The sequence below is a fragment of the Papaver somniferum genome, chromosome 10 (genome assembly GCF_003573695.1).
Source record: "Papaver somniferum cultivar HN1 chromosome 10, ASM357369v1, whole genome shotgun sequence".
Lineage (NCBI taxonomy): Eukaryota > Viridiplantae > Streptophyta > Magnoliopsida > Ranunculales > Papaveraceae > Papaver > Papaver somniferum.
Genome location: NC_039367.1, coordinates 68,740,787 through 68,812,614, shown reverse-complemented (window position 1 = coordinate 68,812,614; position 71,828 = coordinate 68,740,787). Strand labels below are relative to the sequence as shown.

Here is a 71,828-nt window from a genome sequence, read left to right as displayed (position 1 = left end):
ATGTGGAGAATCATTAATTCAGAAAAACAATGGGCATTATTCATTAAATCCAAATTCAAAAATTCAAATGGACAATGAAATGAAAATTGGCAACTATCTTCTATTTGGCCAGGTTTGAAATGGGCTTGGAGTGCGTTAAAAGATAACATCAAATGGTGTATTGACAAGGGTCAAATGTAAATGTTTGGTTTGATAATTGGATTCATGAAACTCCTCTGTGTGATCACCCAGAAATGACTCAGTATACGAGGAATCATCTGCACATGAAAGTATCTGATCTTATACAGGATGGCATTTGGAGCATTCCACAACAGCTGCAACAATTATTTCAATCTTTCAGCTTACCTAACATAGGAGGGGGACAAGATAAGCTTTTCTGGAATGGCAACTTGAATGGTATGGCTTACTTCTTTAGCCATTGCCATGATAAGACATAAAGAACCCAAAATGCATTGCTCCACAAAAATATGGAATTCTTATTTGCATCCAAGTACCTCCAGTAACATTTGGAAAATAGTACAGGGAGTCTTTATTGATGATTCAGTTATGCTTGATAGAGGTTACAGTCTAGCATCAAGATGTTGTATCTGTGAAAATGAGCAAGACAACATGAATCATCATCTATGGCACTGCAGTTTTAGTGTCAAAATTTGGATATGGATTTGTTCTATTTTTGGTTTCAGTTTGCCTTAAACTTTTGATGATATTTGGACAAGGGTCGAGAATTGTAGTCCTCTAATTAGAAAGACTTGGATAACTGCAGCTTGTTCAGTTATTAAGGAGTTGTGGTTTCAAAAAAAGAAAAGACTCTTTGAAGACATAAAACCAAATGATAAGCAGTTCAAATCCAGAATAAAGAAGATGGTTCTTGAGGGTGGATACAGAATGAAAAGCAACAAATGTAACCAGAATTATGATCTGCAAATAATCAACTTTTTTAATCTTGGTGCAAGACACAGTAAATTCTAGTGCATTAGAACTTGTTACCGGAATCCTCATGCTCTTTGATATATCATGTTCTGCTGTGATGGATCATCTGTTGGTAACCCAGGTACAACTGGTTTTGGAGTTGTTGTGAGAGATCATACAAGTCAAGTGCTTAGAGACTTATATGGGGGTATAGGCATTGGAAAAAATTACATTGCGGAAGTGTATGGAGCGGTTTATGCAGCAGAATTAGCAGTGGAATGGGGCATGGAAAACATTGTATTATGTTTAGATTCAAAAACAGAAATTGGGGACTTTGCTCAAAGGAAAGTTCCTTGGTTTATTCACATGAGATGGAGGAAAGCAACAAGTAAAATTGCTTCTATCATATACATGCACAGTTTCAGAGAAACTAATTTTTCTACAGATTCTGCTGCTAAAAAAGGATCCACATTAGCAGCTGGTGAAAGGCAGATCATCATGGGAAGACTTTCATTCTTGACCAGAATTGAACTTCCAGAGGTGGTATATTACAAATTCTGCTGATGAGGAGTTTCAGTTCCAAAATCTCATATGTAATTAAATGTCCAATTTGTCCATTTCTTTTTCTTGGTCTGCTCTAGTGGGCTGCTTTGTTGGGTTATTATTTCTATTTTCTTTTCTGGGCCTTCTGTTGTGGGATGCTTTGTGATGGATTAATTTTTACTCTTGTATTCCTTAATTTTCTTATCAATGAAATATGGTTCAGAAAAAAAAAAATTCTGCCAAAATTGCATATCATAGTTTCTCCTCAAGAGGAGATATTGTGAATTTTGACTTATGGAGAAAATTGTAAGCTCAAAATCTCTTTGAAAAGGTGAAGTTATTTGTGTGGAAGGCCTTGAAAGGATCCTTACCTGTGAAACTAATTCTACATCAGAGAATAAATGTCTCATACGTTATTTTCCCTATATGCAAATTGATGAAAGAAAAAAATATCATGAACTCATTAGTTACATGCTCACAACTTAACAAAGTATGGTACCAAATATATATAAAATCACCAGTTTCAAAATATTACCTTTGTTGAATGGATGAGATACTAATTGCAGTTGAATCCCTATAAATATGATTTCAACAGAGTTGGAACATACTGAATAATTGCTTGTATATGTTGGTCAATGTTGACCAGTGGAAACACAATTCTTCATACTGGAAAAATAGAAGAACTGTCTTCAATTTTTTCTTCGGAAAAATCATTGTTGCTGGTGCGAACAACTAGCCAAGCCTCTTAAAGATCTCTGCAATAATAACGATCTCTGAAAGCTCTGCTTGGATCTCTCCGCCTTTTGATTGGACTAAAATCATTTCTGATGGGGATTGGAATATCTCTCCTCCGAAACATGGGGGATGCGATATATCTTTCGAAATTTTGATCATCAATTTATACTTGCAGAAGCTTTACACATCCTTTTTCTTCAGCAGAAGAAGCAAAACCAAAGTAGTAAGGGATGCTATGAGAACTGCTTGGGAGTGGAAGAACAAACAGATTATGACTGAAAGTAATGTTGAAGGGGTAATTCAGAAAGTAACCCAAAACATATAAATATAACCAAGAGGAACATATCACCAAACTATCAACTTCAAAGTCATTGTCATTTGGATTATAAAAAAAAAATTAACGTTGAAAATATAAGACAGTGCGAGAATATAATTGTCAACTGATCTTCACATACAACTAAAGCACCTTTTTATTTTTTGTAAATAAGTTTTCATTCAAGGACTAAGTAAATGCCATAACGAGAGTTACATCAAGAGTAGAGCCATCTAATATCGAGGAGTTTGAGGCTCTTCCTCTGATATTTGATTTATCTACTAAAAGTTTAAGATTAATACATGGAGGGGGTGTTACATCCCAATAAAAAAGTGTCTTGCTTCTTTAACTAGTGTGTCAGCTACTGCACTACATGTTTTAGGAACAAAAATATATTCTAAAAAGTTCTCACAAAGTCCTATTTTTCTTTCCGCTTCCTCCAAAATAGCATTGTTGCTCCAAGAGTTGGTTGTTGAATAGCCATTAAGGTGTTTAATTAAGCTTTCGCAGTCATTTTCTATGCTGAAGTTAGAAAGGTTTTTCTCCCCTGCCAAGTTGTTTCCTGCAACAGTCATACTGCCTCTGTTTCTTGCGGAACTGAACACACTGAAGGTCCTGCTCTTCCTCCTTCGAGTGAGCCTGTATCATCTCTTAAGATTAGTGCAAAACTTGATGCCGAAGAATCAGATATCCAGGTTGCATCTACATTGATTTTTAGATTATTTCTGTTTGGGGGATGACTATGAAATATCCTTTGGTTTTCCATCTTGTGTGCAGTGGTTCTTAGTGGTTTTCTTTTTCCTAATCCAGTAGTTTACATGTCTTCGGATTTCTTTAGCTAGTTGTTGTGGAGTTTGCAGTATCCCTTGAAAGGTTTTATTGCATCTGTTTTCCAAATAAACCACATTTTAGTTGAAACCAATGATACTGAAATAACATCATTTAGGGATTGAAACAAATCTTTAAAAATGTCTATAATTTTAGTAATATTGGGAAAATTTATCTGAACAAGGTTTAGACCTAGTTCCCAAACAGTTTTAGCAACAAATCAATGTAAATAAAATGTTCAACTGTTTCTTCATGTTCACCACAAAAAGTACATTTAAGATTAATATCCTTAATTATACCTTGAACTTCGAATTAGTAGATAAGGCATTTTGTAATAATTTCTGCAAAAAGAGCTTGATCCTAGGTGATACTTTTAAATTCTAGAGAGATTTCCAGAAAGTGTCATCTAGTGAAATACTTCTTTTCCAAGTGAAATGCTTCAATTATTAACAAGATTCATGGATATCAGTTTATTCCATTTTCACATAGCTTTGGTTATGAAGTCCCCTGTATTAGTTAATTTCCATCTCATATTATCTTCCTTAGGAGATTAGATCTGTGAATAAATTTATTTTACATATTTTCAGTGCTTTGTTTTCATGGAAAGAAGAAAGAATTAGGATTGCATTCCTTTTTTTAGTATTCATGTTTATCAAGTCAGCTACCAGTGTTAGATAATTATTGGTATTAGTTTTAAATAATGATAGGGATCCCCCTAGGCATAGTATCAGGTTATTATCTCATATTTTAATACTTTTTCCATCTCCTACTTCCTATATACTATTATGTTCCACCAGCTTCATACCTTTACAGATGCATTTTCACATCCCTGAACATCTATCAGGTGGTTTAGTTCTAAGAGGTGATTTATTTTGAATTATTTAGGACCCAGAGTTTGGGCCAAAAGAAAGTTAGTTTCTTTTATCAACTTCCAAGCTACTTTTGCTATCAAAGATAAATTGAACTTATGTGCATCTCTAAAGCCTAAACATCATTGGTTTACAAAAACTTGGCCATGCCCTAGCGTAATACCATTTAGTATAAGGTTCGATTCCCCACAAAAAATCTGGCTGAATAGCATTTATTTTGTTAGAAATTTTATTTGGAATGATGAAGCACCCCATCTGGAATGTTGGAATACTAGCTAAAACAGATTTATTTAGAAAATGTTGATCCCAATTACTAACCCCACTGGAGGACGATGGTATAAAGAGTCGAATTATACTCTGGGTTTTTTCCGGCTACGTTATAAGAGGGAGGATCCGTGGACAATCTTATATGGACGTTATCTTACAATATTTGCACCAATTTTTTTTAAAGTCCAATTGTCAATGAATTTGAAGCTAATACTTTGATGATACGTCCTATTATTAGATTCTAGATTCCTATAATGAAAAAGCGGGGGTCTAACAACCACACCCAATATTTCGCTTAACAATCTGTATGGACTAACTCCAATATACTTTCAAGAGAATCAACTAGACAGTCAGACTCAATCTTAATAAAAGTATATCAAAGAGTTATATCTCAATTTCTCAATTCAATCCGCAATCAAACAAATAGGAATTTGCGACCCCGGTTGAATAAGATAAATAACTTGGACGGTATCACAAACCAATATCCAAGTGTCAATCAATTCAATCAACAACCCAAAGGTCGGATTCCAGAACTGATTGAATTTAATGCACAACCTGTGATATTTCTATTATATAACAAAATATAATGTGGAAAAGAAATAACACAAACACCAAAAGTTTTGTTAACGAGGAAACCGCAAATGCAGAAAAACCCTGGGACCTAGTCCAGATTTGAACACCACACTGTATTAAGCCGCTACAGACACTAGCCTACTCTAAGTTAACTTCGGACTGGAATGTAGTTTAGGCCTAATCACTTTCACATTGATCAAGGTACAATCGCGTTCCTTACGCCTCTAGAACCATGCCGGATTCTGCGCACTTGATTCCCTTAGCGTATCTCACCACAACTAAGAGTTGCTACGACCCAAAGTCGAAGACTTGATAAACCAATCTGTCTCACACAGAAAATTCTATAAAATAGATAAATTTGTCTCCCACAGATAAACCTATGAGTTTTGTTCCGTATTTTGATAAATCAAGGTGAACAGGAACCAATTGATATACCGGACTTATATTCCCGAAGAACAACCTAGAAATATCAATCGCCTAACAGTAATCTTAATCGTAGCGAAACAAGATATTGTGGAATCACAAACGATGAGACGAAAATGTTTGTGACTACTTTTTATCTTTCCTATCGGAGAATCAATCTCGAGCAAATCTTAGAGACGATAGTACTCAATACGATAGAATATGGCAAGATCAAAACACGAAACTATAGAGAAAATAGTTGGGTCTAGCTTCACAATACCAATAAAGTCTTTAAGTCGTTAACCTACAGCGTTTCGTGAAAAGCCTAAGGTTAAAAGAGAATCGACTCTAGTCGCAACTAGTATCACACAGGAGGTGTGGGGATTAGGTTTCCCAATTGCTAGAGTTCTCCTTTATATAGTCTTCAAAATCAGGGTTTGCAATCAATGCTACCTTGGTAACAAAGCATTTAATATTCATCGTTAGATGAAAACCTGATTAGACTCAAGCTAATATCTTTCAACCGTTATATCTAACTTATCTTGTTACACACAAATGAAAAGTGGATTCATTTAGATATGAGTAACCGTACCTAAACGTGTACACCTTGTTGGCTCAACAATAGTTAACCGAAGTTAGTCATATGAACACTTTCATATCAACCTTATTCATCTTAACCACAACTAGTTCAAATGACTCAAATGAAACTATTTAAAGAGTTGTTCAATTTTTTATATTCTCATAGAAGTACACAAGACACAATTGAAGCAAAATCGATTTTGATTCACTTGAATCAATTCATGAATATTATAGCCACGGTTTGCAAAAGATTGCATTCCTTATTATATAAATGTATTAGTTCATGAACAAACCGATTCTAAAACTTAACCCACTCAAGTATGCAAAAAGGTACGCATACTTAAGTAGTCGGACTTGGATTGTGTTCGATAGTATGCAAACGGGTACGCATACTATCGCACATCCAAAACAACAGTTGAATTAGTACGCGTACGGGTACGCATACAAAAGTTCGCGGACTTCAACTGAGTTCGCCAGTACGCGTACATGTACGCATACCAAGGCTCTCGTACTTTAACTGACCTTCCCAGTACGCATACGGGTATGCATACAATACCGGTCTTGGATCAACATATATGCAAGTACGCATATTATGTCTATTATCCAATTATGGTTAAGTTTTCTAAACTCTAGTTCAATCATTGAAACTTTCTTAGAGGATGACAATAGTTGTTTTCACTAACTATTAACATCAAAGCGATTTTCAAGTTGTTGAAATAATCAATACGAAACATTCCGAGTCTACATCAAATGACTGTATCACACAAATCATGGAAGATGTTACCAGGCGATTTTCATATGATCATCTTTTGACTTTCGTCAAGAATATAAGATGGACTTGGTTAAAGCGAAAGCTTACCAACACATATTTCGAGAAATATGTAAGCGAGTTAAACTCAACTCAAAATATCAAATGTGTATAATCGAATATTATATAGTAATACGACTTTTGTCTCAAAAAGGGAGTAGAAATAGACTTTCTGAGTGATAGACGAGTTTCAGTCTCCATATATATTTTGTTGATGAAGTTCCACAAGCTCTCCTTAATAGTTCTTCGTCTTCAATCGATGAACGCCGTGAAGTCTAAAGCTCAACTGCACAATCTATCCTAGTCTGAGACATTATTATAAGTAGACTAGAAATCAATACTTATAGTTTTGATCACTAAACTTGACAAACAAGCTTGAGATACCAACGCTTGTGAGTTCGACCGAGCAATGCTCTAACAGTCTCCCTCTTTGTCAATTTTAGTGACAAAACTATCAATACATATGATTACAAAATAAATAGACTTTGTAGCTTCTCATCCAAATGCTTGATCTCCTTGGTTCTTCAACATTACTCGAAATCTTCGTCACTTCCAAGTACTCCATGAATATAAAGGTGTCCAACTCAACATCATAGTTTTTGAAGATCTGTAGCTATAACAATGAGAAAAAATTTTCTCTCAATCATTGTTATACATTGTCATAGTATTATTACACAACATCAAAGTCCAATTGTATCACAACTTTGACAACAATACTATGGTGATATGTATTACTCCCCCTTAATCAATACTTCATGTCACATGAAAACCACTCCCCCTTACATAATGATCCGTAAACCATATGTATTTGTAGTGTGAGCTACACATTAATTCTCCCCCTTTTTGTCAATAAAATTGGCAAAGGTACAAAAACCAGTGGGATCCTAATGAAATTTCCATAGAGATACTTCATGACCAAAAGAGAACAACATATCAACTTTGTTTAGATGCAATCATATAGCCGAAGCTAAATGCATTCATCAAGGAGTTTATAAAGATACAAGATAACTCCTACAATATTCCACAGTCGCACTTCCCACAAAGATTTGGCAATTAAGCACAAGTTCAATTAAGAACTCTCCCCCATATAATGTCATTCCCGAAAGAACAACAAGAGCGACCTTACTTTCACAAGAAAATTAGGATTTCTTTGGACATTAATAAATTACATGAAACATGAATTTGTATCCAAAATTCTCAATTAAATTAACCACAAGAGAACCCATGATTAATTTAATCGGAAATGCTCACGTAATAAGACATACGGAGCCGCACAGTATTTACACAAAGGTGTGGATCAGGGAAGACCAATACTGCGGAATAGACAAAGATTCATTCTATCTTTCATCACTATTTGCATAGAGACATATAATAGACTTAGTCTTTGTAAACAAAAGTTCATCCTATCTTCCATCAATATTTGCATAATGACATAATAGGATTAACATTTGTTTGTCAAAAGTTCATTCAATCTTTTATCAATATTGACATAATGACATAGGAAAGACTTAACTTTTGACATGTATGGGACAATCATAGTTCACGGACGCAAACACACATATCCCATAACAAGTTGCACTATATGAAACCATAAAGATTAATACTGAAAAATCATCTTCGGAAAGCTACAAATGATCTTAGAATATAAGTATTCCAATAATCCAAGTGCTCAACTCCAAGAGAAGTGGAACAAGAGCAACGAAACGGAGCAAAACACTCAAAAACAAGAGTCGGGATAAAGACCAACCTTAACTCTTCAAAATTCAGGAATTCTCATCTCCATTTTAAGAGAATTAAAAGAGAAATAGAATGCAAAAATAATGAGGTCATTCTGAGTTCGGACGATGAAGTTACGCCCAAAACAAATTTACCGAAAAACAACATCTACAGGCCAGTATGCATACGGGTTTGCAAACAAATTTTCGTGACATGGAGCAGTATGCAAACGGGTTTGCTTACTAAAACCCTTGGATTTTGATTTTAAATGATGGTATGCAAACCTGGTATGTGTACCATGAATTCCAAACATCTCGAACTACTATTTTCAAACCTAAACATTTAAGAACCTTAAACACAGATCAAGGTAGGTAGAAATGAACGATAAACAAGTTACATGGATGATTATAAGTACTACGAACAAATAAAAACACAAATCTTGCTCAAGTTTATAGACATACCTTTTTAGAAGAATCCACTCGAATTCTACAGCCTTACCGAACATAATCTGTGTGCCCCAATTCTAGTGTTTCCCTTACCGTATACATAGCAGGGCATTCCTTGGTGAGGATGCACTTAAAACACAATCAAGTTGTGTTGAGGTGAACAATGTCTTGCTTACCACAAGCGACTTTCGGATTATCATGAAAGAGATCACTTTTAGAACCTTTCACATCCAAATCCATCTTCCAAAGAAGTTTTTAAGTTCCAACATCATGGATATTTCCTTCTCCATAGTCATGGAATTTTCTGGGAGATCATTCCTTTTCACACTCAAAATATCATTGACTTTCTTTGGTATCCACTTATGAGTGCGTTTTGGAACAACCGGAACCTTCTTCCCATTACTCTTTTCTAGAATTATCGTAAGAAAATTGGATTGACTATTATTTTGCAAGTTACTCTTTCTCCAATTGGGAGCATCGGATCTTGTCTTCGTCTTTATGAAGCTATCCTTTTGATAACCATTATGATTGTGAAAAGGATTCGTATGACGTTTATAGGCAAATCTAGGTTTATCACCACACTGATTCCTTTGCCTAAAGGTTGGACAGTTACAACCTGTAACGTTAAGGGGATTAGTCTTAACATATGATCTTGGTTTCACAACTTCTTGTGATGCCCAAACAAGAACATCATGAAGTTTTGCATTCCTTATACGGAAACGACATCTCTTTTCCAGGTGACCTTTATTTCCGCAATAAAGGCAAACATAAGGAATGTTCTTACCTCGATCTGTGTGTGCTGAATTTGGAGGTTGATATACTTTGCTCTTTTGAACATTAACTTCCGGTGAAGGTATTTCACTTTTTCCATCAGTGGAAACCTTTTTTTGAGAAGAATCACTAGCCTTGACAAATTTTACCTCTTTGCTAATACTTGGAGCATATATTCCCTTATAGCCCAATCCTCGTGTATCGCGATGATTTTTTCTTGTTCCTACCATAGTGGTTAATTTTCTTGAACTAGTATTGAAATTTTCAAGTCATCTTCCAAAATCTTGATTTTATTAAGAGAAGCAGCTAAATCAGCCTCAAGACGTTTTTCTCGAGCGAGAAAAGTGTTTTCTCTGACATCAAAACTTGCTTGTTGAGAGTTAATCCTTGCTTCAGCTTCTGCAAGTTTCTCTTCCAACAAGAAGTATTTTTGATAAACATTATCACATTCAAGTGACTTTCTACTCAGGTTTCCCTCGGAATCTTTGAGGACCGATTCACAAGAGCGATTGACCTCATTTTCAATTTCTTGTTCTCTAGACAGAGAGTAGAGCTGTGACATGAGAAGTTGTAATCTTCTTAATTTTCAATGAATCCAAAAACTTAACATACTCTCAGACGTCCTCATCAACATGTCTATCAATATCTGAATCACCTTCATCAGAAAGTTCATCTAACTGTTCTTCTAGGCGTGTTTCCCAATCAACAGTTTTTACATTCAGATAATGTTTCGATATTGACTTAGATGTGATGGTTCTCTCAGGTGAATTCAAGCTTTGAAAATCATCTGGTAATTTCTGACCTGGTACGTTATTAGAGATAGCACTTCTGTCCATAGAGTCAGATCGCAACAAACACAGACTTATAAGGTCTTAAACGTGTTTGCCTGATTTGATACCAATTGAAAAAGCAGGGGTCTAACAACCACACCCAATATTTCGCTTAGCAATCTGTATGTACTAACTCCAATATAATTTCAAGATAATCAACTAGACAGTCAGACTCAATCTTAATAAAAGTATATCAAAGAGTTATATCTCAATTTCTCAATTCAATCAGCAATCAAATAAATAAAAATTTGCGAGCCCGATTGAATAAGAGAAATAACTTGTATGGTATCATAAACCAATATCCAAGTGTCAATCAATTCAATCAACAACCCAAAGGTCGGATTCAAGAACTGATTGAACTTAACGCACAACATGTGATATTTCTATTATATAACAAAATATAATGCGGAAAAAAAATAACACAGACACCATAAGTTTTGTTAACGAGGAAACCGCAAATGCAGAAAAACCCCGGGATCTAGTCCAGATTTGAATAGAAAATCTTAGAGAAGATAGTACTCAATACGATAGAACAATCCAAGGTCAGAACACGCAACTACAGAGAAAATAGTTGGGTCTGTCTTCACAATCCCAATGAAGTCTTTAAGTCGTTAACCTACAAGGTTTCGTGAAAAACCTAAGGTTAAAGGAGAATCGACTCTAGTCGCAACTAGTATCACACAAGAGGTGTGGGGATCAGGTTTCCCAGTTGCTAAAGTTCTCCTTTATATAGTCTTCAAAATCAGGGTTTGTAATCAATGCTACCTTGGTAACAAAGCATTCAATATTCACCGTTAGATGAAAACCTGATTGGACTCAAGCTAATATCTTTCAACATTTAGATCGAACTTAGCTTGTTATACACAAATGAAAAGTGACTTCATTTAAATATGAGTAACCGTACTTAAACGTGTGCACCTTGTTGGCTCAACAATAGTTAACCGAAGTTAGCCATATGAACACTTTCATATCAACCTTATTCATCTTAACCACAACTAGTTCAAATGACTCAAATGAAACTAGTTATAGAGTTGTTCAATTTTTTGTATTCTCATAGAAGTATATAAGACACAATTGAAGCAAAATCGATTTTGATTCGCTCGAATCAAGTCATCAACATTGTAGCCACGGTTTGCAAAAGATTGCATTCCTTATTATATAAATGTATTAGTTCATGAACAAACTGATTCTAGAACTTAACCCACTCAAGTATGCAAATGGGTACGCATACTTAAGTAGTCGCACTTTGGACTGTGTCCATCAGTATGCAAACGGGCACGCATACTATCACACATCCAAAACAACATTTGAATTAGTATGCGTACGAGTACGCATACAAAAGTTCCCGGACTTCAACTGAGTTCACCAGTACGCCTACGGGTACGCATACCAAGGCTCCCGGACTTTACCTGACCTTCCCAGTACGCACACGGGTATGCATACTATACCGATCTTGGATCAACATATATGCAGGTACGCATATTATGTCTATAATCCAATTATGGTTAAGTGTTCTAAACTCTATTTCAATTATTGAAACTTTCTTAGATGATGACAATAGTTGTTTTCACTAACTATTAACATCAAAGCGATTTTCAAGTTATTGAAATAATCAATACGAAACATTCTGAGTCTACATGAAATGACTGTATCACACAAATCATGTAAGATGTTACCAGGCGATTTTCATATGATCATCTTTTGACTTTCGTCAAGAATATAAGATGAACTTGGTTAAAGTGAAAGCTTACCAACACATATTTCGAGAAATATGTAAGCGAGTTAAACTCAACTCGAAATATCAAATGTGTATAATCGAATATTATATAGTAATACGACTTTTGTCTCAAGAAGGGAGTAGAAATAGACTTTCTGAGTGATATAAGAGTTTCAGTCTCCACATATCTTTTGTTCATGAAGTTCCACAAGCTCTCCTTAATAGTTCTTCGTCTTCAATTGATGAACGCCGTGAAGTCTAAAGCTCAACTACACAATGTATCCTAGTCCGAGACATTACTATAAGTAGACTAGAAATCAATACTTATAGTTTTGATCACTAAACTTCACAAACAAGCTTGAGATACCAATGCTTGCGAGTTCGACCGAGCAATGCGCTAACAGTCTCCCCCTTTGTCAATTTAGTGACAAAACAATCAATACATATGGATTACAAAATAAATAGACTTTGTAACTTCTCATCCAAATGCTTGATCTCCTTGGTTCTTCAACATTACTCGAAATCTTCGTCACTTCCAAGTACTCCATGATTCTAAAGGTGTTCAACTCAGCATCATAGTTGTTGAAGATCTGTAGCTATAACAATGAGAAAACAGTTTCTCTCAATCATTGTTATACACTGTCATAGTATTATTACACAACATCAAAGTACAATTATATTGCAACTTTGACAACAATACTATGGTGATATTATTACTCCCCCTTAGTCAATACTTCATGTTACATGAAAACCACTCCCCCTTACATAATGATCCGTAAACCATATGTATTTGTAGTGTGAGCTACGCATTAATTCTCCCCCTTTTTGTCAATAAAATTGGCAAAGGTACAAAAACTAGTGGGATCCTAATGAAATTTCCATAGAGATACTTCATGACCAAAAGAGAACATATCAACTTCGTTTAGATGCAATAATATATCCGAAGCTAAATGCATTCATCAAGGAGTTTATAAAGATACAAGATAACTCCTACAATATTCCACAGCCGCACTCCCCACAAAGATTTTGCAATTAAGCACAAGTTCAATTAATAACTCTCCCCCATAAAATGTCATTCCCGAAAGAACAACAAGAGCGACCTTACATTCACAAGAAAAGAAGGATTTCTTTGGACATTAATAAATTACATAAAACATGAATTTGTATCCGAAATTCTCAATTAAATTAACCACAAGAGAACCCATGATTAATTTAATCGGAAATGCTCATGTAATAAGACATACGGAACCGCACAGTATTTACACAAAGGTGTGGATCAGGGAAGACCAATACTGCGGAATAGACAAAGATTCATTATATCTTTCATCACTATTTGCATAGAGACATATAATAGATTTAGTCTTTGTAAACAAAAGTTCATCCCAACTTCCACCAATATTTGCATAATGACATAATAGGATTAACTTTTGTTTGTCAAAAGTTCATTCAATCTTTTATCAATATTGACATAATGACATAGGAAAGACTTAACTTTTGACACGTATGGGACAATCATAGTTCACGGACGCAAACACACATATCTCATAACAAGTTGCACTATATGAAACCATAAATATTAATACTACAAAATCATCTTCCGAAAGCTACAAATGAGCTTAGAATATAAGTATTCCAAGAATCCAAGTGCCCAAGTCCAAGAGAAGTGGAACAAGAGCAACGAAACGGAGCAAAACACTCAAAAACAAGAGTCGGGACAAAGTCTAATCTTAACTATTCCAAATTCAGAAATTCTCATCTCCATTTGAAGAAAATTCAAAGAGAAAGAGAATGCAAAAATAATGAGGTCATTCCGAGTTCGGACGAAGAAGTTACGCCCAAAACAAATTTACCGAAAAACAACATCTACAGGCCAGTATGCATACGGGTTTGCAAACGAATTTTCGTGACCTGGAGCAGTATATAAACGGGTTTGCATACTAAAACCCCTGGATTTTGATTTTAAATGATGGTATGCAAACCTGGTATGTGTACCATGAAGTCCAAACATCTCGAACTACTATTTTCGAACCTAAACATTTAAGAACCTTAAACACAGATCAAGTTAGGTAGAAATGAACGATAAGCAAGGTACATGGATCATTATAAGTACTCTAAACAAATAAAAACACAAATCTTGCTCAAGTTTATAGACATACCTTTTTAGAATAATCCACTCGAATTCTACAGCCTTACCGAACATAATCTGTGTGCCCCAATTCTAGTGTTTCCCTCGCCATATACATAGCAGGGCATTCCTTGGTGAGGATGCACTTAAAACACAATAAAGTTGTGTTGAGGTGAACAATGTCTTGCTCACCACAAGCGACTTTTGGATTATCATGAAAGAGATCACTTTTAGAACCTTTCACATCCAAATACATCTTTCCAAAGAAGTTTTTAAGTTCCAACATCATGGATACTGCCTTCTCCATAGTCAAGGAATTTTCTGGGAGATCATTCCTTTTCACACTCAAAATATCATTGACTTTCTTTGGTATCCACTTATGAGTGCATTTAGGAACAACCAGAACCTTCTTCCCATTACTCTTTTCTAGAATTTTCGGAAGAGAATTGGATTGACTATGCTTTTGCAAGTTACTCTTTCTCCAATTGAGAGCATCGGGTCTTGTCTCTGTCTTTACGAAGTTATCCTTTTGATAACCATTACGATTTTGAAAAGGATTCGTATGACGTTTATAGGCAAATCTAGGTTTATTACAACACTGATTCATTTGCCTAAAGGTTGGACAGTTACAACCTGTAACATTAAGGGGATTAGTCTTAACATAAGATCTTGGTTTCACAACTTCTTGTGATGCCCAAACAAGAACATCATGAAGTTTCTTATTCCTTATACGGAAACGACATCTCCTTTCCAGGTGACCTTTATTTCCGCAATAGTGGCAAACATAAGGAATGTTCTTACCTCGATCTGTGTGTGCTGACTTTGGAGGTTGATATACTTTGGTCTTTTTATCATTAACTTCCGGTGAAGGTATTTCACTTTTTCCATCAGTGGAAACCTTTTTTTGAGAAGAATCACTAGCCTTGACAAATTTTACCTCTTTGCTAATACTTGGAGCATCTATTCCCTTATAGCGCAATCCTCATCTATCACGATGATTTTTGCTTGCTCCTAGCATATTGGTTAATTTGCTTGAACTAGTATTAAACTTTTTCAAGTCATCTTCCAATATCTTGATTTTATTAAGAGCAGCAGCTAAATCAGCCTCCAGACGTTTTTCTCGAGCGAGAAAAGCGTTTTCTTTGACATCAAAACTTGCTTGTTGAGAGTTAATCCTTTCTTCAATTTCTGCAAGTTTCTCTTCCAACAAGAAGTATTTTTGATAAACATTATCACATTCAAGTGACATTCTACTCGGGTTTTCCTCGAAATCTTTGAGGACCGATTCACAAGAGCTATTCCAACCATAAAGACCTCCGTAAATCCGTTTCAATTTATTGTTCCCTAGACAGAGAGGAGAGCTGTGACATGAGAAGTTGTAATCTTCTTAATTTTCAACGAATCCAAAAACTTAACATACTCTGAGACTTCCTCATCAACATCTCTATCAATATCTGAATCACCTTCATCAGAAAGTTCATCCAACTGTTCTTCTTGGCGTGTTTCCCAATCAACAGTTTTTACATTCAGAGAATGTTTCGATATTGACTTAGATGTGATGCTTCTCTCAGGTGAGTTCAAGCTTTGAAAATCATCTGGTAATTTCTGACCTGGTACGTTATTAGAGATAACAATTCTGTCCATAGAATCAGGTCGCAACAAACACAGACTTATAAGGTCTTAAACATGTTTGCCTGCTCTGATACCAAATGAAAAAGCGGGGGTCTAACAACCTCACCCAATATTTCGCTTAGCAATATGTATGGACTAACTCCAATATACTTTCAAGATAATCAACTAGACAGTCAGACTCAATCTTAATAAAAGTATATCAAAGAGTTATATCTCAATTTCTCAATTCAATCAGCAATCAAACAAATAGGAATTTGCGAGCCCGATTGAATAAGAGAAATAACTTGTATGGTATCACAAACCAATATTCAAGTGTCAATCAATTCAATCAACAACCCAAAGGTCGGATTCAAGAACTGATTGAACTTAACGCACAACCTGTGATATTTCTATTATATAACAAAATATAATGTGGAAAACAAATAACACAGACACCAGAAGTTTTGTTAACGAGGAAACCGCAAATGCAGAAAAACCTCGGGACCTAGTCCAGATTTGAATACCACACTGTATTAAGCCGCTACAGAAACTAGCCTACTCCAGATTAACTTCGGACCGGGATGTAGTTGAGCCCTAATCAATCTCACACTGATCAAGGTACAGCCGTGTTTCTTACGCCTCTAGAACCACGTAGGATTCTGCGCACTTGATTCCCTTAGCTGATCTCACTCACAACTAAGAGTTGCTACGACCCTAAGTCGAAGACTTAATAAACCAATCTGCCTTAAACATAAAAGTCTATAGAATAGATGAATCTGTCTCACACAGATAAACCTATGAGTTCCGTTCCATCTTTTGATAAATCAAGGTGAACAGGAACCAATTGATATACCGGACTTATATTCCGAAGACCAGCCTAGAAATATCAATCACCTCACAATAATCTTAATCATATGGCAGCGAAACAAGATATTGTGGAATCACAAACGATGAGACGAAGATGTTTGTGACTACTTTTTATCTTGCCTATCGTAGAATCAATCTCGAGCAAATATTAGAGAATATAGTACTCAATACGATAGAACAAGGCAAGATCAGAACACGCAACTACATAGAAAATAGTTGGGTCTGTCTTCACAATCCCAATGAAGTCTTTAAGTCGTTAACCTACAAGGTTTCGTGAAAAACCTAAGGTTAAAGGAGAATCGACTCTAGTCGCAACTAGTATCACACAGGAGGTGTGGGGATCAGGTTTCCCAGTTGCTAAAGTTCTCCTTTATATAGTCTTCAAAATCAGGGTTTGCAATCAATGCTACCTTGGTAACAAAGCATTCAATATTCACCGTTAGATGAAAGCCTGATTGGACTCAAGCTAATATCTTTCAACCGTTAGATCGAACTTAGCTTGTTATACACAGACTTCATTTAGATATGAGTAACCGTACCTAAACGTGTGCACCTTGTTGGCTCAACAATAGTTAACCGAAGTTAGCCATATGAACACTTTCATATCAAACTTATTCATCTTAACCACAACTAGTTCAAATGACTCAAATGAAACTATTTAAAGAGTTGTTCAATTGTTTATATTCTCGTAGAAGTATACAAGGCACAATTGAAGCAAAATCGATTTTGATTCACTCGAATCAAGTCATCAACATTGTAGCCACGGTTTGCAAAAGATTGCATTCCTTATTCTATAAATGTATTAGTTCATGAACAAACTGATTCTAGAACTTAACAAACTCAAGTATGCATACGGGTACGCATACTTAAGTAGCCGCACTTGGACTGTGTCTCACAGTATGCAAACAGGTACGCATACTATCACACATCCAAAACAACAGTTGAATTAGTATGCGTACGAGTACGCATACAAAAGTTCCCGGACTTCAATTGAGTTTGTCAGTATGCGTACGGGTACGCATACCAAGGCTCTCGGACTTTACCTGACCTTCCCAGTACGCATACGTGTATGCATACTATACCGATCTTGGATCAACATATATGCAGGTACGCATATTATGTCTATAATCCAATTATGGATAAGTGTTCTAAACTCTATTTCAATCATTGAAACTTTCTTAGAGGATGACAATAGTTGTTTTCACTAACTATTAGCATCAAAGCGATTTTCAAGTTATTGAAATAATCAATACGAAACATTCCGAGTCCACATCAAATGACTGTATCACACAAATCATGTAAGATGTTACCAGGCGATTTTCATATGATCATCTTTTGACTTTCGTCAAGAATATAAGATGAACTTGGTTAAAGCGAAAGCTTTCCAACACATATTTCGAGAAATATGTAAGCGAGTTAAACTCAACTCGAAATATCAAATGTGTATAATCGAATACTATATAGTAATACGATTTTTTGTCTCAAGAAGGGAGTAGAAATAGACTTTCTGAGCGATAGACGAGTTTCAGTCTCCACATACCTTTTTTTGATGAAGTTCCACAAGCTCCCCTTAGTAGTTCTTCGTCTTCAATCGATGAACGTCGTGAAGTCTAAAGCTCAACTACACAATCTATCCTAATCCGAGACATTACTATAAGTAGACTAGAAATCAAGACTTATAGTTTTGATCACTAAACTTGACAAACATGCTTGAGATAACAACGCTTGCGAGTTCGACCTAGCAGTGCTCTAACTATAAAAAAAATGAGCACAATTTGAGATACCAAAACTCACCATCTACGGATTTTAATTTTGACCTTTACTTCTCCGCTATTGATTTTCAAAGTGATAGATAGTGGTGTATACGCCTCAGATTGTACTCATTTTCTATAGGATTCTCGAATTTCACAAGAAAAATATATCACCAAAATATTGCCTTCAAATTTGTTGCCGTTTGAACTCCGGAAAAATGAGACCAAATCTTATAAAATAATGTCCATTTCATAATTAATTTGCTTTGATTATACTTCTCATGCTTTTGATAATAAGTAGTGAATCACATGGTATCCAAAGGACATGTCTCTTCCACTGTGGATTTCTTAGCCGTGAAGAACCCATCATAAAAGAAGAGCCTTTGCTTTTTGTCGAGGATCTCAAATTTGGCAAATATTACGGACTCGTTTTAGGTCCCTGTAGCTCTAGTTCACTTTTTATATAGATTTGGAAAACAAGCCTAATTTTCCCCTGGATAGATGTACGCTAACCAAAACAAGAGGGTCCACTTAATAATGATGTGCATATACATTATGCTACAAGTCCAGTCAAAGAACAAGCTAAAATTCAGAAGGTTCCAAGTTCTAACACAAATTGGAAGCTGAACGAGAGATAAAACCATGCTTTTAACTGTAGAAAAGAGAACCCCTAGATGAAACCAAGGCAAGAAAGAAATGATCACTGTCTCTGAGCATGGCAGAAAAACCCACAACCATCCCATCTTTGCAAAGTGGAACCAACCCAAGAAAATCCACTAGACCAATGGTGAGAAGCCATTTCATATGCTAATGAAGAAAGATATGATGACATGGACTCTAAAAAACATAGTGGCATCAGAGGCTCCATGACTATTGGGAGCTGGGATGCAGGAGTATTGGATATTGAGCCTTAAATAACCTCTGACAAACATTACAGAAAAAGAGTTAAAAATTGTCAGATGGAATCCGAATAACTGAATCCTATTGGCTGATAGATGATTACATGGTACATGTATCCTCTATGCCAGTATCATCCAAATAATCAGCAATGTTTTGTCAATATGTTCTCCTTAACAGATAATACTATGTTTCCAAAATGCTATAAATAGAGTCATTCATCACATCTTCTTCCACAGTTGAGCTCAACTTTCCCTCATTTACACATTCCTGAAATTCAAATTATAACATTTCTATTAACCAAAGGAATCTCAGCAATGACAACTTCTCTACTTTCGTCAGCTGTCTCCATACACAAAGAGGTTTGTACAACTATAATGCCATTAGACTCGTAACAAATACGACTGTGCAGTTTGATAATAATAATTATGTTAGTCATAACAAGAGCCGTTACGGTAGATCTCTGTCGTGATCAATTTCACACATTTAAAACGTAGCTTCCTGACATTGTTTGCTAGATTTATTGTACTTTTTCTGCAATGTATAGACTATCTGAAACTTACAATGGGTTTTGTTCAATTTAAACAGGGAAAGTCACTTGTGTCACTCAAGGAAACAAGTTTCATGGGTACTTCTGTTTGTCAACATCTGAATACTGAGTTCAAGTTAACCATCCTAAGGAGCAAGGTATACAGAATACTATCGCTTAAAACATATTGGGACTGATCACTGTACTAACGATATTGCAAACTCAATGCAACACATAAAAGAAGACTAACTTAAACTGAAATCAGAGATTTTTCACCTCAAATGTCTTGTGCTCTGTTTGTAAAAAGAATCCAAGTTATAGATAAGACACAAAACTGTTTGATAATTATACATATTACTAAAGTCGATTGAGTTGTTTCATTTCATAAGTTTGACATGATATGCAGAGAGAATGAAATCAAAGGAACGGAAGCATTAGAGCACAGACAGCAGTTATGACTCCAGCTATGAACCGTGCATCGCAAGAAAAGAAGAAGGCACTAAGAAAGGGAAGTGTGGTGATTACTGGAGCCTCGTCAGGACTTGGTCTTGCCACGGCAAAGGCACTGGCAGAGACAGGGAAATGGCACGTAATAATGGTCTGCAGGGATTTCCTGAAAGCTGAGAGAGCAGCTAAATCCGCTGGAATGTCCAAGGAGAACTACACCATCATGCACCTTGACCCCTCTTCCCTTGATAGTGTCAGGCAGTTTGTGGACAGCTTCAGGCAGTCAGGTAGACCACTAGATGTGCTAGTATGTAATGCAGCAGTTTACCAGCCCACTGCAAGGGAACCAGCTTTCACAGCCGAAGGATTCGAGCTCAGTGTCAGAACTAACCACCTGGGACATTTCTTACTATCCCGGTTGCTAATGGACGACCTAAATAAGTCTGATTACCCATCTAAGCGCCTCATCATCGTCGGCTCCATAACAGGTATGTCCTTTCTCATTAGAATCGTAATGAACTGTATTAATTAACATGCAGAGTTAGCGAACGATGTGATTTCAAACTTGGTGGGTTTTTAGGTAACACAAACACGTTGGCTGGTAATGTACCTCCAAAGGCCAACCTAGGGGATCTTCGTGGACTTGCAGGGGGGCTGAATGGATTGAACAGTTCAGCCATGATTGACGGAGGAAACTTTGATGGTGCCAAGGCCTACAAGGATAGCAAAATCTGCAACATGCTCACCATGCAAGAGTTCCACAGACGTTACCACGAGGAGACCGGAATTACATTTGCTTCTCTATACCCTGGTTGCATTGCCACAACTGGCTTGTTCAGGGAGCATATTCCATTGTTCAGAACCCTTTTCCCCCCATTCCAGAAGTACATTACCAAGGGTTATGTCTCAGAAGAAGAATCTGGTAAAAGACTTGCACAGGTAAGAAAATTACCGTTAAGAGTCAATCAAAGAGAAACCAGAATAATAGTAATTTGGTTACTTAAATAATAATGCTATTGATTCTTGCTACAGGTGGTAAGTGATACAAGCCTAACCAAATCAGGTGTTTATTGGAGCTGGAACAAGGATTCAGCTTCTTTTGAGAACCAGCTATCCCAAGAGGCTAGTGATGTCGACAAGGCACGAAAGGTGTGGGATGTCAGTGAAAAGCTTGTTGGGTTGGCATGAAGAGCAGCTAAGCTCACATAACCACAAGGTCAGAAAACAAGATAGAGAGCAACCATAAGGGAAGAAAGACCTGCAGAACATCCTGGGGGTCTGATTAGTGTATTCGAATTGTTCATCTAAACAGCTAGTATAGCCGAGCAATAACGAGGTCCTCTTGTAAAACTTAAAATTTTGCGCCAAAAGAGCAATAAAGTACCTCTTGAATTTCAATTAAAAATGTAGTATCAATGCAGTTTCAAATTTTATAATGTACACAAGTCTTGCATGCTTGAACACCATCAGTCGGAGGTGACATGTGATTCCAGGATCAGAACATCAAAATCAGCCCCTAATTATTGTTTAAATTTATCTCGTATGTAAATGCACTCAACCCCACCCAGGTGGATTTGAACACGTTCTTTAACGCATGATACCATAACCACAAGATCAGATGACAAGATAGATATCAACTATAAGGCCAACATAAGGATGAACCCTTAAATGCATACCAAATCTGAGATAATCTACTCACATCAGTTTCGACATAAAGTTACGTTAGCATAACCCAATAGCCCATAGCGAAAATCACTCTGGAAAGTTCAAAAATTTATGCAATTGAACATAATTCCTTGATACAATCAATGAAGAAATTATAATTACATGTACTTCACATTTTAAATGCACTCAACCCCAACCAGGTAAATTCAAAACGTTTTTTTACTGCTTGATAACCACGAGGTCAGAAGCCAAGATAGAGATCATAAGGCCAAGATTAGGATGAACCCTGAAGTGCACATAAATGGTAGATAATCTACTCAAATCAGTTTCCATGTCAGGTGGTCTAGGGATCTGATCGATATAAACTTTAGCACATAATCCACTAGCCTACTGTGACTATCACATTCGAAAGAGTCCATAATTTATGTTCAAGGATATATAATCCAGTCAGTATAGAACGGAATAACTTCATACAATTGATGAAAACATCTTCACGCATAGATGATATGTTATATGATCTTGAAATTGGGTCTACCGGATGAACAAAAAGATCATGAACTTGAATTAGCTGAATATGTCCCAATTCGTGAACTTATGTTCTTTCTTTACACCATGTAGTGCAAACAGATCGAGAGTGAAAATATGTACTCAACTGTAAAAGGAAACTTTTTGGATTGAGAGCTGTAAAAAGAAACTCCCATTATGGAGCCTAGGCAAGAAAGAAATAATCACTGAGCATGACAGAAGAAACCCACAACTATCCCATGTTTACAAAATATAACTTACCCAAGAAAATCGATACAACCAATAGTGAGAAGCCATTTCAGCTTATGAAGATATGACTCACATGGACTCTAAAGGATATAGTTGGGCTCCATAACTGTTGGGAGCTAAAATACAGGAGTATTGAAGAATGAGCCCTAAATATCCTCTGCAATGTATCCTAAGCATTACTGAAAGGGAAAAAAGAGTTAAAAAGTGTCAGAAGAAATCTAGATAAGTGAATCTTATTGGTTGACAGATGATGACATGGTACCTTTTATCCTCTATGTGGGTCCTACATAATCCTGTTAATCCATAACATTTTGTCAATATGTTCACCTAACAGACAATGATGTACTATGTTTCCAAAACACTATAAAAAGAATCATTCATATATCTCCTTCAAACAGTTGAGCACTACTTTCCCTTCTTTACCCACTCCAGCATTTTGCTATATCCTGAGATTCAAAGTATAATATTTCAACCAAAGTAACCTCAGCTATGGCAACTTCTCTACTTTCATCAGCTGTCTCCATCCACAAAGAGGTCTGTTCGACTATAATGCCATAACAATGACAATTGTGTACACTAGACCCATATATATTACTTGTAATCTATTTCACACGGTGACATACCTTGTAATCTATTATTTTGTAGATTTATTTAGCTTACGTTTCTCAAAGAGTTTGTCTACTTCATAGTTAAATGGATTATAGAGATGATTTAGAACTTAAAGTGTGCTTTCTTCTATCTAAGCAGGGAAAGTCACTCGTGCAACTCAAGGAAACAACTTCCCTTGGAACTTCTATTAGCGAGCATCTGAAGACAAAGTTCAATCCAACCATCGTAAGGAGCAAGGTATAATAAGGCCCTTTCTACACACTGGAACTGATCATTGTACTAAGGAAAACGTAAACAAATTTTAGGCCATAAATGAAGATTGACACATAAATTGAAAGAAAAAACATATACTGATCTATTTGCAAAAGAAGCCAAGACGTATAGAAATATAAATTGTTTAATGATCATAATACATACCCACTCGCAAATTCAACTGAGTTGTCATATTTCACTGTTTCCATTTCTTACTTCTCACTTTTGACAAAATCCTGCAGAGAGAGTATAGCCAAAGGACCAGAAGCATTAGATCCCAAACGGCAGTAATGACTCCAGCTGTTAACCGTGCCTCACAAGAAAAGAAGAAAACACTAAGAAAGGGAAGCGTGGTGATCACCGGAGCTTCGTCAGGACTCGGTCTAGCCACAGCAAAGGCTCTGGCAGAGACGGGGAAATGGCACGTCATAATGGCCTGCAGGGACTTCCTCAAGGCTGAGAGAGCAGCTAAATCAGCAGGAATGTCCAAGGAGAACTACACCATTATGCACCTCGACCTCTCTTCCCTTGACAGTGTCAGGCAGTTTGTGGACAACTTCAGGCAGTCAGGTAGACCACTTGATGTGTTAGTAAATAATGCAGCTGTCTACCAGCCCACTGCAAGAGAACCAGCTTTCACAGCCGAAGGGTTCGAGCTCAGTGTCGGAACTAACCACCTAGGACATTTCTTACTATCCCGGTTGCTAATGGACGACCTAAATAAGTCTGATTACCCATCTAAGCGCCTCATCATCGTCGGCTCAATAACAGGTATGTCCTTTCTCATTAGAATCGTAATGAACTGTATTAATTAACATGCAGAGTTAGCGAACGATGTGATTTCAAACTTGGTGGGTTTTTAGGTAACACAAACACGTTGGCTGGTAATGTACCTCCAAAGGCCAACCTAGGGGATCTTCGTGGACTTGCAGGGGGGCTGAATGGATTGAACAGTTCAGCCATGATTGACGGAGGAAACTTTGATGGTGCCAAGGCCTACAAGGATAGCAAAATCTGCAACATGCTCACCATGCAAGAGTTCCACAGACGTTACCACGAGGAGACCGGAATCACATTTGCTTCTCTCTACCCTGGTTGCATTGCTACGACTGGCTTGTTCAGGGAGCATATTCCATTGTTCAGAACCCTTTTTCCTCCATTTCAAAAGTACATTACCAAGGGCTTTGTCTCAGAAGAAGAATCTGGTAAAAGACTTGCACAGGTGAGAAAATTACCATCAGAGTCAATCAAAGAGAAACCAGGATAATAACAATACAGTTACTTAAATAATAACACCACTGGTTTTTGTTTCAGGTGGTAAGTGATCCAAGCCTAACCAAATCAGGTGTTTATTGGAGCTGGAATAAGGATTCAGCTTCTTTTGAGAACCAGCTATCACAAGAGGCTAGTGATGTTGATAAGGCACGAAAGGTCTGGGAGGTTAGTGAGAAGCTTGTTGGGTTAGCTTGAAGAGCAACTTCGGAGATATAACTGGTAAGGGAGGAAGGACCTGCAGAACAGCCTTGGATCTTGACGAGTGTGTGCTATTGTGCGTATGAACAGCTAGTATAGTTGAGTAATAATAAGTTCCCTCTTGTAAAATTTGAAAATTTTGCACTAAAAAGAGCAATAAAGCAACTCTTCAACAAATATCTAATATCATGGCAATTTCAAATCATATTACAGAAAATATACGGTCGTGCTTGTTTCAAGACGTGTATCAGAGATGAAATGTGACATCGGAATCATTACAAAAAACTCTCCTAATTGTTATTTTAGATTTTATTTCACATATAAACACAATTAACTCCCACGGGATGGATTTGAACATATCTTTTTTTCATGATAGCCACAAGGTCTGGAGACCAGATAAGAGAGCAACCATAATTGATAAATGCACACCAAACCTAAGATAATCTACTCACATCAGTTTCCACATCTGGTGGGTCAGAAATCTGATCAAGAAATAGTAACTTTAGCATAAACCATTAGTCTAGAGTGAAAAGCACCCTGGAAGGTTTCATAAAGTTTAAGCAAACCCTAAGAAAAATCACGGCATTATTATCCAACCAGTAGAGAACAACATTCTTTTCAATGAAAATCTGTACAAGAGTACTTGAACTTACAGGAAATTCTAGTTTTTGCCACTATCTGCAGCATGCACATCTTTTCCCGGTGCAGCAACTGCTTTCTTCAAAATGGCTTATATGGGCAGCTGAGAATTCTATACTGCCTGCCATCTTGCACTATGCTTTGGCTCAGAAGCAGCACATCTTTCAGTGTCTCCTCAGTCCCATGTTGGAGTACAAACTTGTAATACATAGCCTAGAAATCTCCAATACGTAGGGCAAGAGTAACTGCTCAGTTCATCCAGTTTTAGCTTTGTCCACCTTCCAGTCATGTCAAAACATTTTCTCCACCAAAATAATGATATGAGTATCATTATTGCATTGTTTGATTATCTCAATTGACCCTGTCCCACTTGCTGGGCAGCCCTGCAACGCCTTGGCTCTAAGAACCTCAGAATCCTTCTTGATTAAGCTCAAGCACCAGCAGCAAGCCAAAGATCAGGGTTTTTTAGGTTTTTCTTCCTGCCTCTGGTGAGAAGTAGAACAGCTCGAGCTTTACTCAGCCGTTCATCTTCTCCTCCAAGTGACCAAGCCAATCCTCTAGCCATCCCAGCATCAACCACATTTTGATAAATGAAGGGAAGAGTTTTAGCCCTTCGTCGAGTAATTTTCATTCCTCGGAAGTGTTTCCCAGTTCTCTCTCAACAACGGGTGATTTCATCCAACCTATCTCCTTTCCTCCTCCTCTCTCTCTCTCTCTCTCTTGCTTCCTGCAAGAAGCATTGTTACCCTTTCAGACATCAAGAAATCTGGACAAAATGAACTCATATTTTTACCGTAAATAAACCACAGAACTCATTGCCACTTAAACCCAATACCTCAGGGTTGTACAAAAGGAATAGTTCAACTGGCAACATACATTTGAGGAAATTGTCTGAGAAACTATAGTAGTAAAGGCGTTTCAAATGAACCACTGACACTGATTCAGGTAAATTCCCTTTCAAAAGTCTTTACTCTTCTTTCACAAATACTAGAACCCTCTAAACCAAAGCCAGAAAAGCATTCGCATAGGACACCAACGCAGTCAAATTTATTTCCCTAGCCAGTAATCCTGACTCTAAATCTTTTATGATTTCATTCAGTGCTCTCATCATCTGAATTGCAGGTCTCATACCCAGAATACGATACCTGAGCATGAAAAAAAAGTATGACTATAAAAGTAAACACGTCGAAAGTATCTAATGCATTCTGGTCAAGAAGAAAAAAACCTTACACTCCCAGGAAAACTAATGAATTGAAGTGTTGAACACGAAAACTAGCACTGTCTTTTAAATATAATAACTAACTAAATTGACATGAAATTTATGGGACAACACTTGGCATGGTATCCTCTTCTACTAATGAAACAAGCATCTACTTTGGTCACCTTCAGGTCAGGACTGGAGTCAGCCGGAGTTAGATGTTTCACTGATCAGGTTGACATGAATGGACCATACATCCACAAGTAACCCCCGGCAAATAAATAGAAAAAGTTACAGCAAATCTGACTCAAGAAACAGTCAATCACTTTGAAAGAAGAACAGAAGTTAAAAGACAGATACTTAAAGAACTTCATATCTAATATTAATGAAATGGGAAACAGTTTACATTAATCACTTTGGCTGGATCCTAATGTAAAGAATCCAATTAGAGAATCTGCACTTAAATTAGGTTTTACTATTTCAGCATACAATTGATAAGCTACAGGTAGTCCATGTGACAAGTCACACACTTTGTTCTAGAAGTATATCAAGCATCAGTCACTAACTGAATGTGATTGGATCCTCAATTGAAATAACATCTGTAGTCTCGGGAACCATTCCAATGTATATAGAGCTCGTCGCCCTCTCTAAAGGATAAACAAAAGTCTTTTACAAAATAATAAGTGCAGGAAAGATTGTGTGAGAGAATATTACTAGTACAAATATTGCCAGTGTGTTAATTACTCATCTTTGTTTTCAGTATCTAGTTTGAACATCAATGGATCAGATCCAGCACAAGTATGTTGATTCAAGGGGTCTCAAGCTTCACTTAGCCGAAATCGGAACAGGTGTTAGTAATAACAATCTTAATCATAGGTTTTTCGGTATCTGTTTACAATCAATTTGCTAAAAATGCGTAATTTCTCATTTCTGTAGGTGATTCAGTAGTAGTTTTCTTACATGGATTTTCTGAGATTTGGTATTCATGGCGGCACCAGATGATCGCGGTAGCAAAAGCTGGATACCGTGCAATTGCTCCTGATTTCAGAGGCTATGGATTATCAGAAATCCCCCAAGAACCTGAAAAGGCTTCCTTCGGTGACCTCATCAAGGACCCTCTCAACATCTTTGACTCCTTATCCATCTCCAAGGTTTTTGATTAAACAGTTATTCTCATCTTGTCATTTTTCAAAAGATTCATATTTAGGGCTTTAAGATTTTTGAACTCACCTGGTCACCACGAGTGACTTTCCCTGCTTAAGGTTATTGACTAAATGATGGGTATTTCCATTTCATAATGACATTTAGGCTTTTATTGTTGCGAAAGATTTTGGAGCTCGACCAGGTTACCTGTTCGCAATTCTACACCCAGAAAGAGTGAGAGGTGTTGTGGCAATAGGTGTTCCATTTCTACCTCCAGGTCCTTCACTTGCATTTGCTGGTCAGCTTCCTGAGGGTTTCTACATTCGCAGATGGCAGGTACCGGACTATTAGACGGATTATAACACTAATAAAACATCTGTATGTACCCCTTGGTCCTAAGTTTGTCTCTTAAACTGCTTTTCAGAAACCAGGAAGGGCTGAAGCGGATTTTGGACGCTTAGAAGTGAAGAATGTTATTCGAAACATATACATTCTCTTTTCGAAGAGTGTGATACCTATAGCACCAGAAGATAAAGAGATCATGGACTTGGTAGATGAATCTCATCCACTCCCACCGTGGTTCAGTGAAGAAGATCTCTCAGCTTATGCTTCTCTGTATGAAAAATCTGGTTTCCGTACTGCATTGCAAGTTCCATATAGGTAAAATATAGAGTTCTGAATAATTGTTGAGGAGTAGGTTCTTCAGTTTATGTTGCACTTAATCTCATTCTATGCTTGTTCTGTCTTATCTTAGGTCAATTAATGAGCAGTTTGGTATAAACAATCCAAAAGTTGGCGTTCCAGTGTTGGTGATCATGGGTGAGAAGGACTACATTCTCAAGTTTCCAGGGATGGAACAGTATATATCTAGCGAAAAGGTGAAGGAGTATGTTCCTGATATGGAACTCGTATCTTTATCAGAAGGAACCCATTTTGCTCAGGAGGAATGAGCTCCTCGTCAAATTCTTCGGTAAGCACAACCATGTGTGATCCTGATTCGTCTCCGATCCAACAACTACTGTAGTAAGGTTAATAATTGAGATGATGGTACCAGAAAACTTGTAATACTTGCCTATAATCTACCAAGTACTTGGGTATGGCTCTATTTAGTTTTGATTGGTGTTGCAGGATTTGGTTACAACAGCAGAAAGTATGCAATAATAATAAAATCAAACAAAATTAAAAGCACAAAGAAACCAGTTCAACACAAAATTCTCTAGAAATTGTTACTCCCCCATTATTGCATGCTGCCCTACAAAATTTCACTCAGTTTTTCAGATTCAAAATAATCTCAAACTTTTGCTGAACTTCAAAGCAGTAGTGTAGGAATGTCTCAGAATCGAAGGAGGGAGAAATCTACATGCTGAGTTAAACTAAGCTGCTATCTTAAAAACAACAACAAAAAAAAATAAAACAAGTACGTCCTCTTGGATGAGAGGAAAATAAATAAGTAGTGCTGGGTAGATATATCTGTATACAAGTTTGGAATAATGTTCTCTATAAAATCAAGTGTGCCTGTCCATAAACTTCTCGATCAAGACCGAAAAGGTTGCAAAACCAGCACAACCAAGGCACGCTGCCTGCGGACCACCTGAAATGACACAAAATCCAGAAACCGATTATCATAGCCCTAGACAAGAAAGATACTGGTTGCATAATTATCTACTGAAGAATTTTTTTTTTATAAATTAACGAAGCACACTTAAATAAAGATAACACTATAATACAAACAAGATCCTAAAGGTGAAATGTGACTCTTTTCTTTTGTTTCCTCTTAACAAAAGGTAGGGATCCCGGTTAAGCTTTTAAATCCCAAACGCTTTCTCCTAATACTTTCTGAACTATCTTGGCTTTTGGTGAAACACCACATAGACGGATCATTTTCACCCATCTTAACCATCCTGTCAACAGTGTAGATTGACAGATCTCAGCTGTCTTGTGCAATGATGAGTAGAATAACACGGGCCATTATTAGAACCAGGTAAGCAGACGAGCAATTTTTTAACCATACATTACTGGGAAATTCTTCCAGGAGAAGAACCCCATCTCCAACATTCTGTAGCAGTCTAGTTTTCCTTCAATGGTAGTGTAAAGACTAAAAGGGTTAATCCTTTCAAATGTTCAGACACTTTAGGAAGTGGTATAATTAAAAACAACGTCATCTTCCAGAAAACGGCAACAACTGAATTATGCAAAGTGTAATACAGATAACTTAAAGCAGGGAATATATGCAACATCAATGAGGTGGTTGATCCTTATCAGTGGCGGAACCAGGTTTTCAGAATGAGGGGGGCTAAAAAAAAATTTTTTGCCACACCCAAATAAATGCGGGGGAACACATACCACTTCAGCTTCAAAGTACTAATAAAATAAGGACCAAATGCATGATTAATGCCTTGCAATAGATTTCCACTTCACAAAAGGCTGATTAACTGGACTGGATCAAATGCATGTTTTCAAAGTATATATAGGACCAAAGCAGAAGCGTTGCTTTTAACGTACTGTAATTGCAGAGACTTAGATACATACAATACTGCGATGTGCAGACTGAAAATACCAATCAAAGATTACACACAGAAGATTGCAACGAAGCTTATATTGGACCCTGCCCAACAAAGTAACTATTGGTTGAAGTTTGCAGCTACTCTTGACTGAAAATACCAACCAAACACAAGGGAGATTGAAATGAAGCTTATATGAAACCCTTGCCCAACAGAGTAACTATAGTTTGAAGTAGGGCAGTTAAGTTTTCATTCTTTTTTTTTTTTTTGATCATTAGTAGTGCAATGACTTCTTCGTATCCTCTATGCCTGTTACTTTAGGTTTGGGAGGTTGAACTTTTATGTTGGAGTATGAAAATAATAGGCCATACATACCGTGATAAAGATGATGACTACTGTCTACTGTAAAAGTTCAGCTTTGTATCACTCACCAAAAGAATAATTAGAGAACAAGTAGTATTCCAAGCTTTGTTAATGTCCTGTAATGATTTTTTTTTTTGCGGAAACAGTATAGCAAATACATAACGCAACTACTATGAAGCAATTAAACAAACACTTAGTAAGCAACTCTAATACTTCACACTAAGGACTAAATCTTTCTTTTTTTTGTTCTCTATTCCTCTTCTTCTTCTTACTATGCTAACAAAAAACACATATATGAATATGGTGGACTAAACAGCTGTGATCGGTGGACTAAACTGATGAGTTTGGTGGGCTAAACTCATAAAAAAAATTTGACAAAGGGTGAATTACTACCTTGGTGAGGTTTTGTAAGAAAAAAGGGGGGCTACAGCCAGGTTTAGTCAACCTGTGCTTCCGCCCCTGATCCTTATTAATCTGATGATAACAGGTGAGATAAACCCTGATGAGAAACAAGGAGGAATTTCATATAGTATGAGGAGAGTTCCCTTTTATTAATGGACTAAGAGGAAATCTTTCAGATGAAGCGCAGTCTCACAGTAAGAAACCGGTCTAGCTTAGAATTCCGCACCAAGTAAATTATAGAAAGCATAGAACACAAAAGTGGAGCTAGATGCCAGCAGGTTAGCAGACAACTCATATTACAATCACAAACAAAACTAAACCAACATGAATTTACACAGATTGATAGTAACATTTATTCTAGGCTCAACTTTTACCAATTCATATAAATGACAGATTGATATATAATCCTTACCCTTGGCAGATAATGCACCTCCAGTAACACACCCTGCTACAGCCGAATTCGTCGTGTCATGTTTGGCCCGAGCCTAAACTCAGAGATCCCAAATTATTAGGCAAACAAGATAGCAGAAATCCATAAATAAACACAAATATACAAGCAGAATTTGCTACGCCATCTAGATAAGAACCGTGTTCGAAAAATCATATTTTGGTGAACTCTGGACTTGATCATTTTCATATCAGACGTGCGAATAATATATATGTACAAGAGCTCTACAAATGTAGGATTGCAGGCTCGTCTTAAGTCACAGATCAAACAAGTTGTATTTCACAGAGTTTGTGATTATACCTTCTCAACAACACATTCTGCAGCAGAGAAAACCAAACCCATGATTGCAAATGTTTTGGCTGAATGATAACTCCTTTTACCCATTGTTTTTGCAGAATGAATAATCTGCTGTTTTACAGTCATTTCCTCTTGCATCATAGGATTATCTAATGCCCCAAGTAACAAACCCATCGCTATCCCTAAGCCACCTCCTACAAAAACATAACAAAAACATAAATCAATCATCTCAAATAATAAAACCCCAAAATTCAGAAATCCTCCAACAACAAACAAATCACACTACTTCAAATCAACCATAAAAATCAAACATTTTCTGGTCCAACATAAAACAAGGACTCAATACCATTATTAATTCATTCATTTTCGAAACCCTAAGTATCAGAAATTTTCAAAAATGTTCAAATTGAGCATAAAAATCAAACCTTTTTCTGGTCCAACATACACTGAATTGACAATAGAGAATCAAATCAGTGATTTGACTGTGTATCTTACGTTAGAGAGAAGGAAAGATTGAGATTTTACCCATTACTCCACTAACAACACTACGAACAGCACAATTATTCCAGATATCTTGCCCACGAACTTCCTCAATTGATGGTAATCTCAATGGCTCTACCGCAGGTTTCTCTGCTACTTCTGAACTCGAAGTAGCGGCGGCAGGAGCAGGAGCAGGAGCAGATTCTGCTTCTGAAGTAGAGGCCATGGTTGTTGCAAACTAAAGAAGGGTTTATGCAACAGTATTTTACACTCTTATAATATGATAAACCCTAATAGACTTTGTTCGAAGGAGAAAAGAAGTAGAGAAATGCGAAAGGAGGGGTAAATAGAAGAAGAGATCCCGCCATTAAAGATGTTTTCTTCAAGTTAAAGAAACGCTCACGAAAAGAGTAATTTCGTAGGCACAAATATGGATTTAGGCACTCATTTGAATTCGGTTTTGCTATAGGCAACCAGTAAATATCCTCAGACGGATGTCTACCGAGAACCGTCTCCGACCACCTGAACAGAAATTTGGTTGAAAATGATGCTGGAAATCTGATGACACCTAAAATGTGCAAAAGACTAATTCCGGGTTTGCAAATACGTAGGTGCTTGAGAGATTTGGTTGGCAATATACTTGACCAGCAATATACAACTTGCTCAAAAATAAATTGAATACACCATGGACCTACATTGAGGTGAAGGTGGAGGTTGAAAAGAAAAAAGAGGAAAACAATTATAATTTCCTTATTGTTCTTTTGTATACAATTATCCGTCTAGCGGGTGTACAAACACATCATACACTGAGATGGTGAAACACGTATAAAAAATAATGGACAAAAGAAACACAAATGATCTGACTAGAAGAGATAGAGGCTTGTCAAATTTTACTGCTGGTTGAGGCCACCTTTTAATACAACAGAGAGATGGACTGGCCCAGGTTACAACTAGGGTTGGCTTTTATACTCTTAACTCCTCCTGCAAGATTCAATTACTTCGCTTACAACAGCATGCGTGTCCGGTGATATCATGTTCAGTGTCAGATGAAACGCCTGAAGGAAAGAAAAAACATGCATCATAAACCAATCAGCAAACAGGAGCAGCGACAAGCAAAAGAGTTTGAGGGGTATTGTCAAAACCTGGTAGTAAAAGAGTAAAAAAGAAAAGAAAACCAGTGACAGATGCTACTTACCACAAATCGTTCCAACACAGGCACAAGAATCTCCAAACTATGATCAGGAAGGCAGCTGGAAATAGCTTCACGCACATTTTTACTGGCGGCAACATATGAAACATTTTAGTCAGGGGATGAAGGGAGAGGGAGAGAGGGAGGGCAAGAGGGAGGCAGAGAGAGAGCAAACCTCTCTGTTGAAAGGAAGGCAAGAAGCAAAGCTGCATAAGCCTCAATGATCATCTTCTCAGCTTCATGTTCACCTTGTTGAACAGCAGCCTCTTCACTCTGTAAGAATTCACACAATACTGATTTTAGAGAAGTTACTGCATATCGATCCTTCAGGAGCAACTTTGCATCATAAGTTTTCTTACTCTTGTAGATGTTGTATGGGATTCGATTCCACTTCTAAATATATCAGATCGAGCACCATAGTAAATGTACTAAAAAACCAAGTTACTTACCCATGTCAATTGATTTCCATCTTCAGCTGCTTCAGCTGCTTCACCTGCGCCGTGGTTGGCCAAAAAGATAGAGCAAAGAAGTGGAATTACATCAGTGTGGGTTTCCGTCTCTTCTGATTCTCCGGATGTCAGTAGTGAGACACTTGTAGACGCAAGCTGGGATCTGCAGATAGAAACAGTAAACTGAAACTTACCACTGGGACGGGACCTTCCCACTTAGGAAAAAAATAAACACATCAAGGCACACATGTTATAAAGTAGGAAGTGGCAGAGGGAATAGGTATGAGACACACTTGTGAAAAATTAGATTAAAAATCACTTTGGAGATGAGGTGAGAAAACCTATCATTAGATCATGGTACTTCAATTGTGTAGAAACCGGGTTTACAGTTATATCCTTAATTTTCTCCACACAGACAGCTCTACTGATAAATTACATGAGATGGTTCAGAAAGAGCAAGAAAGTTTACTTGTCACATGGATCCTTGACTAATTTATGGAAACAATAGCTCAAAATCCATACAACCCTAAAAAAGTGTCCCTCTTTTTCACAGAAATAATAACTCAAGATTAGATATGTGATTCAAAGTAAGAAACAAAACTGAACCTGTTTTGACTATCTTTCTCCACCAAGTTCACAAGCAAGCCCAGAATAGCTACAAGAAGGTCTAACTCTTGATCTGTCAAGTGCCTGTCTTTCTGACTCTGTGGCGTATTGTTGTCCTTCGTCAGCTTGCATAAGTATATGCATGAAGTGAATGATGGAAAATGCCCAACGATCAACTTAGACAATGTTTCGAGTCCTTCACATGCAGCAATTTGCTGACATCCTAAAGGATTGTCGTTCGTTAAGTTCATCAAAACCTGTCAAAAGGTTTAAATTTTAGGTTTCAATAACTGGTTCCATGATCAATTAGAAATTTATAAAATACTCTATCCTCACAGGAAGGTCCTGAAAGTGAAAATAATAGTGCAATGCAATTACCAAATAGTTCCAAACTCAGAAGAATCATGAAGAGAGAGATACCTTCACAGCACTAAGAAGACAATCGGATAAAAGGTCCGGACTTCCTCCTTCAACTGCAGGTGGTTCAGTGATCTCACAAGAATGACAATTTTCCTCCCTACTAGTCTCACTTTGGCTGGATATAAGCATCGGTTCACAAACGTCATTGAACTCTCTAACTGATTTTCTGCTTTTCTGTGTTCGAATTACTTTATTCTTTGGTAACTTATCCCATTTTGATGGTTTAAACTCGTCTTCGTCAAATGCAAATGGATCTTGGCTGTCATCTAGATTTATGCACTCAATGTTCTCCGTAACACTAGATCTCTTAGTCAGACCAACACTCATCTTGAGACCATTGATTTTTATGCCTACTCCACCATTTGAACAACTTGATGTTTCATTAAACGCAAATGGATCTTCACTATCATCTAAATTTATGCACTCACTGTCTTTGGCAACACTAGGTTTTTTACTCAGACCGGCACCGACCTTTAGACCATTAACTTTTAGGCCTACTCCCCCATCGGAAAGTTTTGATGTTTCATTAAATGCAAATGAATCTTCGCTGTCATCTAAATTCATGCACTTGCTGGTTTTAGTAACAGTAGGTCTCTTACTAAGACTAGCATTCATCTTCAAACCATTAATTTTTCTGCCTACCCCACAATGTGAACTCTTTGATGTTCCAATAACTGATCTCGATGTAGTTTCAGAACTAGACACATAAATGACTGACGGAGAAGTAGACAATCTTGGGAATTTCTGAGATACATTGAAGCTGTCTTGAGAAGCCTTATCAGTGCCACAGCACCTTCCAGATGAACTGCTAGATACAATTCCATCCAGATCAACTGCAAATTGACGAAAGCAAACTTTTAGTTCCGCGCTTCCTTCTAGAAATGACATACAAAAATGTAGTATTACTGAGTTGCTAACTGAGTGCCCTCTGAATGCTGGAGATTTTTCAATATACAAACAGTAAACTCAAAACAAACAAAAAAACTCCTTAATGATTATAAGCTACATGAAATAAGTGATGGATCAGCAAACTGCTCGAAGCAGGGTAGCTTTCAGAGGACGGGTGCTTTCAACAAGTTCTTGTGAAGCTTAATCATCCTCACATGCAACATACTGTATAAAAAGAAAAAGGAGGAAAAAAAAAGGTACGACATACAGTGCCTGTCTTCCTTCAAAATAATCTTGGAAGCGTGACCATGAGGCCCATTACCAGAGAAAATGGGAGACTTCAGATCCAAGGAAAGACCTATAAACAATGCTGGCACAATCAGTCAATCATTAAAAAAAAAAAAAAAATACAGAGTACACCTAAGTGCCAACCATCAATTAAACTAACTAGAAAATGGCAGAGCAGAAGTATGGAATTGTTAGCCTACCTGAAAGAATTCTAATGAGACTTATCATGAGATTTATAAAAGAAATGGAGGATCCCCCAAAGTCTGATTTCCCTTTCATCCCAAGCAAGTGAACCTGTTAAGAATACCAGTAATATGAATAATACATGCACGATTACAGGCCCATATCAATCACATACGCCATATGATGATATCAATCATTAGAGACTAGAAAATACTATTCGACTTGTACCTGATTATCTTTACTTAGAAACGTGGCATTCTCCATGATCTTTAAACATTTCAGTAGCAGCACTACAGTCTCTAAGGCCCCTTCATCTTTTAATTCCCTGGCAGAAGGCATAGTTTTTCTGGACCAGACCTGCAAATAAATGGGTTGCATAAGAAACTACGGATTAAGAGTATACAATAACACCAAAAGAAGAAGAGAACTACAAGAAAAAAAAAATGAACAATCCAAACTCCCTAGAGGAAGCTGGTTATATTTGCTATTCATAAACCATACTGACTTCATTGAACCAACTTACAAGCTTCTAAAGCATTATCTCATGATGAAAGTAACAACGTGTTTTGTTGATCTATACACACATGAGTTGGAAACAAAAATCAACTCTACCTTTGATATATGGCAAAGGAATAACTCATTCATGATAACAAGGTAGAAGAAAACAAGCTAGACTGAGCAGAGAACCAAAAGTTGATATTAAAGCTTTTATGTGGTAGGTCAACAATGATCAACAACAATCAACCTATTCTTTACATCATAAATCACAACAAAAAGAAAAACTACATAAACATACAAGCTCACACCTCCATAACGGAATAACAATTCCGAGCTACATCAAATACAGCATCAAGACCTCCAAGCTCCCGTAATCGTTCCTTAAAACTTCCTCCAGATCTTCCAAATGTACCATATGTGTCTGGACAAACATACCATCACCCCAAGTAAGTGATATGTATAAACGTTAAGAACAGATTTCAATAGATAGTTCAATCCGAATTTTAAATAAGAAACAACAGACAGATATTTAAATAACTTTCAGTGACCGAAAAGAAGAGAATGGTATTTTTGTCTACCTTCAAGAGAAACTGTAGATAAGCACGCTTTCTCCATCGTCAACAAAGCTATCCACTTAGGGGTCAACTCTGGCCTCCCAATTCCATCATCAACCCTGTTACTTGACTCTATCTCCTGACTACTTAAAAGAATATCTTGAACTTTTGAGATAATTGCAGTGGAGCTGGCATCTAACGGTTCAGTTCTATCTTCCAAAGTGACAGTATTCCGATGTAATCCTAGAAGCTTACCACCAATAGTAGGCAGTTTGTCTTCGATCTTAACCCATGTGGATGAACGTAATAGGTTAAGAAGAAAGCGAATACAAACAGGTGAATCCAAAAGTTGATCATCTTGACCCTGAAATAGTAATAAACTTAAAAGGTTGATGGTTTTTCTATTTGAATTGTTGGAAAACCTAGTAAATTAGAGTGCACCATAGGAATTAATTGAGAAGGAGAATGACGCACGTTAAAGTGTTATAACTTATGGATTGAAATACTAATTTGTGCATGATTAAGCAATAATATACTAATTTTCTTGTAATCACTTTTGGGGCAACCTTCTCTACAACCATGACATATCTTTGAAATATTGAGTCTGAATTTAAAGCAGGTTATCTTTGTTAAAGTCAAATGATGAGTACTTAAAATGTATCTATAATTGGCAAATTACAAGTTAGAAGCAAACCCAGAACACCTAACTAGATGAATTGTTAAGAGGGATCCCCCCCAAGCAGACAGTTGAACTACTTACATCACTTGCCAAAATATAAAAAAGAGCAGCTGCAGCAAGATTGCTGGGAGAATCATTGAAACTGAGAGCTAGGATAGAGTCAATTATTGTCTTCGCCATCCTGAACACACAGTTCAAAAATTCAAAAAAGATGAGCACACATATGAAAAAAGACTCCAACATTGAAATGAAAATGGTAACCTGCACAAATTAGAATCTGTAACGATATGGCTAAAACATTTCATATTCTGAGAGAAAACCCCATTTCATCATTTCTGGCAACCAAAAAAAGATAATGGGTTACTAGGTTTAAGGGGAAAAGAAAAAGCCACTGCTGCCAAAGCTTATGCACATTAGAAGATCCTCAGTGCTACCACTTACCCATAATATAACTATAATGGAGTCCAGAATATAATCAAGCGTGTGTTCAAGTGCCCAACACCCCTTAAAAGTTCTCGACTCCAACGTCTAAATGTGTAAGGTCGCTTTACTAATACAGTCTTCAACTGTTGCGTAGTCATTCATTAGTGCTATATTACAAGAAAGACTCTAAAATTGGTATTCTATTAAACAAAATTTTTGGGAATTCTAGTTTTAAGATACTGAGGGGATGTAGAAAGGTCCTCTTCCACAAAATCAGTGTTCAGATCGCTTGACCGTGTTTTAATTATGCTCTTGCATTCTTATGCTTAAACCCATATTAATGTAATTTCCTTTTCTAGTAATCGTCAACTATATGTTGCTTTGGACCTAATCAAATTCTCAAACCAGCAAAATAGACAACAGAACTTCTACAAAATACTAATTTCACAGCAATTAACAAAAATGAAAGGCAGGAAAATTTTGAATTTTCACCTACCCTTGAGTTCGAAGTAGACGACGTTGAGATGCAGTTGCGCAAATCGTTAAGAGAGCTAATAAACTAGCACGACGGATCCGAGATGGTTGCCCCTTTCTAAGTCCATCCAAAGCATAACTCACTTCATCAACATGTTCCATCATTTCTCCAGACTCTTGTGCTTCCATTAAAGTACTCGTAGTAAGTGTAGAAAATGACCTAACCCCCACCCCTTTTGAATTTGAAGGTTTCACATCACCAAATTGTTTCAATTCCCTTTTTAGGTTTTTTCTAGGTTTCTTCGACTTTCTCGTATCACCTTGCGATAATGACTCAGGAATTCTTGGAGGAAGTAGAGATAGTGATTGTTGAGAACCATAAATTTCAGAATCGAAATTCCAAGTAGTTGAATCTTGTGATGAAAACCCAACGCTGTAAGAAGCTTCTTGAGATAAAGACTCTCTGAAATTTAAACTATCATCAAAACCAACATCTTCATCAAAATCAGAATCAGAGTAACTCCTTGTTAATCCACTTTTCCTACGACCATAAGTTCTAACTATCATCTTGAAACAAATTCCCAATCTTTCATGAAATTTTCGAAAAAAAAAATGAAAACTAGGGTTTCTTTTTTATTTTAATTTTCAAATCAGCTCTGAGACTCTGATTTTCAGCTTCAATTGAAGTAAAAATGAAAACCTAGAAGTGAAAATCAGATGTTTATTCAAAACTGTGAAACAGTGAAAAAAGAAGAAAATTATGGCGTTTTCTTGAATGGGAAAAAAATGGAGTTAACATGTAACAATACTTCCATATGTCTTAGATTTATAACGTTGATGTTACGCTTAACCATTTGACCGTAGATTTCAGAATTTGAATTTATTTGAATAAATGAACGGCTGGGAGTTATGTTTGTTTTATTATTTTCTTACATTCTGTCAGAGCGGAGTATTTGGGTTGGGAGAGTGACGTAGCTCGGCTTTGGGTTTTATTTTCTTGAGATTTGCGTTGTTTGAAATTTTGAATGGACTACAACCGTTGGTTAAAGGCCGATGATTAATGCCAAACAAAGGAAACCCGACTGGTTCGGTTCCTAGGCTGTGATAAGGCTGGTTCATGTGCACATAGCAAAGTGCCTAGTTTGCCGCAATCGATATGGTAGGTTTTCCTTGTTTACCACCTCGTTTTTCCTATGTGAAAAATATTAGAACCCCATATTATATGGGTTCAACATATACAAGCCCCACAAAGTGGATCCTCCACTATCAATTCCACACTTTTCATTTTTGATATTTTTAGGTCCAGATCTTTTTTCTTTTGGGCCTGGTTTTGAATTTTTCCGGATTGCTGACGTCATCAGGATTTTTAATAAAAGTGAAAATACCATAATTACTCTCCAGTATTTAAAGCTGTTTTATATGGTAACAAAAACAGAAAACCAAATCAAATTAGTTTTCAGCTCTCTATTCTCTCTGCTCTCGTTGATTTTTTTCTTCAGAAACAGAATTAGGTCTTTTCTTCACACGAAATTGTTGCATTGAAGAACAAGAGTTCGTTAGTCTGTTGTTGTGTTGAAGAGGAGACGAAGAACAAGGATTCGTTGTTGCTTTTTCTCAATTTATTGATGTTATTCAGTGGATTTCAGATCTGACGAGTTTGAGACGATGCATTGAAGAACAACAAATAGGTTTGTATCAATTTTATCTTCTGTTTGTATCGAATAGGTTTGATTCATTACTTTTTCTGATTGATTGTTTGATTTCTATCTTCTACTGATTTTTGGATTTTTGGATTGTTTCGATTTTATTGAGTCTGAGAAGAAGAAGAAGAAGAAGAAGAAGACAGTTTGGAATAGAGAAATCAACGTAGGTACGAGTTGTGATTTCGATCTAGTTTTCAATTCAATTGATTTTGATTGTTACAATTGCGATCTAGTTTTTTCACTTTTTTTATTTGGTTTTGATACTGAGTATGTTTTTGTTGATGCTTACACAGGTTTGGTTGATACCGAGAAGAGGAATAGTAAGAACATTGTTTCAGAAGTAAGAAAACAATCAATCTAGGTAAGAATTTTATTTTGTTTTTGATTTCAGATCTGTTTTCAAAAAAAATTGAATTATTTGTTCTTCTTGCATGTCCGATCTGTTAATTTTTGTTGATACTGAGAGGAGTACGAAGAAACAATTTTGTTTAAGTAGAACAACTTCAATTTGATTTGTTAGACATGCTGTTTTTTTGTTACAGTATGTGTAACTTTAGGTTACACATATATATCATATTGTATTTTTAAGCATGTGTAAGGAAGATGCGGATGTTTTTTAGTTGCAGCATGTGTAATTTTAGTTTACACATATATATCATGTTTGTATTTTAAGCATGTGTGAGGAAGAAGCAGATGTTTTTAGTTGTAGCATGTGTAGTTTTAGTTTACACATATATATATTGTTGTATTTTAAGCATGTGTAAGTTGAAGTTACATATATATATGTCATGTAACATGTTTATGTGTAAATAGTTGTATCATCTGTATCTTTTACTCATATTTAGCTTGCCGCATAGAATATACTTCTCACGAGGGGGCAATGCCCCCGAGTGAATTGCGTTCATTTTAAAATTTTGATATTGTTATTGTGTGTTTGATATTTTTCAGGTTGTCATGGATCCTGTTAGTTGCGCTGCTGTTAGTTGCATTGCTGTTGTTCGCTACTTTTCGGATTTTATTACCCTGTGTGTTAATACTGATATCAAACTTGAAGAGTTTAAGGAACAAGTTTGCAGGGAATGGAAGCAGTTTACTCCACTTGGTATTACTTTCTTCTTCCGAGAAAGTGGGAAAGATTTTCCGCTTGACTGTGATTTTTCGTTGCAAGCTCTTATATCCATCACAAATAGTAAACAGAAGACCAGCGTTGATATTTTCTTACAAAATGTTCCTCGTGTGGCCTCTTCCTCCAGCTCTAGGGCAGATTCTTCTATTTCTAATGGGTCTAGTAGTACGTCTTCGTCCAGAAACAATCTTACTGTTGCAATGTATTTGGAAGATAAAAGCAAGTATGCGAAACCTTTGTTATCGGATGGTTGGCCCAAGGTTCTTGGTGAGATTGGTCATGTGTTTGTTGAAGGAGTTACGCAAGTCAGGGTTGCTTTCACCAAGTATCGTCTTCGCACTGGTTTCCAAATGCTTGTAACTCACAATGAGCATTCTAGGTTTACGGCTAAGTGTGCAGATGAAAAATGCGGCTGGAAATTCCATGCAGCTTCTATCGATGAAAGGAACGAAATGTTTCAGGTAGGTTTTCCTTGTTCTGTCATCTAATGCTTAGTATATGTTATGTTTTGTTACAATATGTGTAACTTTGGTTTACACATGATGTTTTTTGCACCATATTGTGTTTTGGTTGAATTGTTTATATTTTGTATGAACCTCTTCAGGTCAGGTCTTATAACCCTGAGCACATTTGTGGTGCTGGTGGGCGCAACTTGAATCAAACTTACTCTACCAGCTTCTCGTCTAGTTTGATTGAGGAAGAAGTTCGCAAAAATCCTCACAAGAAGCCCAAGAAAATTGCTGCTGATTTCCAGACCAACTATGGGATTAACATGGAGTACTATCATGCATATAATGCTAGGGAAAAGGTTTATGAGACGATTTATGGCGACGATGTCAAGTCCTACTCGCACTTGGTATGGTATATTGATGCTATAAGGGAAACCAACCCTGGTAGTGTGATAAAGTTTGAACGTGAAAATAAACAGTTCCAACGGATTTTCATCGCATTTGCTGCATGCATCAAAGGGTACCGGTTTTGTCGCCCAATGGTATACTTGGATACCACTTTCCTTACTGGTACATTCAAAGGTTGCTTGATGGCATCTACTGGGATCAATGGTAGTAAAGGTATGTTTTTTTTATGTTTTTTTTTTTTTTGAACAACTTCAATTGACAAATAACTGAGAGTTACACATGTATAACTCTCACTTACACATTACTTTACTCAGTGTGTAACTAAGAAAATAACATCTGTAACCTTAAGTTACATATTTTTTTTAGCATGTGTAACTTGTATTTGCACATTGTTTTCTGTTTGTGTGAAACTTATTATTCTTTCGATTCTGCACAATTTGTTTTGTAGGATTTTTCCCCCTTGCTTTTGCACTAGTCGATTCTAAGACGATCGACAACTGGGAGTGGTTTTTAAGGAATTTGACTGAAGTTGTTGGTGATGGGAGGCCAATCACCTTCCTTTCGGATCGCCATGAAGGACTCCTGCAGGGTTTTCCACTTGTTTATCCAGATGGGTTCCACAGCTTCTGCTACTATCATTTGACGAAAAATATACCCATCACTGCAACAGATCCTAGGTACTCGCTTGTGATGGACCATTTCCGAGAGGCGACATACGCACTCTCACCTGAAAACCATGCGAAAGACATACAGAAGATTAGAGACTTGAACTGCGATTGGGTGGCTGATTACATCGAGACAATCCCATCTGAAGCATATGCGAATGCCTATTTCAAAGGTTTTCGGTATGGACGAACATCTAGTACTCTAGCAGAATCAGTCAATAGCTGGGTTCTGGTTCACAAGAAGATGCCTGCATCTGCTCTTCTTGATCAGGTTAATTGAGTGTGTGTGTGTGTGTTTTGTTGTTTTGTTATCTTTTTATTTCATGTTTTGTCACTTTATGTATTCATGAGTTTTTTTTTCTGTTTTTCAGATTAGGAGGAAAATAATGTGTTTGATGGCGGAGCGTCGTAAAATTGGTGTTAATATGATGACTCCATTAACCCCTGAGTATGAAGAAAAGTTTGTGGCTCTTCAAGATGAAGGTTTGTCTTGGAAAGTATTGGTTGCTAGTCCTACCGTGTTTGAAATTATTAGTGAAAGGTCTCACATGGTGGACCTCGAACACGAGACTTGTACATGTCAAAGGTTTGGTTTCTTATGCTTTTTCTTCTCTCTGTATGTTCTTTTTTTTTAGAATGTGTATATCCACTTTACATTAGATATATGCATGTGTAAATAATAGTTACACATTTATTTTGCAAGTGTAACTTAAAGATACACATCCTGTACATGCACCTGTAGCTAGCTAATTTTGAGTGTTTTATGATTTGTATGTGCAACTAACTGATTTTTGATTTTGTTTTTGTTTTCTTCCAGGTGGCGCGTATATGGTTTTCCTTGTGCTCATGCTCTTGCAGCCATACGCAAGATTAAACGTGAGGCCATTGATTTCATTTTCACTATATTTTACAATAGACTATTTTAGGAAGACTTATATGCATGCCATCCAGCCGATTCCCAACTACAACAGGCCTGTTGAATATCATCCGGACGACACCCTCAACCCGCCTACCGTGAAGAAGCAACTAGGTAGACCATCAGGGAAAAGGATTATAAGTAAAGGTGAGAAGAAGGTGAAGAGGAAAGTTCGTTGCAGCAACTGCAATGAAATAGGTCACAACAAGGCAGGTTACAGGAATCCTCGGAAGTTTACACCCCACTATCTTTAGCCTACCAAAGTTCATTTATGCAAGTAATGATTTGATGTGTGGATTCTTATTTGTCTTGGATTATTTGTTTTTTAGTTTTCTTCATTTCGGTTCTCATGGACCAAACGTTTTTATTTTTCTGCAACGTTGATTATGTGCAAGGATCTTTTATTCAGATTTTATATTTTGTCAGTTCACAGTTGAAATGCATTTTATTCTATTTTTTATTTATTGTGTACGTCTGACCAGTGGTCAAATGCTTGTGTAACTTTAGTTTACACTCAAATATGGATGTGTAATCAGAAGTTACACTGTTGTGAATGCATGTGTAACATTAGCTTACACATGATAAATGCTGGTGTAACTTTATTTTATTTTGATTTATTGGGTAAGTCCGATCAATGGCTTGTGTAACTTCAGTTTACACTCAAATATATGGATGTGTAACCAGAAGTTACACTGCTGTGAGTGCATGTGTAATATTAGGTTACACATGATAAATGCATATGTAAACTCTGGTTACACCTTCTGCATCAAGTTAAGATGTGTAGTTACTTAACCTGTTGCATACTTTCTGAAACCTGTACACATAGTAGTAGAAGTTCTAACAAGATAAAAGTTTTTAATTCAAAGAATTTCAATCCAAAAATATTTTCAAAACCAAGAACTACTAAAATCTACTAACTAATGAAATTTAAAAGTTTCTAACAACATATTTTCCAAGTCTAACATCTGTTTGTGGCTAACAACATATTTACGAGTATAAAATTTTTTCTAATCCTAATGACTGCTTTACACATCTCTGGATGGGTCCGAAAGAATCTTGTATAGCATGCTTCCTCTCATGCGGTTTAGCTTGTCAGTCCACCATAGCATCATACTTGAGCTTAATTTTTTGTCAAGTGGTTTATTCTTCATCCTGATCTTCATGTAAGTGCATTCACAAGGAAGACAGTCAGGAATTGAACCTTGTGGGGGGCTGATGAGTGCCTAATATTGTATATATTTATCCCTTTTTGTTGGCATTTAACTCATCTTTTGTGCATTAATTCTACATTTTATCCCATATTCTGTATTTTCATTGTTTTCAAGAATAAATATTTTTATTAATTAATTTTGCATTTTTAGGTAATAAATAAAGTCTGGATGACTTGCGGAGCAAAAAGAGCAGAAAAGTAGTGAAAAGCCGGGAGAAATCACGGAAGGAAACCGCGAAGAATGGTGCGCACAACCTCATTTTCTACACACAAAAACGCCTCCGTTCTCAGCCATCAGATCAGTTCTCAGAAGCATCCGACGGTCGCTCCTTCATAGAGCATCAAAATCTGAAGTCTCTGCCGAGCACCACAGCGCTGAAATTCCAAGCCTTCAGATTAGATGGTAGTTGAATCCAACGGTTGCTCCCTTGCTGTTCATCAAAGTTTGATATCTCCGCCTTACACTACAGCACCTAACCTAATCTAGCACCGTTAGTTTCGTTGTATCACTTCATCCGACGGTCGCTCCTCGCTTGCCTCCGCATCACCGTCTGATCTACCTACCATCTTCGCATCTCGCGGCTTATCCTCGCTGATCATCGAAAATTGATGCACTCGCCTCACACCCAAGTGCCCAACACCTATACCCAAAACAAACACCCCCTAATCTCTTCCCCATCGTTTTTCTTCTTCTCCTCCTTCCCTAGCAGCAACTCCACCAACCCTGCCGACGCCACCAGCTACGCCACCTGCTCCACCAACCCTGACACCACCATACCACCTCCGTCATCATCCTACACGTGATTGAAAGCTTCCCCCATCATTCTAGCCCTTTATCCCATCAACTTATTACCTAACCTAAACCCTAGGTTATGGGTTGATGGATTAACGTGTGCTAGAGAAGCAATTGATGCATGGAGGTGATACAGGAGAACAAGTGGAAGCATGGGTCGAAGATGGAATGGTCTCATCACATCAAATCAGGTTACAAAATCGATCCCTAGGTCACTGTTGAAAATTAGGGTTCTCAAAATTAGGGTTCTGCTTACATTTTTTGTATAAATAGAAGAGATGGGTATGGTGTAGAAGCTGTTCTTGGACTAGCCAAGTTACCAATTAGGTTTAATTTTAGTTTTTGGTTCCAATTTTAATTGCACTGTTAATTTTTAGGGTTCTTGTTTGGCAATTTTAATTCTCTGTTTAGTAGTTCAAATGTTTGTTATGTTCTTGTTAATTTCATGTTTTAATTTCCTGTTTAATTTTAATTTGTCATGTTAGTTCACTGTTGTTGCTCACTGTTAGTTAAATGTTCACTGTTATGTGTATTTCACTGTTAGTTTGATGGAATGCTAGGCTAGATACCTTTGAAGCTTTGATTTGATTGAGCATTGGGAGAAATTAGTGCTCATAGCAAGCTAATTCTCTTCCCATTCTATTTGTATGCCTGTATTCTTCCCTTGGCCTTGCATTGTCACCATTTCAGTTTCACCATCTCCCTTGCCCTTGGCTTAGGCCTTGGTTCACTTGCACTGTTATCTGATTGTTGTTGTTTAGTTTCTTCATTTTCTCCATTGTCTTTCCTGTTAATTGCCGTTGTTTTTCTTTACCTTGCTTTTCTGTGCAGTTGCATATCTTGCATAATTTTCTGCCATTTGCATCTGTCTACCACCTGCATCTCATGCTGTAGTTACTAGCATTTTAGCATCTGTAGTTGTAACTTAGTAATCATTTTAGTCTTGTAAATATTAGTTAGTAATCATCTGTGGTTGTTCATTAACTTTGCTACTTAGCTATACCTTGCATCCTAGCATTAGCATTCTGTTCTGTATCATTATCATTTCCATTCTGTGTAGCTGTAGCATCACTGCATCATCTTAGACATTTGCATAATCTCTTCTCAATTGCTTAAACTGCACAACTCTGGAAACTGAATCTTTTGTTGAGTTAGCAAGTACATGTGCTTCTCCTGCTACTTAGTGCTGCCATTTCTCCCCTGCTGCTGCTTCCTCTCCAAAGCCCAGCTCACAGTTCACTTTCCAAGTTAAGGCCTGTCACTGTCAAGCCCAAATACAAAAGCCCATTGTAAATTGTTGAAAGACCACAAGCCCAGCTCAAACCAAAGCCCAAACCATTCAACTGTGGGCTTAACCCAAAAGCCTAACTCAAAAGACTGAGGCCAGTTCATTCTTAGGAATAAGGCCAAAGCCAACTTCAATCACAAGCCCATTTACACTTCAAAGACCAACTGATCCCAAGCTCAGTTCAACCCATTTCAAAGGGTATTCAAAGCCCAACAGCAATTTAGGAACCCAATTAGCTAGAAAACTCAAAACACTCCCGATCTCTGTGGATCGACCCGTACTTGCACGAGCTACAACCGACGACCGTGCACTTGCGGTATTACTGTAGGCCCCCGTTTTTAGGACCCCGTATTACTGTAGGCCCCCGTTTTTAGGACCTTTTAGAAGCCTGCCAAGTTTTTGGCGCCGTTGCCGGGGATTGGTGCTGTGTTTTTCTTGTTGTTTTATTAGCTATTTTTGCATTTCACTGCATAGCATTTGCATCTGCATCTGCTTCACTTCATTTGCTGTTGGACCTGCTGTTCTGAACCTGTTTTTCCTCTGCTGGGACGCCACCAAGGAAAAGAACCAAAACCCAACTGGGTTTTTGCAACAATATCAGAGCAGCTGGGCTGTGCTAAAAAGGTAAGCCTAAACCCATTCCATTAAGAGAACCCAACCTGTGGGCTTCCAATTTTTTAATTGTGGGCTTGTAATAATTAACCCAATTTTTTGGGCTTTTTATTTTTCTATTTTGGGTTTGTAATTAATTATTTTTGGGCTTGTTGTTTAATTTGTGGGCTTGTTTAAATTTTGTGTGGGCTTGTTTAAATTCTTTCATTGGACTTGTATTTTGGACTCTGGGTTTAAACCCAGCTGAGCTTATAACTGATTGTGGACTTGTATTCCACTCAAAAGTGGACCTCGAAACCAAAGTTTTAAAACAAACGTCGGGCCTTAACCAACTGGGCCAAATTAAACTTTCAAAATTAAAACTTAGTGTTTCTTGAGCCGCAGCCTTCCTTCCATTACTTAAGAGGACAAACAGTGGGCTTGCTCCCATTTCAAAAACCAAATTTTATTTTCTTTTTAAAAAAAAAAAAAAAAAAAAAGAAAAAAAAGTTTTATTTTTCTCCCATTTAAGTCCAATTTTAGTGTTTTGAAACTTTCCATGTCTCTACACTTTTCTTTTGGGTTGATCCTCAACTCTTTAGACTTTTGGTGTATGGTGATTTTTTTGTATATAATCCAGTAGATAAAATTTCTTAAAACCCTTTTGTTCCTTTTGTATATATTTTGCTAATCCAATATGATCTCGGCTGAAAATGTTGGATTTTTGCCTTGAATAACGGAGTTTTAATTCTGCTTTCGCCGAAATCGGGTCTCTCTCCTTTTACTCTACTCAGCATGTCCCTTTCCATATGTTGCATTTTTAATTCTTTCCATATTTTGAAACATTGAGGACAATGTTTAGTTTAGGTTTGGGGGTATAGAGTAGATACCACGATAATATGCCATAATTGAAAACAAAACTCCATCTTTTTGAAAAAATCGAAAAAATTCAAAAAAAAAATTAAAAAATGAAAAATCATAAAAATGGAGCTCATTTACCTTGAAATGTTGACTCTTGTGCAAATATGTATTTTTATTAGGAGTCTTAGTCTAGATATTTAGGCACCTGATTCTAGCACAATTCACATTGTGATAAGAAATTTGCACGCGCACGATCTACCAATACATGTATGGCCTCGATCTTCAAGGTTTTGATAGGAAGTTACGATTGCCAATCACTTTAGAATACTGAACGAAACTTGACTAGCTTGTTCTTTGGTTGGTTGGGATAGAAGGTGGAGGTTACATTAAGAAAGACAACCATCGAATTTAACTGGGTGCATCAAAAAGGGCTACCTCTTGCAAAGTGTCATGTAATTTTTTGTTTCCTTTTGTATATGTATCAAAAGTGTTTCCTTCTTCAAAAAAAAAAAAAAAAAAAAAAAAAAAAAAAAAAAAAAAAAACGATGTATATATTCAAAAAAAAAAAAAATATCAGAAAAATACAAAAAAAAAATCAAGTATTTATCAATTCCATCCTCTCTTGTTCCAAAAATAAAAAGAGAATAGTCAATGTAAATAAGAGTCATGTAAAGAGTTATTTTGTTGTTTTTTGTAATAAGCAAGGAGAGTGTATGCCATTGATGTACAACGCGAGTAATTGTGAAATACCTCCAACTCATTCACAATTCTCGTAAAGTCCGGACAGCTAGCTAGATTTCGACCTCAGTTCTTAGCCTGAGAAACTATCTCTTGGTGATTAGTAGTCATAACTTCAGATCTTTCTTTACACATGTGTAGATACACTTTACACTCTTATCACATGTCCTTTTTTTGTTATCAGTGCTAGGATTGTGCCTTCGATAGCTAGATTGACATCTCCATTTCGCTGTGAGCTTAACTGTTTTGCACATGTCACATTTGATGGAATATGAGCTTATATTTTGTCCTTAGGTTTTGTAGGCACACCTCTGGTAAACCTTCACGAGACTTCACTCGTCCACTAGGGACACTTAGTGGTTTAAAAGGCTTAGTGCATACGCTAAATGCATTCGAGAGACCAGCGACAGTGGTATAGTTAGGATTTCCTTAGTTTTGTTTTACTTGAGGACAAGTAAAATTCAGGTTTGGGGGTATTTGATGAGTGCCTAATATTGTATATATTTATCCCTTTTTGTTGGCATTTAACTCATCTTTTGTGCATTAATTCTACATTTTATCCCATATTCTGTATTTTCATTGTTTTCAAGAATAAATATTTTTATTAATTAATTTTGCATTTTTAGGTAATAAATAAAGTCTGGATGACTTGCGGAGCAAAAAGAGCAGAAAAGTAGTGAAAAGCCGGGAGAAATCACGGAAGGAAACCGCGAAGAATGGTGCGCACAACCTCATTTTCTACACACAAAAACGCCTCCGTTCTCAGCCATCAGATCAGTTCTCAGAAGCATCCGACGGTCGCTCCTTCATAGAGCATCAAAATCTGAAGTCTCTGCCGAGCACCACAGCGCTGAAATTCCAAGCCTTCAGATTAGATGGTAGTTGAATCCAACGGTTGCTCCCTTGCTGTTCATCAAAGTTTGATATCTCCGCCTTACACTACAGCACCTAACCTAATCTAGCACCGTTAGTTTCGTTGTATCACTTCATCCGACGGTCGCTCCTCGCTTGCCTCCGCATCACCGTCTGATCTACCTACCATCTTCGCATCTCGCGGCTTATCCTCGCTGATCATCGAAAATTGATGCACTCGCCTCACACCCAAGTGCCCAACACCTATACCCAAAACAAACACCCCCTAATCTCTTCCCCATCGTTTTTCTTCTTCTCCTCCTTCCCTAGCAGCAACTCCACCAACCCTGCCGACGCCACCAGCTACGCCACCTGCTCCACCAACCCTGACACCACCATACCACCTCCGTCATCATCCTACACGTGATTGAAAGCTTCCCCCATCATTCTAGCCCTTTATCCCATCAACTTATTACCTAACCTAAACCCTAGGTTATGGGTTGATGGATTAACGTGTGCTAGAGAAGCAATTGATGCATGGAGGTGATACAGGAGAACAAGTGGAAGCATGGGTCGAAGATGGAATGGTCTCATCACATCAAATCAGGTTACAAAATCGATCCCTAGGTCACTGTTGAAAATTAGGGTTCTCAAAATTAGGGTTCTGCTTACATTTTTTGTATAAATAGAAGAGATGGGTATGGTGTAGAAGCTGTTCTTGGACTAGCCAAGTTACCAATTAGGTTTAATTTTAGTTTTTGGTTCCAATTTTAATTGCACTGTTAATTTTTAGGGTTCTTGTTTGGCAATTTTAATTCTCTGTTTAGTAGTTCAAATGTTTGTTATGTTCTTGTTAATTTCATGTTTTAATTTCCTGTTTAATTTTAATTTGTCATGTTAGTTCACTGTTGTTGCTCACTGTTAGTTAAATGTTCACTGTTATGTGTATTTCACTGTTAGTTTGATGGAATGCTAGGCTAGATACCTTTGAAGCTTTGATTTGATTGAGCATTGGGAGAAATTAGTGCTCATAGCAAGCTAATTCTCTTCCCATTCTATTTGTATGCCTGTATTCTTCCCTTGGCCTTGCATTGTCACCATTTCAGTTTCACCATCTCCCTTGCCCTTGGCTTAGGCCTTGGTTCACTTGCACTGTTATCTGATTGTTGTTGTTTAGTTTCTTCATTTTCTCCATTGTCTTTCCTGTTAATTGCCGTTGTTTTTCTTTACCTTGCTTTTCTGTGCAGTTGCATATCTTGCATAATTTTCTGCCATTTGCATCTGTCTACCACCTGCATCTCATGCTGTAGTTACTAGCATTTTAGCATCTGTAGTTGTAACTTAGTAATCATTTTAGTCTTGTAAATATTAGTTAGTAATCATCTGTGGTTGTTCATTAACTTTGCTACTTAGCTATACCTTGCATCCTAGCATTAGCATTCTGTTCTGTATCATTATCATTTCCATTCTGTGTATCTGTAGCATCACTGCATCATCTTAGACATTTGCATAATCTCTTCTCAATTGCTTAAACTGCACAACTCTGGAAACTGAATCTTTTGTTGAGTTAGCAAGTACATGTGCTTCTCCTGCTACTTAGTGCTGCCATTTCTCCCCTGCTGCTGCTTCCTCTCCAAAGCCCAGCTCACAGTTCACTTTCCAAGCTAAGGCCTGTCACTGTCAAGCCCAAATACAAAAGCCCATTGTAAATTGTTGAAAGACCACAGGCCCAGCTCAAACCAAAGCCCAAACCATTCAACTGTGGGCTTAACCCAAAAGCCTAACTCAAAAGACTGAGGCCAGTTCATTCTTAGGAATAAGGCCAAAGCCAACTTCAATCACAAGCCCATTTACACTTCAAAGACCAACTGAGCCCAAGCTCAGTTCAACCCATTTCAAAGGGTATTCAAAGCCCAACAGCAATTTAGGAACCCAATTAGCTAGAAAACTCAAAACACTCCCGATCTCTGTGGATCGACCCGTACTTGCACGAGCTACAACCGACGACCGTGCACTTGCGGTATTACTGTAGGCCCCCGTTTTTATTGCGCTTAATTTTATACACTTCTCCGGGCCCACCAGGGGCGAAGGGAGATTCTTGGCATTTTCATTCATCCCAAGAGCATAAGGACACAAGAGTCTCAGTTCTGTAGTAATTGAAAATGCATATTTCTTGGTTTGAAGAAGGTGTTCACCCCTGAGTTCCTTAACGCTTGACGAGTTCATGCAGGTTCAAGGATTGGAGCTCTTCAATTCATACTCCAGCAGTGTGTAGTGCGTGTTGTTGTTGCACATTGAGGCGAAAAGTCTGACTGCATCGTTCTTGTACTTGACATACTCCTTCGCAATCTTTGGAATCCAAAATCTCTTGAATTCTCCGTAATCCTTCAAGTAAGAGGCCTGCAAAAACCATTTGGAATGTCAAACTCACATTTTAATCAAAAGTTACAAATGAACAAGTGATTATGTAAACAGAAGTTACACATAGGGCCTTGGGTTTTACACTGGAAAAATAAGGATGTGTAACTTCAGATTACATATTATAAATGGTTGTGTAACTTCAGATTACACATTATGACTGCATTTGTAACCCTAGATTACACATTATAACTGTTTTCCGACATAAAAAAACTCTCGAGTATGTTATCATAATCTTACAACACACACTACATATTATAAATGCAATTAGATTTTAAATATATCGAAGTACTTACGTATGCTTTTGGCGACAGGAATATAGCTTTGTCATACTTGTTGTTAGTGTTCATCTTTGTCCTCAATCTGCTAACGTAGAAGTCGATGAATTCTGACTCCAAGAAGGATTCATTCTTGGTAAGCTGTAGCATTAATTCTCCAGATATATCAAACAGGTGGCTACGATCTTCGTTGCGTTCAATCCAAGTAATGTCTCTGCATTTTACAAAGAAGTAAACTATTAATCAACATAACAGAATAAAGTAGTAAAACACAACAATCAATAACAGAATCAAGCCTACTTGGAGTCAAGCTACTTACGTTTTCGGATGAGTATTGAAATATTCAAACACTTTCTCCTTGTTCTCGCCTTCCAGTCTTTCGATAACTTCTGACCTTTCACATCCTTTCTCATTATTCCGTCATCTTCTTCAGCAACCTCAGCCATTCTTTCTTCTTCTACTTCTGGTACTGGGTCCATTATTTCTTTTTCCACTTCTGGAACTGCGGTCATTCTTTCTTCATTAACAGTCTTCTTAATCTTCTTTGGCTTCTTTTCATACTGCTTCATATCTTGTGTTGGAATTTTTCTATTCCTCAGCACACGTTGTTGCATGAATGCTGGTTGGTTTTCTCTTATTGTATTCGCAGCTTCCTTCAGTAACTCTCCTACAGGTCTTGGAGTTTTATCTATTCTAAGACTAAAAAAGTTATCATGTGTTGTAGCTGCGCAAACAAATATAGGCAAAATTTAAAAAAATTAGCACATGTATGTAACTTAAGAAGATAACCTCAAGCCAGGTTACACTTCCATTACAAACAAAACATAAAGGAAAAATAAAACGGAATAGCAGTTACAGAAGGAAGAGTGGTTACCACTTGAGCTAGGTTCTGCATTCTCCATCACTGCAGGTCCATGTTCACTTTTGTTAATGTCGCCGACAATCTCATCTAGCATTTCACTCACTGGAACATCCGTCATATCAGTAGGGTTAGATTCTAGTTGCACCAAGTTGTAGGTCTGAGCATTGTCAGGCTGTGTTTGTTGTGTTGTAGCAGTTATCACCATGGAGTCCTCAAACTGTGTTGAAGCAAAACTGTCCTCAAAAGTTTCAGGTGTTGGCTGAGTTGGAGCAGTCGGAACCAAACCGTCACCGACAGTTGCAGGTGTCTCTTCAATGACATCTGCATCATCTCTTGCGGCTTTCTCATGCTGCTCAACCACACCACCACCTTCTGCATCTTTCTTTTGCGCCTCATCAGCAGCATGCGTCTCTTCATCAGCTTTCTTCTGCGCCTCATCAACAACATCTGCAGTAGTGCGCTTTTTCTTACCAGTGCGCTTCTTCTTTGGAGGAGTCTTGCGCTCCTCTGCAGCAGTTTGAGCTTGCAGAATTGTTGGTGTATTTCCAGCTGCAAGGCTCATACATGGAACTGCACAAGGATTGAAATGAGAATTAGGATGATGATGATGATGTTAAATTTTTTTAATAAAATTTCAAGAAGAATATATCATGTGTAATCGACTGGCTTGGATAACTAGCATGTGTAACTTCATGTTACACATGAATATGGCATGGATACCTAGTGTAACATGGAGTTACACATGCATATAACTAGTGTAACCAGAAGTTACACATGCATATAGCATGTGTAACTAGGGATTACACATCCATATGATTAGTTTACTCAACATTTATTAAGTCTAATCAAGTTAAACAAGCATATTAAAAATGAACAACTAAAATATGAAATTAAAAAGGTTCAAAGACCTTAGTGTCAACTAATTGGGTACCTCTATCAAGTTAAAGAAGCATATTAAAAATGAACAACTACTTACATTCTTCATGGAAGGAAGTTTCCGCGTCATCTTTATCTTGCTCAGTATCTTTCTCGGTCTCTTCTTCTTCATGCTCAGTACTTCCATCTCCTTGTTGCTCAGTCTCAACTAACTATAACTCTTCTTCTTCATGCTCAAAAGCTCCATGCTCAGTACCTCCATGTCCAGCATCTTCATGTTGCATAAATTCTTCCTGGATCACTTTGTAAGGATCAATACCCATTGCTTGCATAATTTGGCAACTAAAATTGTGAATCTTGAATTCTGTTGTTCCTGAAAGGTCCCCTTATGATATCCCTTCTCTGGAAATTGTATACACTGCTTTAAACATTGCTTGCTTTGCTTGCAATTGCTCTTTCATATGGAAATTCTCAATGGTTTGCGCTTTCAGCCAACTTTGCAGGTCGTCCTTGTTGGATACCACTGTTGATATACCTAGCTGCTTTTTAAGCTGTGAAAACTCAGCTACAAAGCTAGGAGTTGGCTGCAATTAACAGATGGAGAGGTTAAAAAGAGATAGCAAAAACAGTTGAACATTCTAAATATATAAATTTTCAGTTGTATGTGTAACTTAAAGTTACATAAGCACATTTTATATGTGTAACCTACAGTTACATAAGCACATTTTATAGTTACACATTGTAGATGGGGAAAAACGATTTGCTGGTTTTTAAGGAATTGAGGAGACGACCATACGGAGGAGACTCCTCAAACCGAGCGAAATGTTAAACCTCACACAGATGCACCGCTGCAAAGGGGGTGCTTTAGATTCGAGAGATCAATCTGTAGTACTCCGGCCTAAATCAAGACAATGACCGTTCCAGAGTAAATTCGGTCACAAGAGAGGATGGGTTGATCTGTAGAAGGTAAGCTGGGAAATGTGTGGAATCGATGGTAATCAAAGATTGTGGGTGTGTGAGTTCCGAATACGATAAGCTCTGAGTGATTGAAATTTCTCAATTGAGAGTAGTTGCTCAATTGATGAGTTGATGATCTCGTGTTGTCGATGAGACGTGATATTGATGATACTGATGATGCCGATTATTCAATCATGATTCAGAGACTTATTTATATTGCTGGAATTTTAGATACCATGATTCCATGAAGTGTGACAGTTGATGGAATCAAGGAGTGGGAAAGTGGAGATCGTGTTTGAAACCAGTTTCTCAACGTGTGGAGACTTGGTCAATTTTCCACCCACTACCTCGTGAATTCCTTCAACTGATTGCACGACTTGCTCACATTCCATCGTACGTTTGAACACACGTGTCGTAGACCGCCAGACCAAAACCCTAAGTGATATCCCCCCAAGTGACACGATTGACGTCTGAGCATGTGTTGCTCGTCTGATGGATTATTGGCAGCATACCAAAAATATTAATTAGAATACTGGTCGTTGAACCGAGCATAATTAAGGTTAGAATCTGGAATGATGATCCTTGGATTCAGAAACCCTAATTTGATCAATTGATGATCAATTCATGGTTCATCAGAATTTCAACCATGGGACAAAGGAGGGAGCGACTACATAGGACCGTGGATCAAGCATGTAGTGTCCATATGCTCACGTGAGCAAATACGAAGAACTTCTGAAGAGTTGACGATTTGTTGGTGGAAGAATGATTAAATGCTGGCTTAATCATTTATTCAAAAATGCTTGTCCGAGCCTTAGGTGAGAAAACCTAATTAATTATGACGAGGCGAGGGACCGACCATGGAGTCATGAAACCGGCCCTGGGTTGTCCCGTGACCACCTGACAATCACTTCATGAAAATCCAAAGTGTTTGGGAGAGTTTTGGACCTAATACGAGCAATTGTGCAAATTAGGTCAAAACTGTGAAAATTGATGGGACCGGCTACCGTGAGCCAAAGAGCCAATCTTGGTCGGTCAAGATAGCGTGTTCGTGTCCCCAAGGCGTCCGCGTCTTAGTTCTGAGAATTTTGATATTTTCTGGCGTGCAATTGAGCATCCATTCGAGAAAATATGCCAAAATTAGGGTTTCGACGAAACTGAGGAAAACACCATGAGATGATGAAAATAATTATAAAATAAGGAATGAGGAGGCGTGGGACCGCCGTGGTCAAGGCATGGTCGGCCGGTCGTGACCACGGTCCCGTGGTGCCTTTTCCTTAATTCTATAATATTTTGATGATTTTATGAAAGATTCATGAATTTTGAGAAATTTGATGAATTTAGGGAGTTTCCATGAATTGAAGGAGTTTTCAAGAGTTCAAGGAAGCAAAAAAAATTAAAATAATAAAAACAAGGGCATGTGGGACCGTGGAAGGCATGGCGGCCGGCTAGGGCCCGGTCCCACGAGTTTTCCTATTTTTTTTAATATTTTTAGGTATTTCGATTATTTGAGGGAATTTTTCCTAATTTGAGAGAAATACCATGAAATCAAGGAATTTGATGAATTCAAGGAAAACTAATAATAAAAAAATAAAACAAAGGGGCGTGTGGGACCGGCTAGGGCATGGCCTGCCGGGCAAGGCCCGGTCCCATAAGTTTTCATAATTTATTTTATTTTATTATTATTTGATGATTTGTGCAAAAATACCATGAAATCAAGGAGTTTTTCATGAAATTAGAGAAATAATAATAATAAAATAATAAGGAACCGTGGGGTGTGGGGCCGGTTGGGACCAAGGCATGGTTGGTTGGCCAATGGTCACGCCCCACACTCCTTTCCTTAATTTTGTATTATTTTTTATGGATTTATGGAAGTACCATGAAACCGAGGAGTTTCCTCGAGACGAAGGAGATTTGATAAAATGAGAGAATTTTCATCAAATCATGGAAAATAATAAAAATGCATTAAAAATATAAAACTGGCGTGGGATTGACCACGACACGGTCGGTCAGTCGTGTGTCCGTGCTCCCAGCACCCTGGTCAATATTTTTAATTATTTATTATTTTCTTCTCTATTTTTCATAGGTTCATCGTGTCGTTGTATTTTTGAAATACTCGTTCGTGCGGTGAATGTTATTGTATCATCGTTGAATACACCTTCACCATTTGAATCGAGGCTTACTTAGAGGTAGCTCAGACGCCCGGTTGTTGATTATTTATTACTAATTGTAGAATTCAGTGGAGAATAATTCACAAAACTGAGTAATAAGATGTTTATTATTAATTCATAGGATCAGCTGAGGATTCGACTACGAATTCATAATAATAAAGTGAGCATTACCATTGCATGGGATCGTAGATTCGACCATAGAATCAGAGTAATTAAGATTTATCTATTACCATTTATGAGACCAGTTGTGGATTCGATCATGAAATCGGAGTAATGGGATAATATATTTATTGCTATTTTATGAGATCAAGTCGTGGATTCGATCATAGAATCAGAACAATCGTTATTTCCATTCCATGGGACCAGTCGTGGATTCGACCATGAAATAGTAGCAATTGTAATTAGGAATAATTAACTTTGTGGCTCTATACTAGCAGAGCAAGTTGTCTAGGAGCATTAATTATCCCGATATGAGCTTGCCGGTAAGTCATATCCTTTACATAGTCAGGGTAAACTTGTTGTTTGTTCCTGAAGACGTTATCGCTCTATACTAGCAGAGAAAGCTGTCTAGGAGCCGTCCATCTCGTGATGCTATGTAGAAATAATCACTGAAAGTATTCAGTATTCATGATATATGTCGTTGTCCATTCGTGAAACTACATATCTACATGTACTCTGAGAGAAAGTACTCTCCATTGAGAATTCGATGAGAGACCCGTGTCTCGATACTCACGTCTGATTGCTGAATCAGAGCTTTGTATAATTATGAGTTTATGAATTTATCCTTTGTCGAAAATCCACCATCTACATTAAGTCCCCTGCTTACTGAGGAAAGTTGTGTTCCTCAGTCATCATTAAATGGTGATTTTCCGGCCATAAATAATAATACCAGTAATTGAACTTAGTCGTAAGTTGAGACGTTACCGGATTTAGAGAGCATGAGCAAACCATGACTTGATGAAGGCTTCAATGTCATGATTGGAGAGTCGTTTCATGAGCATAAATTGGTGTTGAACCGCTAGTTTGGACGACGAGTCCGTGGTCGATTAGGATTCGCGGGCCGGGCCCAATAAGGAAATCCTTGTTTTATGAATAAACGCTCGTTCGTTCGTTAGTTTAAGGAACACACAAAATAGACCTGAGTCTAATGATATAAAATTCGTCTATGAGCTTTCACGAAAACCGGAATTTTATATTTTAAATATATGAGATTTCACAAAGTGGAATAAACTCTCGCTTCAAAGGTGGATGCTCATACGAGAGAAAACTTTCTTCTTTTTTTTTTTTGAAAAGACGTGCGTCTGTTAATAAAAATTTTGTCTATGAGCTTTCATGAAAAATTTTATTTTCGATATGTGAGCGTTCACAAATTTTTGAAAATATACTCTCGCTTCAAAGACAGATGCTCGCGCGAAGGAGAAAAAGTATGTAGATATATTTTTCAAATTTACATGGGTTTCACGTTAAATATTTACATATTTTGTAAAATCATATTTTGATTTTGAACAACTGTTGAAAGTAGACAATTATACATGGTGAAATAATGTCTGTGAGTTTTCACAACTGTAGAATGGACGTCTGTCCAATTTTCGAAAAACCAGTGGATGTTCACTCAGTAAAAACTTTACGTGGGTTGTCCACGGTTTCATTAAAATCAATTTATGATTTTTGAGCAATTGCTGGAAGCAAGCAATTGTACACATGATGAAATAATGTATGTATGAGTTTGGTGATATTATAGTGTATGCACACATGTAGAAAACCAGCGAATGTTCATATGAAAGGTTATGTGAATTATTCATAGTTTCATGAAAAGTCAGGTGCTGGTTTTAAATAATGAATTTTGCTCATCTTGGCAAGTTTGAAGAGGCGAGCAAGTTTTTAGAAGGTTTTACGTTATTATCACTAAGTTTCGTGAAACGTAAGTAGGTAAGAGTGGAGGATTACCATTTTTGTAGACGCTGTTATGAGCACCTTTAATCCATGATTCATTGTTCTGTCGAATCCTGCGCTTTGTATGAACAATGTGCTCTGAGTGGTGAGAGATCCTTCATACTGAGTTGTATTCCTGGTTATTCCGTTAGCTTTACCATAGGATGATCGTGTAGTGAGATCCCGGATCAATGTAGACTCCATGGAAATAGAGGAAAATCTACGGGAGCGGAGAGCCCAGAAGTAAGGACTATAGGGTGTTAGCAAATAACGTGCAGTCCCCAGCCGCTCCTTGTGTCATGACTTTACCCGTGTAACTAGGATCATGAGATCAAGGTTTGTTACTTCTTTTTAGACTTTTTCTCCATCGATTGACGGTCTTCAACTTGTTCCCGGGTAAAAAATTCATGAATCCATCACTGATGAAGAAGTCGATGTAAGTACCCTTTTTCGTGCACGTGATCGTGGCATCTCCTTGAATGACATAATAATAATTGTTGTTGACGAACCCAGGAAGAAATCATGGTATATAAGCATTATGTTGATGAAGCGTGCTCTTCTTTGGGATATGAGAATATAGAGAGTTCCCAAAGTCCCGAACCGAATGAAGATAATGGAGTTGCCAACGGAGATTCCAACATTGCCGAACCCTCAAATGGTTTAGAGACTCCCCTAGTAAGTATATCTCCTGTGATCTCTTCATAGAAGTATGAAATTTCTGATTTGTGAGTGAATGAATGAAAACCCATGTGAATACACGAGTAATTTTGCAGAAATACGTCACCAGGAAATTTCAGACTTCAGCCTTTAGTAAAAACACTGTAGAATCTTCGTTTGGGGTCGTATTTTCGACATCTGCATATGTATCCTCAAGCCCAGGAAATTTCCAAGCTTTACCAAGGAAGATTTTTGAGTTTAGAGCTTGTTTAGGATCCTAAATAGACGAAACAGTAAACTTCCAGGAAATCTTCAGAAAATTTACAGCTGGCATGGGGTCCAATGTTTTGGCCACAACTCTTCGCTCGTTTCTCCAATTGTTGTGAATTTCGTATATGTTGTACAGGACATCTATACGAAGAAAATGGTATATTACTCATACCTAGATTCTTCACCAATTGCTCCCAGCTCGTCGGTTTGTACAGGAAAGCATAAAATTATTTCAGACGGGCTTGTTGTAAAACACTCATGTTGCGTCTTTAGATCATTCGCTTGCGTCTTGAACGGTTGGTGAAGGATTGATGCCATTGATTCAATTGAGATCAGGACTCCTTGATTGGCACATGAGCATGGTGCTTGATTACCACCTTGTTTCTGTCAGTCGTAGAAACATTACTTATGAAACCCTGGTCATGGGACCATAACTGAGGTTGCTCTCAAGAGGGGATGATGTAATGACCATGGTTTCATGTCCCGGTGGTAGCATTCCTTTTATGATGAATGATTAGAACTGGAGATCCCGGCACCACGAGTGTTGGGCTGTGAAATTGATCGTCATGATCGGTGGACCGACAGTCCCCAGTATATTGTTGAATCTCCCTCTTTCGTTTTCCCTTCTTCTGTCAAGACCTAAATAGAGGACCAGGGTAGAAAAATCGATGTAAATACCTAGGTGGTCTAAGTTGGAGTTACCTTGATGAAGGACTTAGAGAAAAGACCTGGTGGACACCGATCGACTGTGGAAGTTATGAATCCCGTCCACGAATCTCTGGTTGCGCGTTGTATACTCTGGAAGCTGTAAAAACCTCATACGACGTCGGAATTCGATGCTTGACCCCAAATTTTGAATCTAAGAGATTGAGTTATCACATGAGAAAATAATCACTCAATTTGGAGTTGTAGAAGTTAGACAACGAGGCGTGCACATTTGTAATTTGTAATCCCGTACAGATTTTTCAGATCTCGTAGACCTGACAGTAAAGGCCGTATCTTTTAGCTCGTATGTCCGATTGATGCGCCCTTTTGGTATGTTGTAGAAGAGACATATACGAACATCTTTTGTTGAGGAAGTATTGTCCTATTCCTCACTCATTGGTATGTTTTTATAAACCCATGGGATGAAGTATGTTGTACTTTATCTTTAGAACATCTTGTAGAAGACTTTGGCTTGTGACCGTCCACCATGCAAGCTTTCGGAAGATGCTCATGCTAACGTGTGTTCACGTCTAGATACCTTGATATGAATCATTAGTTCTTGGAGAAGACCACTTCATGTGTACCACTTCAGAGAACGGTTAGTTGATGAAGCCATGTCATGAGGATGTTTCTCCCGTTGTTGATGCTGAGATCACGATTGAGTTTTCTCCATATATTCTTATTGATGCTGAGACCATGGAAGGATTTCCACCAGATATCCTTGCTGATGTCGATGTTATGGTTAGAGCTGCTCCAGAGATCGAAAAAGGCTGGAACCATGATTATTCGTTGCTCCTCCATTCAGTGAGCATTTATATTGACGAACTAGTTAGTGAGTTGAGAATCCGGTATACTGGGAGTTCAACCTGAGTGCTCTTGAAAGCATGACTGTATCGTGAAGCGGCTTTGTAAGTGAATCCACATTGTTGTGGAAGATAGCAGCATAAATCTCCATTCTGGATCGGTGAAGGGAAGAAGTTCCTCAGTCATGCAGGGTTTTGTGATGTAGAGAAGTCCCCATTGATGAAGTTTCGCGGAATCACCTCAGGTTGTCTAGTGTATGTTAAAGGAGTTAATGCCATCCATGTATGAATGATGTTGCATCTGCTTCAGAAGTATTATCATGGGATAATGAAGACTTATCGATTGTAGTTTAGTAATACTTTGATCGTGCTGGTGTTGAATCAGTGTAGAGATATTTGTGTTGAAGCCAGAGGCCCCATTATCGAAGGTGTACTCTTTGATTGGGAGTACAATTTGAAGGCTTCTTAGATGCTTGATTGTTGAAGCATCATATCCCTTAAGCATCAAATGTCGTAGATTTGATCATCTCGGCCCTGAGTATCTTCTGTTGATGCAGCATTCTTCTCGTTGCGGTAGTAAGATTCAACACTTGTGCAGCCATCAGAGTTTTCTGATTTTGTGGCACACATGGACGCTCCTGCAAAGCTATGGACAAAATCCCAAAGTATTCTTTGCCATGCTTGGACATCAACTCGGTAATGAATGTTCGGTGCTCGATTTGGAGAGGCTACCATTCAAAACGTCTTGCAGAGTTTCTAGCAGAATTGAGTCCCCATGCTAGGATAGCATGTGAAGAAATAAATGACGTACACACGGGAGAAATGAGACTTGCCTGAGTGTGGAACCTCTTGATGAATGTCTATGCATCTTTTGCAGGTTCTTGCTTCAATCTCGTCAAAGTTCGAAATTCCTCCAAGTGCTCTGATGATGGTATGTTCGTAAAATCTTCTGGATCAGAAATTTCTTCGTTGGAGAGATGTGTAACTATAGGCGCTTTGTAGGTACCCATATTTTCAGCGTGGATCCATGTTCTTCTGAAGGAAATGTCATGTCCTGGATCTTCCTGGTTATATGAAACATGGTTTCTGCCCAGTTTGGATTTATGTTCATTTTGAGAGTGATGTAGCCAGAAGTATTTCTGAGCGCTCCTTTAAGGTCTCTGATTGAGATGGAGCATGAGTACCTTCATGTGTGATGCATGTGGATCCGATGGTTTCAGTGGAACGTTGTTTATGGCGGTGTCAGCATCGATCAACGTTCTTCCAAATACGTTTCTTCTGAGATTGATTGTGGTAAGCGGTCCCCAGTCGTACATCTCTTGGTCTGTGACTGGAGACTCAAGAAATATTTCCGGAATGGACTTCTTGACACGATGTGGTTCAGTACTGTGAACATGTCTCTCCTTTGTGCCTTAAATGGATAGAACAATCCACATTAGACCAAGGATTGAACTGCCTCTTTAACAGGTTGTTCAGAGAGTCGAGGTATTGATTGGGAGAGGATCTGTGTACTCCTTCAGTCCCCAGTTGAATCTTGTGTAGATCAAAATTCCCTTTGAAAATGTGCTTCAAAATATTGCAGTTACTTGTTGGATGATTGATGAATCCATGAAGATGACAGTACCTGGGGTTCTCCATCTTGCTTTAGTTGGCTCTGTTTGATGAACATCAAGTTGATTGTATCATCTTGCACCCAGACTTCCGGTAACTCGATCACTTCATGGAGGTTTGAGTCTGTCCGATCATTTCCCGTTTGTTGATGCTAGGTCGAGGTTTGTGCATCTTGGTTATCCTTCCTGTGTGCTTTTGAAGGAGCTGAGGTATGCTTGCACGACGGTTTGACTTTTCGTTTGCTCCCTTCTGCAACAGCGTTTTTGGAAGGCTGGAGGTTGTACTGCTTGTTGATCATATGTCTGCTACCTCGAGCGCGGTTCTTCAGCCTTTGTAGCTTTTGTTCTTTCCAGTGAAGTTGGTGCAGTAGTCGCCGATCTCTTTGCCGCTTCATGAAGCTCGTAGATTTTCCAACAAAGCTCTGTAAACCGGGATCATGTTGTTGATACAGAAGTCTACCAGTTGTTTCTCTGTGACGCTTGGATCATGACAGTCCAGGGTCTGGGCTCTGAATCTTTTCACATAATCATTGGGGTGTTCATCGCTCCTTTGAAGCATCCTTCCTAGATTAGAGAGAGTGACTTACTCTGACACGAAGAAGTATTTTATGTAGAAAGCATTAATCATCTCTCCCCAATCGGTGATACTTCCCGGTGCGTTGTACCAGGTGTATGCTCTGCCTTAGAGACTTCGAAAATTCCTTCAGACAGACGACATGATTGTGCTCGTGTTCGCCCGAAACCGAGAAATGTGTTTTTGAGTATTGCACGTTCCATCATAAAGAATGAATGATGGAGCGGTATAACCTTTTGGGAGAGGAATCCTCCGTATGACAGCGGGATATGAAGGTTGACGAAGATGGACAGATGATGTCTTGTCTTTTCCTCGATGTTCAAAAGAGTGCTCCAGGTCTTCACGAGTGATCGATGAAACTTGCAGGTTCCATTGCTGGAGAGTCATTTGCAGCTTTGCAGGATTCTTCATCATGTACAACATGGATTGGTGAGATTTCAGGATCAGCAGTTGAAGATGTTTATTTAACTTTTCCTTTCTCGCGCTAAGGCTGAGTTCGTTCAGACGCAAGCTTTTCTGTGAGAGTTTTGGGATAAGTACACAACTCTTTCTGTGCTGCAGCCACGTCAATCTGAACTTTCATGAGATCAACAATGGCAGGCTGATTTCCTCTGGTTTCTTCAGATGGCCATTCTCAAGGGTTTGCGCTTTCATCCAACTTTGCAGGTCGTCCTTGCTGGGTGCCACTGTTGATATACCTAGCTGCTTCTCAAGCTGTGAAAACTCAGCCACAAAGCTAGGAGTTGGCTGCAATTAACATATGGAGAGGTTAAAAAGAGATAGCAAAAACAGTTGAACATTCTAAATATATAAATTTTCAGTTGTATGTGTAACTTAAAGTTACATAAGCACATTTTATATATGTAACCTATAGTTACATAAGCACATTTTATAGTTACACATTGTAGATGGGGAAAAACGATTTGCTGGTTTTTAAGGAATTGAGGAGACGACCGTACGGAGGAGACTCCTCAAACCGAGCGAAATGTTAAACCTCACACAGATGTACCGATGCAAAGGGGGTGCTTTAGATTCGAGAGATCAATCTATAGTACTCCGGCCTAAATCAAGACAATGACCGTTCCAGAGTAAATTCGGTCACAAGAGAGGATGGGTTGATCTGTAGGAGGGAAGCTGGGAAATGTGTGGAATCGATGGTAATCAAAGATTGTGGGTGTGTGAATTCCGAATACGATAAGCTCTGAGTGATTGAAATTTCTCAATTGAGAGTAGTTGCTCAATTGATGAGTTGATGATCTCGTGTTGTCGATGAGACATGAGATTGATGATACTGATGATGCCGATTATTCAATCATGATTCAGAGAATTATTTATATTGCTGGAATTTTAGATACCATGATTCCATGAAGTGTGACAGTTGATGGAATCAAGGAGTGGGGAAGTGGAGATCGTGTTTGAAACCAGTTGCTCAACGTGTGGAGACTTGGTCGATTTTCCACCCACTACCTCGTGAATTCCTTCAACTGATTGCACGACTTGCTCACATTCCATCGTCTGTTTGAACACACGTGTCGTAGACCGCCAGACCAAACCCCTAAGTGATATCCCCCCAAGTGACACGATTGACGTCTCGTGGTTTGTTAGTCAATTGATGACTTCGTGGTTTGATGGGACGATGAGTCCATATAGTTGCTGAGTGTCGAACATGATGTTCTGAAACTCATGAATTGAACATGTCATGAGACAGAGGTATAGTTCTTACGATGAAGTGAGAAAGTATTTCTCATTCGGTGGATTGTTGAATATTGATTGTTGAACCAATATTCCTTGGTTTGAACAAATATTTATCATCTGAGCAAGTGTTGCTCATATGATGAATTGTTGAATATTTGATCGTCTGAGCATGTGTTGCTCGTCTGATGGATTATTAGCAGCATACCAAAAATATTAATTAGAATACTGGTCGTTGAACCGAGCATAATTAATAAAATTAATGACCATAAGGTCGTCGTAAAATTATTAAGGTTAGAATCTGGAATGATGATCCTTGGATTCAGAAACCCTAATTTGATCAATTGATGATCAATTCATGGTTCATCAGAATTTCAACCATGGGACAAAGGAGGGAGCGACTACATGGGACCGTGGATCAAGCATGTAGTGTCCATATGCTCGCGTGAGCAAATACGAAGAACTCCTGAAGAGTTGACGATTTGTTGGTGGAAGAATGATTAAATGCTGGCTTAATCATTTATTCAAAAATGCTCGTCTGAGCCTTAGGTGAGAAAACCTAATTAATTATGACGAGGCGAGGGACCGACCATGGAGTCATGAAACCGGCCCTGGGTTGTCTCGTGACCGCCTGACGATCACTTCATGAAAATCCAAAGTGTTTGGGAGAGTTTTGGACCTAATACGAGCAATTGTGCAAATTAGGTCAAAACTGTGAAAATTGATGGGACCGGATTCCGTGAGCCAAAGAGCCAATCTTGGTCGGTCAAGATAGCGTGCTCGTGTCCCCAAGGCGTCCGCGTCTTAGTCCTGAGAATTTTGATATTTTCTGGCGTGCAATTGAGCATCCATTCGAGAAATTATATGCCAAAATTAGGGTTTCGACGAAACTGAGGAAAACACCATGAGATGATGAAAAATAATTATAAAATAAGAAATGAGGAGGCGTGGGACCACCGTGGTCAAGGCATGGTCGTCCGGTCGTGACCACGGTCTCGTGGTGTCTTTTCCTTAATTTTATAATATTTTTTTGATGATTTTATGAAAGATTCATGAATTTTGAGAAATTTGATGAATTTAGGGAGTTTCCATGAATTGAAGGAGTTTTCATGAGTTCAAGGAAGAAAAAAATATTAAAATAATAAAAGCAAGGGCGTGTGGGACCGTGGAAGGCATGGTCGGCCGGCTAGGGCCCGGTCCCACGAGTTTCCCTAATTTTTTAATATTTTTAGGTATTTTGATGATTTGAGGGAATTTTTCCTAATTTGAGAGAAATACCATGAAATCAAGGAATTTGATGAATTCAAGGAAAACTAATAATAAAATAATAAAACAAAGGGGCGTGTGGGACCGGCTAGGGCATGGCCTGCCGGCCAAGGCCCGGTCCCATAAATTTTCATAATTTATTTTATTTTATTATTATTTGATGATTTGTGCAAAAATACCATGAAATCAAGGAGTTTTTCATGAAATTAGAGAAATAATAATAATAATAATAAAATAATAAGGAACCGTGGGGTGTGTGGCCGGTTGGGACCAAGGCATAGCCGTTTGGCCAATGGTCACGCCCCACACTCCTTTCCTTAATTTTATATTATTTTTTATGGATTTATGGAAGTACCATGAAACCGAGGAGTTTCCTCGAGACGAAGGAGATTTGATAAAATGAGAGAATTTTCATCAAATCATGGAAAATAATAAAAATGTATTAAAAATATAAAACTAGCGTGGGATTGACCACGACACGGTCGGTCGGTCATGTGTCCGTGCTCCCAGCACCCTGGTCAATATTTTTAATTATTTATTATTTTCTTCTCTATTTTGCATAGGTTCATCGTTTCGTTGTATTTTTGAAATACTCGTTCGTGCGGTGAATGTTAGTGTATCATCGTTGAATACACCTTCACCATTTGAATTCATAATAATTCACAAAACTGAGTAATAAGATGTTTATTATTAATTCATAGGATCAGCTGAGGATTCGACTACGAATTCATAATAATAAAATGAGCATTACCATTCCATGGGATCGTAGATTCGACCATAGAATCGGAGTAATTAAGATTTATCTATTACCATTTATGAGACCAGTTGTGGATTCGATCATGAAATCGGAGTAATGGGATAATATAGTTATTGATATTCTATGAGATCAAGTCGTGGATTCGATCATAGAATCAGAACAATCGTTATTTCCATTCCATGGGACCAGTCGTGGATTCGACCATGGAATAGGAGCAATTGTAATTAGGAATAATTAACTTTGTGGCTCTATACTAGCAGAGTAAGCTGTCTAGGAGCATTAATTATCCCGATATGAGCTTGCCGGTAAGTCATATCCTTTATATAGTCAGGGTAAACTTGTTGTTTGTTCCTGAAGACGTTATCGCTCTATACTAGCAGAGCAAGCTGTCTAGGAGCCGTCCATCTCGTGATGCTATATAGAAATAATCACTGAAAGTATTCAGTATTCATGAGATATGCTGTTGTCCAGTCGTGAGACTACATATCTACATGTACTCTGAGAGAAAGTACTCTCCGTTGAGAATTCGATGAGAGACCCGTGACTCGATACTCACGTCTGATTGCTGAATCAGAGCTTCGTATAATTATGAGTTTATGAATTTAGCCTTTGTCAAAAATCCACCATCTATACACATATAAAATGTGTAACCTATAGTTACACATATAAAATGCATTCACTTGTGTTATCTTTTGCATGTGTAACTATAAGTTACACAAGCACATTTAAATGTGTAACTTATAGCTACACATGACAATTTTGATTACATCAAAGTTTTATCTAAATTATATTACCATAAATTTACAAAACCTAAACCAACTGACATTAACACTTACCGAAAACTCTGTCATGTATGTTCTCCAAATGTAATCATAAATCTGGTATATATCCCACCTCCAAACCCTCGGGATATCTTCTTCGTGGTTCTCAACTTTCAGGATTAATCCTCCTGATGTGTGTTCAGCAAACAATAACTGCAACATATAAATTTTAATTAGTCGATTGAATAAAAATATCCACAACGTAACACTAAAACTGCTGGAATAGAAATTACACACAAGCTTTTACCAGTAGGTATTGCACAGAGGCCTTCACATTGGACAAACAACCAAGATTAATATGAATCTCTTCAAACAAGTGCTCGTGTATTAAATCAGGCCACGACACCTTGAGCACCGTATCATAAGTTTCAACGATACTAAGATATTTCACGTTCACTCCATTGGCATTTTTTTCGCCAAAAAACAATACACAGCAAAGATAAAGACCTATCAAGCAAACTAGATCCTTCTCATCAACTTTCTTTCTTTTCCCACTTTTGCTCCTTTTTGTCATAAGTTGTTTTATCTTCTCTAAAATGTTTGTCTTAGTCACTGTCGTCTAATTCTTTGTAGATTTGATATCAGTGAAGAATTTGTTGTATAAAACATTGTCAGTCAAATCACTAGGACAATAGTACTTTAACAGCTTCTGACCCTTTCTGCTTCCAATCCTCTGCATGCAAAATATACCAGTCAGCTTTGCCGGTGTAGACTCTATAATCTTATCATCACCAAACTTGAATGAACACGGTGTCTCACAATCCATGTCAAAGCAGTTCAAAAGCTTCAAGACGCCGTGTTTGTTGGTACTTATCTGTCTTGTTGCACTCGGTACAGCTGTATCATAGTCATCGTAATACATCATTACGAGTTCACCGTAAGCAGCTCTCCTAAGATATCTCTGAGTCCTATTTGTCATTCCTATAGGTTTTATCACCTTTACTAAATCCTTTACTGCATTCAACGACTGCCTTAGGTTTCATGTACACATCACACACAAAAATAGCATGAGTCAGTATGTTGTGTACTTATCAAATACACTCATTTTTAACTGCAAAATGAAAATCATGTTACACACTATGTGTATTTTCCAAGTACACAAACTGAATCATTCTATTCTATGTTGTGTAACCTTAACTTACACATGCATATGAAGGTTTAAAGGCGTCATTTTTTGATGCATAACTATTATTTACAAATAAAATACAGTCGTAGGTTATATTTTGCATGTGTAACTTTCTAGTTACATAGGAAATTGGCAAATCAATGATGTTATTATGCATGTGTAACTTCTAGTTACACAGTCACTTGGCAAGTAAGTGGTTAGATTTCCGATGTGTAACTTATAGTTACACATGCACATGCATTACAAACATGAGATTCTAAATGTGTAACTTATAGTTACACAACTACTTTGCAAGTCATTGGTGACATCTTGAATGTGTAACTTACAGTTAAAAAGGCTCAATTGTATGTGTAACTACAAGTTACACACTCAGTATTCAAACCACAACACAGTTGGTGGTGAGATTTTGAATGTGTAACTTATAGTTACACAGGCCCTTGTTTGCATTGTTATACATTAAAAAGCATTTACATTAGATCATCACAACCAAAATCGCATGTATAGTTTTTACTAGCATGATATCATAACAACACATATCATCAAATAATTTCAACTCTTAATACCTGTTATTGCAGTATCTATTTCAGCGATATTGCTTCTTCCTCGCGCCATTTTACTTCACAAATGTAAATTGAATCTGAATCTGCAGTTTAAAAAGTAAGAAAACATAAATCTCCAGTAGTACTAAACTCCTTAACATGAGATTGAGATGATACATGAATAGAAAACATCAAGTAAACCTAACCCCTAAAAACAGAGAGGAAAAGGAGAAGATCGAAAACAGATTCAAACCTCAGTTCGTCTTCTTCTTCTTTCTTCGTCTTCTTCTTTGATCAAAAAAGGACTGAATCAAACAACGAATGAAGCAAAAAAACAGATCGAATACACTAAGATTTAACATACCAAAAACAGATCGAATACAGATCGCAAAACAGATCAAATTTACTGAGATTAAACAGATCGAAAAACAGATCGAAAACAGTTCCAAAAACAGATCGAAAAACATGTTAAGCACGAAGAAGAAGAAA

General features: G+C 37.5%; 5 protein-coding genes across 5 annotated transcripts; 3 read left to right on the top strand and 2 right to left on the bottom strand.

Annotated features, from left to right (window-relative positions):
- Positions 1-20,172: 20,172 nt before the first annotated feature.
- LOC113318362 (protochlorophyllide reductase, chloroplastic) lies at positions 20,173-21,750 on the top strand. The gene is made up of 4 exons (XM_026566510.1): positions 20,173-20,244; positions 20,493-21,021; positions 21,114-21,472; positions 21,566-21,750. Exons 2-4 carry the CDS (start codon positions 20,541-20,543, stop codon positions 21,719-21,721), a joined length of 996 nt encoding a protein of 331 aa, XP_026422295.1. The 5' UTR covers positions 20,173-20,244; positions 20,493-20,540; the 3' UTR covers positions 21,722-21,750.
- Positions 21,751-23,349: 1,599 nt separating this feature from the next.
- On the top strand, positions 23,350-25,545 carry LOC113318361 (protochlorophyllide reductase-like). The gene is made up of 5 exons (XM_026566509.1): positions 23,350-23,506; positions 23,720-23,818; positions 24,076-24,604; positions 24,697-25,055; positions 25,148-25,545. Exons 1-5 carry the CDS (start codon positions 23,462-23,464, stop codon positions 25,301-25,303), a joined length of 1,188 nt encoding a protein of 395 aa, XP_026422294.1. The 5' UTR covers positions 23,350-23,461; the 3' UTR covers positions 25,304-25,545.
- A 2,212-nt stretch (positions 25,546-27,757) lies between these two features.
- Positions 27,758-29,498, top strand: LOC113318363 (epoxide hydrolase A-like). Its single transcript, XM_026566511.1, has 5 exons — positions 27,758-27,991; positions 28,080-28,294; positions 28,452-28,622; positions 28,711-28,946; positions 29,041-29,498. The coding sequence occupies exons 1-5, from the start codon at positions 27,922-27,924 to the stop codon at positions 29,234-29,236; spliced, it is 888 nt and encodes a 295-aa protein (XP_026422296.1). The 5' UTR covers positions 27,758-27,921; the 3' UTR covers positions 29,237-29,498.
- On the bottom strand, positions 29,451-33,191 carry LOC113318364 (mitochondrial import inner membrane translocase subunit TIM22-4-like). The gene is made up of 4 exons (XM_026566512.1): positions 32,823-33,191; positions 32,301-32,491; positions 31,965-32,037; positions 29,451-29,877 (listed from the first exon to the last, which is right to left on the bottom strand). The coding sequence occupies exons 1-4, from the start codon at positions 33,001-33,003 to the stop codon at positions 29,792-29,794; spliced, it is 531 nt and encodes a 176-aa protein (XP_026422297.1). The 5' UTR covers positions 33,004-33,191; the 3' UTR covers positions 29,451-29,791.
- A 300-nt stretch (positions 33,192-33,491) lies between these two features.
- LOC113318360 lies at positions 33,492-40,172 on the bottom strand. The gene is made up of 13 exons (XM_026566508.1): positions 39,451-40,172; positions 38,613-38,712; positions 37,877-38,216; positions 37,607-37,719; positions 37,029-37,157; positions 36,818-36,911; positions 36,598-36,687; positions 35,442-36,274; positions 35,022-35,278; positions 34,416-34,578; positions 34,142-34,239; positions 33,973-34,054; positions 33,492-33,832 (listed from the first exon to the last, which is right to left on the bottom strand). The coding sequence occupies exons 1-13, from the start codon at positions 39,993-39,995 to the stop codon at positions 33,749-33,751; spliced, it is 2,928 nt and encodes a 975-aa protein (XP_026422293.1). The 5' UTR covers positions 39,996-40,172; the 3' UTR covers positions 33,492-33,748.
- Between the last annotated feature and the right edge of the window lie 31,656 nt (positions 40,173-71,828).

What these genes read in the sequence shown, in the direction of transcription:
- LOC113318361 (XM_026566509.1), top strand. Translation starts at nt 23,462, where the DNA reads ATGGCAACTTCTCTACTTTCATCAGCTGTCTCCATCCACAAAGAG. An exon ending in CTGTCTCCATCCACAAAGAG is followed by an intron (nt 23,507 to 23,719) that starts GTCTGTTCGACT and finishes CTATCTAAGCAG; the next exon opens with GGAAAGTCACTCGTGCAACT. An exon ending in CTGGTAAAAGACTTGCACAG is followed by an intron (nt 25,056 to 25,147) that starts GTGAGAAAATTA and finishes TTTTTGTTTCAG; the next exon opens with GTGGTAAGTGATCCAAGCCT.
- LOC113318360 (XM_026566508.1), bottom strand. Translation starts at nt 39,995, where the DNA reads ATGATAGTTAGAACTTATGGTCGTAGGAAAAGTGGATTAACAAGGAGT. An exon ending in TTTATATTTTGGCAAGTGAT is followed by an intron (nt 38,217 to 38,612) that starts GTAAGTAGTTCA and finishes TTACTATTTCAG; the next exon opens with GGTCAAGATGATCAACTTTT. An exon ending in CTGTGTTGGAACGATTTGTG is followed by an intron (nt 33,833 to 33,972) that starts GTAAGTAGCATC and finishes TCTTTCCTTCAG; the next exon opens with GCGTTTCATCTGACACTGAA.
- LOC113318364 (XM_026566512.1), bottom strand. Translation starts at nt 33,003, where the DNA reads ATGGCCTCTACTTCAGAAGCAGAATCTGCTCCTGCTCCTGCTCCTGCC. An exon ending in CAGAATGTGTTGTTGAGAAG is followed by an intron (nt 32,038 to 32,300) that starts GTATAATCACAA and finishes CTCTGAGTTTAG; the next exon opens with GCTCGGGCCAAACATGACAC. An exon ending in AGGTGCATTATCTGCCAAGG is followed by an intron (nt 29,878 to 31,964) that starts GTAAGGATTATA and finishes GTGTCATTTCAG; the next exon opens with GTGGTCCGCAGGCAGCGTGC.
- LOC113318363 (XM_026566511.1), top strand. Translation starts at nt 27,922, where the DNA reads ATGGATCAGATCCAGCACAAGTATGTTGATTCAAGGGGTCTCAAGCTT. An exon ending in CTTAGCCGAAATCGGAACAG is followed by an intron (nt 27,992 to 28,079) that starts GTGTTAGTAATA and finishes TCATTTCTGTAG; the next exon opens with GTGATTCAGTAGTAGTTTTC. An exon ending in TCTACATTCGCAGATGGCAG is followed by an intron (nt 28,623 to 28,710) that starts GTACCGGACTAT and finishes ACTGCTTTTCAG; the next exon opens with AAACCAGGAAGGGCTGAAGC.
- LOC113318362 (XM_026566510.1), top strand. Translation starts at nt 20,541, where the DNA reads ATGACTCCAGCTATGAACCGTGCATCGCAAGAAAAGAAGAAGGCACTA. An exon ending in CATCGTCGGCTCCATAACAG is followed by an intron (nt 21,022 to 21,113) that starts GTATGTCCTTTC and finishes GTGGGTTTTTAG; the next exon opens with GTAACACAAACACGTTGGCT. An exon ending in CTGGTAAAAGACTTGCACAG is followed by an intron (nt 21,473 to 21,565) that starts GTAAGAAAATTA and finishes TTCTTGCTACAG; the next exon opens with GTGGTAAGTGATACAAGCCT.